The 71751-nt window shown below is 39.6% G+C and overlaps 4 protein-coding genes across 10 annotated transcripts; 3 read left to right on the forward strand and 1 right to left on the reverse strand.

Moving 5' to 3' along the window:
- Positions 1-500: 500 nt before the first annotated feature.
- Positions 501-36956, forward strand: abca1b (ATP-binding cassette, sub-family A (ABC1), member 1B). Of its 6 annotated transcripts, none has more exons than XM_072669078.1 (46): positions 501-616; positions 2928-3028; positions 4435-4528; positions 7684-7825; positions 7975-8093; positions 11793-11914; positions 12421-12612; positions 14566-14655; positions 18762-19002; positions 19130-19269; positions 19800-19916; positions 20056-20250; positions 21159-21364; positions 21751-21927; positions 22038-22260; positions 23113-23334; positions 23659-23977; positions 24094-24268; positions 24390-24521; positions 24786-24925; positions 25020-25157; positions 25289-25509; positions 25610-25685; positions 25857-26095; positions 26192-26243; positions 26327-26446; positions 26589-26737; positions 26926-27050; positions 27239-27337; positions 27444-27867; positions 27953-28033; positions 29094-29263; positions 29375-29552; positions 29658-29773; positions 29887-30031; positions 30281-30404; positions 30557-30686; positions 30790-30910; positions 31033-31095; positions 31202-31308; positions 31933-32074; positions 32498-32632; positions 33263-33366; positions 34281-34373; positions 34561-34804; positions 35574-36956. In XM_072669078.1, exons 2-46 carry the CDS (start codon positions 2963-2965, stop codon positions 35715-35717), a joined length of 6852 nt encoding a protein of 2283 aa, XP_072525179.1. In that variant the 5' UTR covers positions 501-616; positions 2928-2962; the 3' UTR covers positions 35718-36956. The 6 variants fall into 6 exon arrangements, with proteins under 6 accessions (XP_072525179.1, XP_072525170.1, XP_072525213.1 ...); XM_072669069.1 differs by having other exon boundaries at positions 2932-3028; XM_072669112.1 differs by having other exon boundaries at positions 2932-3028; positions 25893-26095.
- Positions 36957-38024: 1068 nt separating this feature from the next.
- On the reverse strand, positions 38025-46045 carry nipsnap3a (nipsnap homolog 3A (C. elegans)). 2 transcript variants are annotated; one of them, XM_072673612.1, is made up of 6 exons: positions 45880-46045; positions 43391-43598; positions 42955-43116; positions 41608-41757; positions 39209-39295; positions 38025-38677 (listed from the first exon to the last, which is right to left on the reverse strand). In XM_072673612.1, the coding sequence occupies exons 1-6, from the start codon at positions 45958-45960 to the stop codon at positions 38601-38603; spliced, it is 765 nt and encodes a 254-aa protein (XP_072529713.1). In that variant the 5' UTR covers positions 45961-46045; the 3' UTR covers positions 38025-38600. The 2 variants fall into 2 exon arrangements, with proteins under 2 accessions (XP_072529713.1, XP_072529712.1); XM_072673611.1 differs by having other exon boundaries at positions 43391-43601.
- Positions 46046-47673: 1628 nt separating this feature from the next.
- Positions 47674-49197, forward strand: LOC140549863 (probable pancreatic secretory proteinase inhibitor). The gene is made up of 4 exons (XM_072673613.1): positions 47674-47725; positions 47870-47901; positions 48698-48810; positions 49006-49197. The coding sequence occupies exons 1-4, from the start codon at positions 47674-47676 to the stop codon at positions 49049-49051; spliced, it is 243 nt and encodes an 80-aa protein (XP_072529714.1). The 3' UTR covers positions 49052-49197.
- A 1334-nt stretch (positions 49198-50531) lies between these two features.
- Positions 50532-55167, forward strand: thg1l (tRNA-histidine guanylyltransferase 1-like). The gene is made up of 6 exons (XM_072673614.1): positions 50532-50936; positions 52235-52411; positions 52656-52825; positions 54451-54539; positions 54698-54805; positions 54904-55167. Exons 1-6 carry the CDS (start codon positions 50749-50751, stop codon positions 55063-55065), a joined length of 894 nt encoding a protein of 297 aa, XP_072529715.1. The 5' UTR covers positions 50532-50748; the 3' UTR covers positions 55066-55167.
- The last annotated feature ends 16584 nt before the right edge of the window (positions 55168-71751 follow it).

Genomic DNA, 71751 nt, shown 5'->3' on the forward strand with positions numbered 1-71751 from the left:
AGACAGACAGACAGACAGATAGATAGACAGACAGACAGACAGACAGACAGACAGACAGACAGACAGATAGATAGATAGATAGATAGATAGGTAGATAGATAGATAGATAGATAGATAGATAGGTAGATAGATAGATAGATAGGTAGATAGATAGATAGATAGATAGATAGACAGATAGATAGATAGATATTAGACAGCGGAGGAAATGAATGGAGGGTCAGAGTTGGGAAGAAACAGCAGAGTAATGATCAGACACATACTGTCTGGAGATTGCAGGCTTTTAAGTGCACACTGGGGTTATTCCTTCAGCAGATGGTCTGCTTCAGCACCCTAGGAGCTCATGAAGGCGGTGTTTTGGCGCTGCATGTGTTTGCCCAGTAAAAGCTCCAGCACACACCTCCTCGTGGCCGCCAGTAACCCCGGCTCCTCTAGCGGATGCTCGCCTGGCTCTCCTATAAAGCCTTCAGGGAAGTGAGCAGATGCTCTTTTTCAATGAGAGGAGCTCACGTTATCTGACCGGTCCTAGTCCGAGTGACTGAGACAAAGCCTTAACCCAGTTTAAACGGAATACAGCGAATGCCCAGGACCAGATCTTCAGGTGTGTGCCTGTGAGAAGGTAACGCAGTGACATGCGGTCTTTTTCCCCTGTTTCCTTTCTTTCTTCTAAGGTGTCGCAAAAAGGCTTACAGCACAAACAACTACCTGAAGCCAGGCAAGGGTCTTTATGTGCAGTTTTACTGGAAGAAAGTGAAGCATTTAGACAGCTACTAAACTGCAGAGACGGTCATACTTATTATATATAGACAGTTTAATGATTTGAACTGGGTCAAACCCCCGTAAAAACCCGTACAAGTAGTCTTCCTTTATGTCTTTTGTGTTGTTTCGAGAAAAGGTAGCTAGGGTTTATGGTGCTAGCTGTAGCGTTTCTCTCAGACAGCCGTCCTGAAAGAAAATAATGAGCTAAGCTCCACTGGTAAATCAACATCTGCCATTCATTATTAGAGAAAGCTCTGGAGAACCTTGTGTTCTTTACCTCAGAACAACGAGGAACACATCAGAAGCCCAGCTCTCAACACCTACCCAGCACACAGGGGAGGATTCAACTGATTAAACTGGGGTATATTGTTAATTTGAGGTTATCTATCGACTCATAAAGCTAATAAAAAGTTATCTGAGTAGGTGTGTTTTTTTTGTATGTCTGTGGTACACTACAGAAATGTGGGAACAGCTTCAGCACTGGAAGGGCATGTTGTCACTAGTGTGAAGAGAGCGGGGCATGTCAGAGATTACTGCGGTATACACCGGTGTCTGATCATGCTGTAGTGTGGTAAGCAGGGTGGATGATATGGGGTATCAGAGAGATATAGAGTATCCATCATCTTCACGCTCATATATGTGTGCGTTTATGTCATTATATAAGTCTAATAACTCATTAAAGTCTCATCATATGGGCTGGGTAAAGTCAGGAATGTCTTTCATACATTCATACAGGACTCATATTCATATGTGGGTATGTGTTAGATGTGAATTTGAATGGTTCCTTTGCTGAGAGACATACCCTAACCATTTTATTTGCCACACTGTGACCATACATGTCTTCTGAGTTGTATTGGTAGTACTGATAACAGTAAAATTATAGTTTGGGTACTATCATGGTAAATTAGATCAGTTGGGTACTACTTTAGGTGCTTTTTGGGTCTGTAACACCCTACATGTAACCCTCTGTCCACTTAAAGCAAAAATGCTTGTTTCAGAACTATTGTAAAAAGTGTCTCAGACATCCGACTACATATTGGTGTGTAACAGTTTTTGGTGAGGTAGCTTTCTGTATCCGGGAGGTGGTAAAAACCCAGACGTGGCATTCCTTTCACCACCACTGTGAACAATTCGGAGTTAGTAAGTTTCTCTGGTATCTGACATCGAGTATCTATACTCATCTAAGCTCTTTGAAATTTTGACAACACTCCAGAAATTTGACATTTTAATTTAAAACTCCCTAAAAATAATTGATCAAATGATCTGACCTCATTAACTCTGAGGTCAGCTCAGGTGAGTGTAGAAAACATAAGTAACACGTGTGACACAAGGCCCTGAACGATAAAGCAATTTTTTCATTCACATTTTCACTGAAAATACAAAGAGTCTGTTTGTCTATCTGCTTATTTAAAAACAACTCACTATAAGCATCAACTGAAGATTGGATAAACAGGGTGATTCCTAATATAGATATATTCCCTTATATCTAGTCTGTATAGTTTTGATGCTTCCATTTCTCGCTACAACACATGCTTTTTGTCTGAGAAGCAAAATAAATAAAATCCCAGTCGACCATTTTTTGGGCATCTGATTGAATCAGTGAAGACTTATTTGGCCACATTGACTTTGAACAATGATGGTTTGAGCATAAGACCCCACACACACACACACCCTCGGCCCATTTTTTGGGCATCTGATTGAATCAGTGAAGACTTATTTGGCCACATTGACTTTGAACAATGATGGTTTGAGCATAAGACCCCACACACACACACACCCTCGGCCCATATGAATGGTTTCATTAGCATAGTACAGGGGCAACAGATTGGCTCTCAGACTACCGCTGAAGAGCTTTGATCAAAAGCAGCCATTCCTGGAGCAGCTACCTGGAGCTGTGAAATTCCTTACAGAACGATTCCCCGACCACAGTGAAGTCCATTATTCCCACTTTAATCAGGGAAGACATGGATGGGTGTTCTTAAATGAGATGAGGCAGGACACTACAGGACAGGACAGGACAGAACAGGAGAAGACAGGAGGACGAGGAAAACGTGAGCAGAAGGGATTCAGATAGGCGCTGCACTTTGTCCTGGACTTTTGAGCTGCTCTGTTGGTTGCACTTGGATGCCTTTTTTTACTCGGCTGTGTCTCTTACCGTGTCTCATTGTCAGCTAGGGAGAGCAGCGTGAGGAGGACCTGAGTGAAGATGTCCATCTCCACTCAGCTGGGGCTGCTGCTGTGGAAGAATTTCACCTACAGAAGACGACAAACGGTAAGTAATATTTACCAAGCTGGCGCTCTTTACTTCTTTCTTCTCTGCTTCGTTCATGTAGAAGACTGTGTTGCTATGCGTGTAAGTAACATTCCTCTAACTCAGTGAAGATACCAAAGCAGAGAACAGAGCAAACGGACAATAATCTGGACAGTTACGCTTACATTTACAGTGTATTCATCATGTTCAAATGTTGGTCACTTATTGTTGTAACTCTTTTGACCGTTTGACGTTTGACCATTTTTTATTACTACATTTTTATTACAGCCTCCAGTGCCTTTGTCTATTATAAAATTAACACCACTGTGGGAGGTTGTTTGGCCAGCTTGTCTGGGGGCACCAAAGGTTTATTACATTTTATAAGGAGAGCAGAATGTTGCTGACTCAGGACTTATCAGTCATTAGTATTGAGAGTTCAGCCATTGAGGGTCACTCAACAGCAGGGCTCCAGGAACTGAAGCTGCAGGACATAAGGGGCAGATGTCCATGACAATGCTCTGTCCTCCAGTAATCTACAGGGTTACCTAGAGGGTACTTCAGTTCAAGGAGCACCAGCGTCTTACAAATAGCAGACTGTGTCACTACTACTTTTATATGTAGTTTGTCAACTATTTAAAAATTGAAGGAAGCACTAACTTCAGACACCATACAGGCCTTTTGAGTCAGCAGTTGAATTGCAAAACAATTTCAGGGAGGAGGGGGTGCTGCATACAAGCAACATTTAGTTTGGTGTTTAATTTATTTTATTAGCACAGGACTGTTTTTTTTTTCAGGTTGATCTTGCCTTGCATTGTGATTAGAATGGCCATTAGTTTATACCTTTAATACCTTTAAAGAAGAAAGAATGCAAAAAAGTGCCCCCTCCCAATGTGAGCCATAATTATTACTATACAACATAATTTTCATTCGTTCATTGATTGTGTACAGTATCTCTAATGTATGCTACTGCTGATTTACCACAGTTCACATCACAAAAGGTCAGGCTGTCAAGTGATTAGTGACCAGTCCTGAATACAATCTGACCTTTTCTGGACAGCTCTGCTCAGCCCTCAGTCTGCATACATGCTTTCTATATCTGGGAATGGATTATTGATGTATGACTGATGGGTTTGACATGTATTAGTAATGAGAGGTATAAATAAAAGCCATCCAATGAGAACATGGCAGTGGAACAGCTCTGCAGAGTGCTGCAGATGCTCTGTTAGTGGGAGTGAAGAGGTGTGCAGACTAAAGTCTCTGTCTTCCTGTAATTTCTATTAGCAAGGGACAAGCACTCATCTTTTAAGGAAGAAGGGGGGGTGAGAGATTGTGGGGGGGGGGCTTTGTCTGCACTTAAATGAAAATGCTGAGTTTTTTTTCTCCTCCTCTGTCTCACCTTTCTCTCCTTGCATGTTTGCACTGCCTAGCTCCAGCTGCTGATTGAGATAGTGTGGCCTCTCTTCATCTTCTTCATCTTGATCGCAGTGAGATTGAACTACCCCCCATATGAGCAACATGAATGTAAGTAAGCAGTTGTGAGTAAGAGTCAGATGTGGAGAAGGCTGTCTGAATGAATATGTTTGACTTACTCCTCCAAACTTTTCACTGTTATGCTGCATCGTTTATCTGGAGTGGGCATCCATTTTCGGTTTCTCCCTCAATTCCGGATGTGATAATGGAAAACAAAATAGCTTCCATATGTGGTGGCAAAGATACCTCTGTAAATACATCAACAAACTGCTCTGTGTAATTACTGCTTTGTCCTGTGCAACTGTGCTGCAGGGTTCAGTTAAAAATGATGACAAATGACATAAAAGTCAAAGATAAAGTTCTCAGTAGGGCAAGATTTCTCCGATTTTACCAGCACTGCATTTATGGTTGACCCTTATCGCGTATATCAGGCATTATCAGTGATAACAAGGACTAGTTTTTCATAGTAGCAACATTCTCTTGGTCAGCGATGAGGATACTTTAGATAATACTGATTTTGTCAAGGGCAGCCTGCACCTATTGGCACACATGCAGCATAGCACACACTGGGCAAAGTGATAACTGCTTTGACATGTCACATTACAGATAGGTGATAGATGAGTGAGAAATATTAAATGGTAGAGTAAATTGTAAAAGTGTAAAGTTTCATTCTGGTCTGTAAGCAGTACCTTAAATCCCTTAATAAAAGTTAATGTTCACCATTGGCTTCATTTCAGTTTAACACCTTAAACAGCCTATGGCCCGCCACCAAGCCGAAAGTGTTCTATTACCAAATAGCCCCACCGGTTTGTACTGAAGTCCCTTACAGAATAAAAAGCCTGTCTGCATTAAGAGGTTAAATGAGAAACCCAAAGAGTGGGTCAGAAAGAGTTCATCAGCTCTCTAATATCAAAGCCAGTCCATTTATTAGGTGTTAAGTGCAGTTGTAATATCGCTGAAGATCGGTTTATTGCAGCATGTTTTTTTATGAGACCTCATTGCTCTCCTAATCTCCTTGTCAAAGTTCTATTTGTGAATGATATTCAGGGTGCCTTAGACACTCTTGGCATCTTATCTTTGCCACAAGCAGAATGGACTTGTGCAATAGGTGCACACTCTGTGACATGCACTATATCATCTTTTGGACATAAATTAATGACAGATGCGTTAATAGAATAGGTTTTTAGAAGATCACACTGGAAAGCCAGTTGTCAGTTGCTGCCTACTGACACTGTATTTCAAGACAGTGACAGTTCTTTTTACAGTGTAGTGTATGTAGTAATTCATGTTCCTTATAGTTATAGATCCTTATAGATTTCCCACCACTTTATGCAGTACTCCAGGTGTATTAGTTTTACCAGAAGAAGATCTGTAGTGCAATTTGTAAAGTGTGTAATTGGCTGATTTATACAGCTTAAGGGATCTGTCCAATGTTTCCAAATGACCTTATAAAGCCTGGCTTAAAACAACAGACTGTGTCTGTTAGCAGGTTTTAGCAGGTTACTGGTTTATGCTGTTACTGTGGAAGATTTATTATTAAAGATCTTATGAGCATTGCAGATTTGTTCTGAAAAGTACTAATCTTGAAGGTACACTCTTACAAATAAAGTTGCTTCAACAGGTGCTTTGAAAAATGCAACCCAAGAACCAGTTTTGGTTTTTAATAGAGAGAAGAATTTTTAAATTGGTAAAGAACCTTTACATCAGTTGATTCATGTGTGGAACCAAAATCCATCCATATAGAGAGCCTGTGTTATGTATTGCTTATACATAAATGAAAACTCTCAAAAAAAAATAACATTCAAAATCTCTATGATTGCCCTGAAATTCCACTCGTATTCAAGGAGGAAGAGCTAACTACATTGTATTTCAGTTCTCTATAAGGTTACGGTCTGGGTGATGAGAGCAGCATAGTTTTGATGTGAATCATGCACCATGTGAGTCCATGAGCGTGTTGCAACTGCTCAGTGTAACAATTGGTTAGACAACTTCCTCTTTGCACAGTGATCAGCTATGTAGAGCTAATCAATTTTAGAACCATTAAAACAACAAACAAACTAACTAACTAACTCAACTCTCCATAAACATGACTGAAACAGCTGATGATGTTGACGGTGTGGTGGTTGATGAGGTATATTAGATCATTTGTTGACTGACAGCATACACTGCATTCATGATTACTCGGTTGTTCTCTGCCTCTTTAGGGGTTATCTTATCTTATGCTGCGCTTAGCACTGTGCCAGTTGGCAGTCTTAAGGTTGACTGATAGCAGGCCTACTTTTTTGACTTGTCACACAAATAATTGTTATCCTTGGAGTGGAGAGGGGCAAGCCTCAGGCCAAAGGTCCAGCATTGCACTTAGGTAATCACTCTCCCCTCGATAAAGCCACTCTACAAAGCTAGCTTTCTCTCTGCAAGAAGATTCGAAGGCGCTGATGTCTGATGTTTGCTAGCTCCTGTCCTGGCCCCCAGATAAGACAATCACAGGACACATGAATACTATCTTAGCACAGAAATGACAACATCGTACTCTGTAGTTTCGGACATCGTGTACATGCTTGCAGTCTACATTGTAGATGTAAAAATGGTATCATGATCCAAATTTCCCTTTTCAGCTTAACCTGTTAATAGATTCTCCCATCCACTTCGATGAGAGTTAGTACTTTCCTTTTTCAATACTAATCAATTGCAAATATGTAATTAAATATTTAATTTCACAATAAATTACTCAAATAATTACATTTACATCCAATTGCAGGGCAGCTGCTGCTGTAGAGCCCTTAAGCAAGGCCCCTAAAACCCCTTTGCTCCAGGGCTGCTGAAGCATGACTGACCCTGTGCTCTGATCCTAGCTTTCTAAGATGGGATATGCAAAGAGAAGAATTTTATTGTGTTGTACAGTTAAAACCATAATACTACGGCTCTTCCTTTGGTATAGAATTTACACTTCCAGTAGTTTATTACTGTATGGGTTAACAGTGACATGTTTTAGATGTTTAAATTGTTTTAAATATTTATTTGAAGACTGAAACTGCAGGTCTAAATGACTAGACTCTCTCACCTCTTCATCTGAATGACCCAGTTATACTACTACCCTGTTCCCACTCTCCTCTCTCTCTCTCTCTCTTATTGTGAGAACTCTCTTTTCTTCGGCAAAGCAGTTAATTTTGTCTCCCCTTTCATTCTTTCTCCCTCTGCCGTCTCAGGTCACTTTCCCAACAAAGCCATGCCCTCCGCGGGCACCCTGCCATGGATCCAGGGCATTGTCTGTAACGCCAACAACCCTTGCTTCCGCCACCCTACCCCTGGAGAATCCCCCGGAGTAGTCGGCAACTTTAATGATTCTATGTAAGTGTAAATGAGTCTGTCAGCTTATGGCAACAACCCAGCAGAACATTAATACTGTTGTAAACTGTACTGTGATCGATTGCTCAATAAAAGAGGCAGTCTTCATGGCGTATACTTAGCATTTTGATGTGTTGCTTTCCCTTTTTCAGAATCTCACGACTTTTTTCTGATGCCAAGAAAATCCTACTGTACAGTCAGAATGACAAGAGCCTCGATGGGTTTAAAGAGCTAATCCATGCAGTGAAAGCTCTGCAGAACAACACTTCAGGTAAGTGGACAGTGAGAGTAGCTTCCAAAAGCTGGGAAAATCCTGAACTGCACTTACACTTAACTGAAACCTTAGGGATTAATCCCCTCTGCTTTGTTCACTCAAAAAACTCTGTGTCAACGCTGGACTAGTTTAACGTCCAACATTATATGTGAATCCATGTGTGGCAGGTATGGTTTGGAGCATTGCTTTTGTACATGGTGAAATTTTCCACTTGGAAACGATGTGGGCGAATAGCTCACAGTGTTCAGAGGTTTCGGGCGAGCTGTGGCAAGTCAGTGACGGGGTTTGTGTGGGTGAGGATAGGCAAAAGATACACACACGTGCGCACACCCCTTTCCTTTCAGTCCTCACGCGACACCTGCCTTCCCCTCACTGCTTACTGGCTAAATGCTCTAAAAACCTCTCTTTCCAGTAACACTTAATGCTCCTCACACACACACACACACACACACACAATCGAGTGGTCTATAATTGTGTTACAGGGTCTCATGGAGGCAGAGCATCAGTTATCGTATACAGCTTCACAGCATGCTATTTATATCACATGGGTCATCAAGGATTGTTGTGGTTACATCTCAGAGGACATTGCTTTTGCTTTTGGAGTCTCAGTGAATGGCAGGAAAGGCGTTGGCTAATGTACGTTGTTACTGTAAATTGGGATAGGGTAGAAATTGTCTAGCCATCAATCACCATTGAGGACCTAAGTATTTAGTTAAAGTTGTATTGGAATCACAGTCCACAATAGTGCTTATGTTTGCATACCTGAGCCTCAGAGTTACAGCATTTAAGCTACTGATAAAGTCTCTGCTCTCCTCAGGATGCTACACATATAATCTCATCGGTTTATCAGATTTATGTTGTCTCATTTTATGGCTTTGTCTCATTTTATTTCAGCGTAGTCCAAAGTCACATTTAGTTTTCAAAACAGTGTATGTGTTGCTGCAAAGTAGAGGCAATGAGCTATCAAATGTGTGTAGGAAAGGAGTCCAGTTGAAACCCCCCCTAATCAAATTTCAGCTTCAAAAGTATGTCTCTGCCCTCCTGCATAACAACATGTAAGCTTTGAACTGGCGTTCCAGGTATTGTGAAGCTTCTCCACATTTCCTCATGCTGTGATTACATTCTTTTTGGTCTATATTATTTTCTCGTGCTAATAAACAGATGGCGCAGCACTTGAAAGCAGCATGGGTCACAGGGTTTGTCATTATTGGCTTTAGCTGCTTAGCCAGTTCCGTTTAAACCCATTCACTCCAGGATCACAGCTGTGAAGATTGTGGAATCTTTTCCAATTTAAAAACAATTTGCGACTTGTCATGTTTTTACACCAGCTTTTTTTTTAAACTGTTATCAGTTTTTTCTACACATTTGTTAAATTTCCTAGAGGATTTACCTATTGTTAGACAACGGTTCTTTAATATCTTACCTGTTGTCTGGACAGTAGTTAGTACTATAAGAGTAAAGGAACCATTAAAGAGCATTGTATGTTATCCAGCATGCCTTTCCTTGGGGCTGTCACAATATGTATACATCTCTTTTACAGACAGAATACTGATGAATGAGTTGCTTTAGATTTACAGTTGTGGAAAATTATGGGAGATTGCTTTTGATTACAAATTATTACTGTAGAAATTCAGCAGAATGCAGTTATATCACTGTACCTCTGTGATCAGAGGAACATCACAGTAGACACTTGTAAGTTATTCACTGTTAAAATGAACAAGTTATGCAAGTAGTTACCAGAATTTGCAGTAATCATACAGTAAATTATTGTACAGGGTTTGGTCAGGGTTTTGTTGACCAGTTATCCGTCTGTCTTAACCCTACAGTAGTGCACCCCCTAAAGTGCTATGTCCGCTTAGTTATAGCCTACTGTGTTGTTGGTGTAGGCATTAATCATGTAGCCATGCCAGAAACTCAGTGTTTTTTCTATGCTGTTCTCTCCTTTTTTGACTGTGAGCTAATTCACAGCATGTTCATTTACTACTGGGGTAACATGGAGTCACTGTTATAAAATAGCCAGTACCTCCAATTGTAATGTACATCAACGCAACAAGATTCCAAATCATTTCTTTTGATTCATTTGTAATGAAATTCTCACAGAAGTAGGCATTTGGCATTTTCAAATGATAAAAAATGTGTTATAAGCTTTTGATATGACAGTGACTCTTCTTCCCTCGACTCTGCAGTTTCCCTTTTGACTCCTCACTAGCCGACATCTTTTTCTTGTTCTTTCCGGAGCGTGAATTCAGTGGGGACAGGCTTTAACAATTCAGGAATCTGTCGTCTGCTGGAGCCTTTGCCCCCCTGCCTTAGAGCTGAGAGTGAATAAGCTTTCAGCCTTTGTTCCCCAGAGGAGGCAGACAGGGGAATGGGGGCAGTTGAGACAGACAGTCAGGCTACTCCGAGTACTCTGAGTGGAGTTTTTAGCAGGTCTTTGGAAAGGCAGGTGTGAATGGGCACACTTTAAAGAATTACATACAAGCCCATGTGTGATTCCTGTCCTTTAAGATCTTTAAACACGTGTGACTGAGAACATCTTGAAACCCAGATGAGCTTTGTCAGAAAGAGGACATTATCCAGCAGTGTCCATATGGTTCTTTTAGGCAATTTATGCAGTTTTTGAACTTTTTAAAAATCAGCAATGTTACTGACAAGGGATACACCAGTATGCAAATATACTAACATCTGACATCCGATACTACTGACAACTGCTTTTTTATATTTATCTACCTGGATTAGAATTAGAATGAAATGTAACCCTACAGAAATGAGTTATTTATGTAGTGTTACAAATGAAGTACAATGAATAAAAAGCAGATATTTTAGCACAATGTCCCAGTATTACCTGTTCTCCTTTGCTGGAGTTTGTTTTGCACTTTCAAAATGGTGCTCTTCTGAAGCACTTCTAATTTAATGGTCCATCTAGACCATCTAACCGTTAATGAGCTGTTTATAGGGTGGCATAGTGGACCACATTCAACACTAACTCTCCACTTCTAACTGTCATTTTAACTTTGTATTGGACATTGTGTGCCTTCACAAGGAAAATTGATATAGCATAATGGGTAACACCACTGTTCCTCACACAGCAGACTGGAGTTGAAATTCCTTGCCCACGCTATACCAGTAATTCTATATTCGCCTGCCTCTGTAACATGATTAAACAGTAAGTCTCTCCAGAAAAGCCTCTGCCAAATGCCGTAAAACTAAAGTATATGTAAATGAGAGTATTTCAGACAAGGAGAAAAAAAAATTATGATGCACTGTAGAATCGTGGACTATTCTCGAAAGCTTGTCCCCACCAGAGTGCACGGCTGACGCAGTGAACTTGCAGCTCAGCCCATGTCTGTGGCATACCTCAGAGTGCTGCCTGCTCAGGCATGTGCTTGAACTTTATAGATAAATGAAACTTAATCCAGAAAGCAGGAGTGCTCACAATGGTCCTACACCTCAATGAGTACCTGAGCATTCAGCAAGTGAGTACATGTACAAAAACAAAGGCTTGGGGACATGGGAGGAATGCACTTGAAAGGGAAAATTTACAAAAAAGAGGGTCACGTTTTCTTGAATTAATCTCAAAATGGATGGGTGGATCTGCTGGAAATAATATTTGTTCAAATTGCAGGAAATTGATAACTGATGCTATTATAAGGCATTTGTCAAGACGTATAATACAGCTGTATTTATACTCCTCAGGTTTCAAGCTTAAAGATTTTTTGAACGACAATGAGACCCTGTCAACATTCCTCATACAAAACGCCTCCTTCCCTGAGAATTCTGTCCAGGACATTCTAAAGGCAGATGTGAACTTGGAAAAGGTGAGCAGTGATATTCTGATTTTCTACTACAATTCCTCATCAGTGCCTTATCATTATCATGCAATAAAATATCATGCCCATTAAAATGCATAGTTAAATAAGTGCTCACTCAAATAATGTCTCCCTGTCCTGAAGTAATGTAGAGTTATGTATAGTCAATACAGTATTTAGGGTAGGGATATGTTTTCTATGTCTTTTTCTATTTTTCTTTTTCTATTTTATTATGAATCTAGGTGCGTAATTTAAAGACACTGAAATGCTCTTTGCTGTATATTATTCAGAGATTGTCTATTGGCAAGTAGATGCCAATTAGCACAGTTTAATCAATGTAGAATGGCCATCAGTAGCTGAATCTCTTTATAATGTTCAACCCTTGTTTAGAACCTGGCACATTTGTCACATGGACAACTTATGCACCCTGTTCACATAATTTTCATCATCATGAAAATTCTCACCCTAGTTTTTCCATTTTTGTCTGTTTGCCCTGCTCTTATTGGGTGTCTCAGGTACTAACCAAAGGCTTTGGGGTGCATTTGAGGGATATGTGCAACACATCCACCTTGGAGGACTTTGTAAAAATCCCAAACAGAAAGTTGGCCAAGCTGACCCAAGACATCATCTGCGGCTCGTCGAAGACCTGGCTAAACCAGGCTGAAAAACACTTTATGGACAACCTGGACTTCTTAAAGCCTATACGGGTAAGAGAGTAAAATCAGAACTAAATGTCCTAAATAAAAAATAAAGCCCTTGTAGAGCCCATGTCCACAATTCCTTTCAGTCTACCTTACCAATAAGACATTGGAATATATCAGCAAAACATTGCCGGATATTCTGATTCTGTTTTTGGTCTATAGATCACAAGTAAGATACTATTCAGCCAATTCAGCCAACACCAATTCTGATTGTTTGTAATTTAGAAAAAATATAATGTAATTGGACAGTTATGCATAACACTATCTCAGTTAACAAGTATGGGGGTTAGTAAATTAATTTATCTTCTAAAGACCAAATGATACTGAAAGCATTTCTGAAGCGTTGTTCAGTCATCCATCAAAAAAACTTTAATTTTAATCAGTGTTTCAATGTTTTACTTTACACCAGTCCTTTTCACTTGTGAGACATAAACTCCACAGAGAAACATCAAATCATGCACACACTTATGATCGTGTTGACCTTGTTGTTTCAGAGAAGCTCCTATACTGTAAGCTAATCTTCTCATATTGCCTTTAAACAGTAAGCCATGATTGTGGACTTGTTGGAATTAATAGACCCATTATTTGTGTTGTCTGGCTTTAAACCTGTTATAAAAAATGTTTCTTTAAAAAAGAGAGGAGAAGGTCCAGTAGCGCTGCCACTTTGATCCAAGGATCACAGCTACCTGATAATCCATATTGCATTGTTGATGGCTCATTTCAGACCGCTGGAAGCCCTCTTTTCTTATGGGCCTACAGTTACAGATCATTGTTAATCTCCATTGCCAATAACAACTATCTAGATGAGTGACCTTGTTTATGGAGCTGCTTAAAGAACTTGCTGATGGAAATCACTTTAAATGAAACAACCCCCCCCCCCACGCTTTCCCTTCTGGGTTAATGAATATAGCAGGGTGAAGAGGTCATCGTCTTGTCTTATCGGGAACTTTATACTGACCTCTCACACATCACTGACCACTGTTGTTTTGCTTCTATGAGACATACACCAGGTGACTGTCTCATTGATGTGTGCTTTGCGGTGGAGCAAACAAACTGCAAGTTGAAAAAAAGAGGGAGAGGCAAAAAGAGAAGAGTGGGACGAAAGGCTTGTCCTGGCTTGTCCTCTGTACACTCCTACATGTAGCCTGGAGATACGGTTGGGCACATAACAGCAGCTTTAGCTTGTTCCGATTTATCAAAAAGCCATGAACATCACGCTGTGTCTTACAGCATTCTCATCAGCAAAATCTGACAGTGAATCAGCACAGGGATTTGGGGATGATGATTCTCTTCCAGGGAGGATAAATAGTATGAAATGACAGTGGCTTGCAGATAACATGTAGACAGTAGGTTCACAGGCATGACTTTCATACAGCAGAATCTTTCAGGTTGTGTGAGGCAACTTTTATGGTTTTATTTAACTGTTTATTCACATTCAAGGAATGAATTAGGTCATATAGATATTAATCTAAGTTCTGATTTTACAGCCCCATAATGTAGATACTATACTCAAATAAAATGATGGAACTGTAAGGGCGTACTTCACATTTGAAAAACAGGAAAAACATACACATGGAAGAAGGTAACACAAGCTGGATATGAATAGAATAGAACTGAATAGAATACAAATCCCTGGTCTAATGTTAGCTTTCAGACACACATTACGTTTAGTTCTAGGTAATATTGCTTTGTCCACCCATTAAACATGCTTCAGAGTACAGAATGAGGGTTGTTTCTGAACACATCTTGTTTTTTATTTTTTTGGTTGCCTTAAAATACTCGTACTACCATTTATAAGATAATTAAACATGTAAAAATACCAGTGCTGTGTTCCTGTATATGTATCTTATTATATGTATCTTATTGTACACCAATCTTCTGTTCTAAACAGAACAGTGCTATTTACTTACAGTTGGGAACAGAACCTGCACATATAAACTCTTTGCTCTTTCCTTGCAGTCGGATGCAAGATCAGAAACCAGTGATGCCCGTCAGGTCGCCAAAGCTGCAGACAACCTTCTGGAAAGCCTGGGATCTTTGGCTGTGGAGGTAGGCCCTGCGTGATGTTTAAGCAATTAAAGCTTAAAGATATGATTACATTAGAAATTACAGGAAATAGTGGCATATTTTAGTGATGCAGCAGCATAGACTTATAATGTGTGAATTTGAAGGTATCTCTTGGACTTTACCTATTCGTACTAGCTGGAGATACTTTTCAGCATAAATGCGAACAAAGGGCCAGACTCATTGGTCAACTTTAAGCATATAACACTTCAGTGTGTTCATGTGACGCTAAAAACATATTTACACGAGTGACTAAGAGCTGGGGATAATGAGAAATTACCAATCTGAATGATGAGGAGTCTAACTGTGTAAATATGTCCCTGTCACACCCACTGTGGGATCTAGTGAACAGTAATGACTTGACAAAGGTTCAGTTCCCTGAGTCTGACTGAAAACAATAAACTGTTTTGGTCTCAGGCATACACCAAGGCAGTGTTAGATGTATGGGCTAAAACTTCACTGGAGGCCTTTCCTGCCTTTGCTCGTGGCCCTGCCAAGATTTTTCCATAGAAGCTTCCAGAAAGCCCTTTTTTTTCATTTTCGTGTTCTTCCCTTTGATCTTGCTTAGACAGCCATTCCTCTGTGTAGCACCTACATAAAGCACCAGCTTTAGATCTGTTTGGTGCATGAAAATGATGTAGCTTGTCCTGCTGAACCTTACTATTGATTTTTAATTGATCAATTAGAAGATTGTTAGTTATAGACCATAGAAAGTGCGAGTCACTCTTAATGACGACAGCAACTGCTGGGCTGCTGGGGGCAGCAGTAAAAGTGTCACATTCTGCTTGGATGAGGCCGTAACTCACGCTGTGGATCTTGTGGGGACAAAGGAGGGGAGGGGGGTTGTTTCAACTCTCAGCTGGACAGACCTGCGACCAGGCACAGCTGAACAAGCACAGAGACGAGACGAGGAGCATTTACAGAGCATACTTACAGTATCTGAAATGTTTGACCTATAGAGTTTAGTTGAAAGCCTGTGATCTGAATGTTCGAACAAAAACCCCTCTGTGTCGTCTCCATCCTGGAGTGCTAGGGCAATCGTTAAACCACAGAATGCAAGCCCTTCCCTCTGGGTCAAGACGGGACTTACCCATGAACTCTAGTAACCTTTTTACTGTGTCTTTGTGCGGCCTGGCTCATTGCAGATATTTACCAGAACTCTGAATTGGAGACATTTTGGAAGAATTCAAAACAACCCTGTGAGCCTGAACTTTCTGTTGAAGGAATACTTTCAGCTAAAAAATCTAATTTACACACTTTTCCCCTTATGCCAAATGCAGCTGATCGGCTAGACCCTGTCTGGACATGTCTGCAGTTCGCTTCTTTGTTTTCGCACTGGAGCTACAAGGATAATGCAGCTAACAATGAAAGCGTATTAGATTAGACAAGATTAGATTGCTTGTCATTGAGAAAATACAAGTACAAGCCAAACAGATATATAAATAAGTAAACATTATGAAACTGAACATACAGTTGGTACATACAAACCAGACCAATCTAGAGTATATTTGAACAGTTAATTAAGCAATAATGTAAGCAGTATGAAGATGGTTGAGGGCGGTTGGTGAGGTTGACAGCACTAAATAAGTTATTCCGCAGCAGAGCTTCCTGATTTGCTTCCCTATTGGTGGGGGTGATAACAGGGTGGGAACTGTCTTTGATCATGTTCCTTGTTGTTACAAGTTCTCAAACACTAATTTCTGGGTCTTACTGGATAGTGTTGCTGTCCTCTCACTTTGTCCTCTCAGCACACAGTGCTGTTAGCAAGTTAAACAGATTGTAGCTGGTTAGCTTTTAGCCAGACCCCCACTGGCTTTGCTTGGTTCTGTTTTCTCGAGTCTTAGGCCAGTGTTTTCCCTTCTGACTTGTGTTGAGCTCCAGTTTGGTAGTCAGCTAAAGTAGTCCAGTTTGATTTTGAGGGAGTGAACAATGGAGAGCTAAAACAGTAAACGCTAGTGTCTGCTAGCATAGTGCGGATTCCTGTTCGCTCCCCCTGGAGTTTCATGGTTGCACTCTTCTCCTGCGGACATTGGCTCATGAGGCCTGATTCGTGTAGCAACCTGTAATTCCATTAGTAGCAGAGTCTGGACTTGATGTGCTTCTTTCTAGTATTACCATGTTCTCCAGGTTCAACACCATGTTCTCCAGGAGACGCTGTCGTATTTTTCGCTTCACCAGCTATGATAACGGCTTTTGCTAATGGGCTGGCTGTATGTAAATTTTTGTGTAAATATAATGTGACAAGACTGTTCCAAAACATTTTTGGAGAATTGGTCCATTTTACGACTCTGTTTTTGCTAGGGTAGTATTTTCTTTTGAAGGAGACTCTGAACTCTCATTATTCAACTGTGCCAAGATAAATACAGTTGGACATTAAAGGGCCCCTTAAAAGTAAGTGGAAAATTGTGTCCATTTGAGTTTTCGCCAAGTTCAGCACTTATTCAGCCCAGCTGACAGTTAAAGATGCACCTCACCACATCAGTGTGTGATTGTGATTGTGTTGTTCTGGGACAGTGCAACAGCTGCCCTCCCCACTTGCATGTCCTCCTCTGTTAGTGCACTGTAACACAAAATTGGAAGCATGTGACAGCTTGGCTTGCTGATATGGCTGAGTGAGTCAGTTCAGAGCTAACATTTATAGTCCAGCACATCAGCACTGCTGAAGCTGGCTATGTCATGCCCCACACCTCTGTGCTCTCAGCTTTACAGGGAATGACCGACAGTAACTCTTCACTCTTCTGCTGTTTGTCTCCACTCACAACTCCTGTTCTCATTGACTCATGCATTTTTGAGGAAAACACAGGAACAGGGAATAAAGAAGCATATGCAGCTAGGTCAAAGTGTGTCTGCTGCTCCTTTCCTCTAACTCAGATATCTGCAGCGTTGTGCAGCCATCGTCGTTTGTTTTGTATAAGGATGTATCCTGCTCATGTCGTATAAGGAAGAACAAGCTTTTCAAGGCTGTGTGTTTACTGCGGTTGAGTGCTACAGCCTTTAGGCCTTTATGGCTGTCACTCCCTGTATTAGGGATATTCAAAAATGACAATAACAGACAATAGAAATATAACAGAGGAGAATTAAGTATATTTCTCACTGGGTTTGTGTACATAAGCCTAAAGACCTGGCCAGCTGCTGACAAAGACATGCCATGTATAAGAGTATGTTTTTAGTATATTTGGGAACATAATTGCATCGTATTTCAGCTTGCATGCTTTTTAAGTTGCTTTGGCCCAGTACATTCTTCTTGGACATCTTGGCATTTTATTATATTTCTCCATTTACAAAGCTAGTCTATGAAAAGACTTGTATGTTCCTCCAATGTTTGACATCATTTTACTATAACGTGTTCCTTTCATTGTGTTAAAATGTCCTAAAGAATGGACCAATAGAATCTTCTTATGAGGGTCCTCTTCTATTAGCAATACTTCTCTACAAGTACTAAACAAGCTATGTGTGTGAATTTGCACATCTATGTTAGCAATTGGGTGCAACTTAAAGTAGTTGAATGCATTCATCAGAAGGGGTTTCCACAAACATTTGGACAAATAGTGTATCTTAAGTGCTATGTTCTGTATTGAGGGTACAAGTATGTTGTTTGTATCTGAGTAAGTAGAATGGGCAGTAATATGTTTATTAAAAAAAGAACAAAATGTTTCCTGATGGACAAACTAGTGTATTTTTGTGGCTTGGCTGGTCAGTAGGGCTAATATATGCACATTCATGTTCACCTAGAATTTAACTGGTTGGCTCACATTATTTACATCATAAAATAAAAAAGAAAAGAAGTTAATTAGGAGTGAAAATTGGCTGATTCAAATGCAGCCCTGTGTACAGCCAAGTATTCCTAATTTGTTTTCCTCCTAGTGACTCTTCTGAGTTTTATTGCAGCCATTATATCTATCTAAATCCCAGATTCAGATGTTCCTGAATTCTTCATTGAACTATTTTTGCATTTCAGTATTCTGCAACACCAGCATTGCAAAAGCCAATACTGTGAAAATGCTAATCAAACTATGTTGTGGAGCCTTAGTCTGACCTACTGATCTGAGGTGTTCCGTCTCAGGCCTCTAACCTCTGTATTGTTCTCTCAGCTGGCCAGCATGCGGAGTTGGAGTGACCTGCGAAATGAGATCCTCTTCCTGACCAAGAATGCAACTGGTTCACCCAGTCAGATGTACCAAGCAGTATCTCGAATAGTGTGTGGACATCCTGAAGGTGGCGGGCTCAAAATCAAGTCCCTTAACTGGTACGAGGACAGCAACTACAAAGCTCTGTTTGGAAACTACAACAGCAGCGATGAGGAGCCTGTTTCAGTCTATGACAACACAACCAGTAAGCTTTGCTCGCTGAATTATTCCATTTATTTAGTATTATTCTGTAAATTCCAGTTGATAATGAGCAATTATTTGGAAAAAAAGTTTTAGGTGTCAGAAATGTCTGTTCCATTTTGTGATTGCAGCGCCTTTCTGTAACAACCTAATGAAAAACATGGAGACAAGTCCCATCTCTCGCATGATCTGGAGGGCTTTGAAGCCTCTGCTTATGGGAAAGATTCTGTATACCCCACACACACCTGCCACCCAGAAGATTATCCAAGAGGTAAGAAGCTTCAACAACTATGTCATGTTATTATACAAACGAGATACTGAATTATACAAATGAGATGCTTACAATTCAGTTTTAAAATCTGATTATCTGTGCAACATTTAAAGCTACTTTAAAATATTTACACCTACAGTATGTTACATTATTTAAATTATGTTAATGTTAATGTAGGTTACTAAAAGCAATATGTTGTTCATGTTCAAGTAATTTGACCATTATGGCAACCATAGCATACTGTTGACACACTGTATTGTTTGAAAAAAAATATTACAGATGAATAATTGAAGATTATAATAAAATAATATTGAGATTATTATTTAACTATTGAATTATATATTGAAAATAAGGGCATTTCTTCATCAATATTGTATTTTGTGTGTTTCGTTTTTTAACTATGGTCAAATTACTCCCTACTTCTTATTGCTTTGGTTAATGGTAATATAAGATAACTTGCAGTGGAAATGTGATTTAATATAGCTAAATAAAAATATGTTTGTCCTCATGCACTGTTCTCTCTGGTCTAGGTCAACAGGACATTTCAGGAGTTGGGTGTCCTCAGAGATCTAGGTGGAATGTGGGAGGAGACTAGGCCCAAAGTCTGGAACTTCATGGAGCACAGTGAGGAGATGGACCTAGTTAGGGTAAGTTTAGCCTTTTACTCATCACTGACCTCCAGTGGTGGGCATGTTATCTGGCCATTCCTGAACTGAGTTTACACATAGTAGGCAGACACTAATGCTGATGTTTAGTCTGTGTTTTGATTCTATATTCTATATACAGACCTTACTACAGAACAACGTCACAGCCAATTTCTTCAGTGCCCAGCTGACTGGCACTCAGTGGAGCGTCCAGGATGTTATCAGTTTCCTGACCAAACAATCAGAGGACACACGTCCACATGGGACAGCGTTCACGTGGAGAGATGTGTTCAATGAGACAGACCAGGCCATTATGAGTATATCCCGTTTCATGGAGGTCAGTTTCTCACACTCTTTTTCTAACATATACATGTCACAACAAGCAATCTCTGCTTCACGGTGCACAGCCTAGCTGCATCAACTTGACAGGTATAATGAATGTTGTGAACTGAATATAGTTCCCAATCTTCTGCAGTCTCCAAACTAACTGCATTGTACGTGGTTACCTTTTGCATCAACAAGCTGCATGAACGTATGACACAGATTAAGAAGAAGAAGTGAAAGTGAAGCAGCAAGCAAAACTCTTTAGTGTAGACCAAACAGGAAGTTGCTCAAGTTAAGGTCTCAATTTGTAAAACCAAGCTAATAGGAGATATTTTAAGATTTGTAATGATTCTGTTTGAATGCATTCAGCTACTTTAAGTTACACCCATGGCTGACATGGATGTGCAAATGCACATACGCACAGCTTGTCTAGTCCCTTTCGAGAAGTATTGCAAATAGAGTAGGACTCGCTGTATCAGATAAGCATGAAACTATTGGCACCATGCCTAATGCCAGCCATGAGCTAGAGAGTTATAAAGCCCCCAGCATTGAACTATGAGCAGTGGAACTGTATTGTCTGGAATGATGGTGCCCCATCCAAAACTTTTAGGATGAGTTAGGGAGTTAGGGATGAGGTGGGGTGGTGATCATCAACATCATGATCTTACTAACACTCTTATTGCTGAATGCTATCAAATCATCACCGCAAAGCCTCTAAATCTAGAGACAGTTACAGCCAAGCTTAAAGGGTGTCTGCAGTCAATATAGAATGTCCATATAAGACCAGACACAACCCCCTCCAATATATATGAGTCTTTATTTCTACACCACTGTTTAAAGCTCAAACCTTTAAATCTATAGTCTCAGAAAGTAGAAATGGTAGCTGATAAATAGGAACCCATTGTGTGTTTGTCTCTGCAGTGTGTAAATCTGGATAAACTGGAGCCAGTAAGCACGGAGGAGAAGCTAATCAATGACTCTCTGGCTCTCCTGGACAACAGGAAGTTCTGGGCTGGAATCGTGTTCCCTGACATACACTCTAACAGCTCTGAACTTCCGCCCCATGTCAACTATAAAATCCGTATGGACATCGACAATGTGGAGCGCACCAACAAGATCAAGGATGCGTGAGTCAATTTTGCTTGTTTATTTTAACCCTGCATAGTGAAAGGTTTTCATTAGCATTGTTGTTATACTGTACAAATGTAATTACACATGTATACACATATACATTCAAATTATAATCACAATTGCAGTAAAGATTGTGAACTTGAAATCTAAACTTTCAGTAGAATCTTTCAGTACGAGTGAGAAATAATGAAAATCAAATAGAGCATACTTGTGTTGTTACTGGCAATAATCACAATTTCAAGTATGAGTTAAAATACGACAATGTAATAATAAATATTCAAATAAAATAATAGTCTCAGTGATTATTTATTTTAAAATAATTATTATAATTAAATTATCAGCATTTATTTACTATTCTAAATAATTGTTTTTATTCCTGTAGGTACTGGGACCCAGGTCCTAGAGCTGATCCATTTGAGGACCTGCGATACATTTGGGGTGGATTCTCTTACCTGCAGGACGTAGTAGAGCAAAGCATAATCAGAGCAGTAACAGGGACCAAAGAGAAGACTGGAGTCTACATTCAGCAGATGCCTTACCCATGTTATGTGGATGACATGTAAGATTCTTGAGTTTTTGTTATGAGTTTCTGTCTAGATATCTGGAGTGGCAATACTGTCTGTAGGATGAATCTTTATGGAATCTTTGTTGCCTCTTCTCTCTCTGTAGTTTCTTGCGTGTGATGAGTCGGTCCATGCCCCTCTTCATGACCCTTGCCTGGATGTACTCTGTGGCCATCATTATAAAGGGTGTGGTCTACGAGAAAGAAGCCCGCCTCAAGGAAACCATGAGGATTATGGGATTGGACAACGGGATCTTGTGGTTCAGCTGGTTCATCAGCAGCCTCATCCCTCTGCTCATGAGCGCTGGACTACTAGTGCTTCTGCTTAAGGTAATGTTACTACATGCATTCCACCATTTATCAGTTCCTTTTCTTTAAAAATACAAGAATTATATCCATGGCCATTATGAATATTATACATGCACATGTGTGACCTTTATGATGATAATAAGATTCTCCTAAATGAGAACCAGTAGCTGACATGTAACTACACATCTTGCTGTTTCTTAACCCCTTAAATTCCCAGGCTACATTTAAATATTGTTATTCAGTAATTTCAAAGCCATTATGCAAACTAGCAGAATGTTCTTACATTAAGCATGAGAAAGAGAAGATGGGACCTGCCAGATGGTTAAGAGGTTAATCAGCTCTATGCCAAGTGTTTTACTTCATGTTGAATGCAGTTGTGGTTTGTGGTGAATACAGCTTAAGTGCACAGAAGGCTGCAGAAGGCTTTTCTTAGTAACAGTAATAGCAAACGATACACGTACAAGTCAAATTACTTAGCTGAGTTATTTGCATAGATGTAGATCAATAGAAAACGATTGAGGTATAATTAAAATGACATTATTTTTTACAAACTTATCCTCCATCCTAACGACATTACCCTGCAGCTGTGTAAAGATTAATTGTTGAATGTAAACTGGAAGGTATTGATTATGTATTAGGGTCATTTACACTTGATGTATAATTTCATTATGTAGATTAACTGGCAGCAGTTAACAGTACATCCTGTAATTATTTGATAGAATGTGATGATTAACTTGTATTTAAACACTTCTGAATACAATTGTCTTGTAATGACTTACTCCATTTCATAGACGCAAAATGTCCAGCAATACTATGAAAGATAAATATTAACAGTAACAATTAAACATTATTGTGATTTCTTAATTTCTGCAGATGGGGAACCTCCTCCCTTACAGCGATCCTGGAGTTGTTTTCCTCTTTTTGGGCTCTTTTGCTGTGGTTACCATCATGCAGTGTTTCCTCATCAGCACAGTGTTTGCTAGGGCCAACCTGGCTGCTGCCTGTGGAGGAATCATCTACTTCACCCTCTACCTGCCCTATGTTCTGTGTGTGGCCTGGCAGGACTATATTGGCCTTCCTGCCAAAATCATTGCAGTAAGCTTACAACCACCACAACACAACACAGCAATGCTTCTGTATCTATCTATCTATCTATCTATCTAATTAAGAAATGCTAGTTTAATTCTACAGTAAAAACACATTTCTGTGCTATAATGTAATTATAATCAGATCACGCTAATAATTAATCTGGTGTGACCTCCTTCCTATACACTTTATTAAAGGATGGAATTAAAGCAAAGCAAATGGTATCATGCTAATTGGGTGTAGCTTTCATTTAACAAATATGATATATTATCTAATGGAACAGTAATATGAAAGAAATTTGTCCATCATTGATTTTTTCTTGCTTGTCTGCAGAGCCTGCTGTCTCCAGTGGCATTTGGGTTTGGCTGTGAGTACTTTGCTCTGTTTGAGGAGCAGGGAGTGGGCATCCAGTGGAAAAACCTTGTCTCCAGTCCAATGGAGAAAGATGATTTCAGCCTCACTACCGCCATTATTATAATGTACTTTGACGCCTTCCTCTATGGTGTCATGACATGGTACATAGAGGCTGTGTTCCCTGGTCAGTATGGCATCCCCAGGCCATGGTATTTCCCATTTACCAAGTCTTACTGGTTTGGAGAAGGTGACCAAAGGCTGACACCAACTCTGAAAGGCAAGAAGACTAATTCAGGAGGTAAGAGCACTGTACCCGTTTGCGATGTTGATGGCATATGATACTAGAACCTTCTGTAACTGTACAATTAGTGTTTCTGTACCTTCTGTGTGACACATTCTTCTGTTTATTTATAGCTGTGTGCATTGAGGAAGAGCCTACTCACCTTGATTTGGGAGTGTATATTGAGAACCTGGTTAAGGTCTACCGGCATGGCAAAAAACTGGCCGTGGATGACCTGACGCTGGGCTTCTACGAGGGCCAGATCACCTCCTTCCTGGGTCACAATGGAGCAGGGAAAACTACTACCATGTAAGCACCTGGCAAATAAGTGTCAAATAAATATAAATATGTATTTTTATCACCGAATACACTAATATAGAACAATAATTCATTAAATAACCTCCCATGTAATGTTTACTCTTTGCTTTAGGTCCATTCTGACTGGTCTGTTTCCTCCAACCTCTGGCACGGCATACATAATGGGCAAAGACATCCGGTCAGAGCTGAGTGCCATCCGGCAGAGTTTGGGAGTGTGCCCTCAGCACAATGTCCTCTTCAGCATGTAAGTGCTCTACATATTCCAGACCTTTCTTTCGCATTGGCTACATTTGATCATACCTGAAAGCTGCGTTTTGACAAGTAAAGTGCTTCTGTAAGTGCTTTCACTTACTGATGTCTGAAGCATTTCTAGAAAAAAAGGCTTTTACTAACCTTTTCAGACCTATAAAACATAATGATCTTCACTGAATCACATCTGAAAGTTCAGGGTCTGGTGTGATTCTGTTTAGGATGAATCTTTGGTCTCATTCATATGCGGTGTCTTTAGGTTGACAGTAGAGGAGCATGTTTGGTTCTACGCACGTCTCAAAGGCCTTTCTGAAGAAGAGGTAAAGGCTGAGATAGACCAGATATTGTATGATACTGGACTTCCACACAAACGCACGTCCAGGACATGTGAGCTCTCTGGTGAGTTGAATGGACTTTGCAGTTGATCAAATAAGCTCTGATGAGTTTGGCATCAGCCTACATGTTAAGTATTAATTATGTTTGCCTTGTAAAGGTGGCATGCAGAGGAAGCTTTCAGTGGCCCTTGCTTTTGTTGGAGGATCAAAGGTCGTCATTCTGGATGAACCAACTGCTGGTGTGGACCCATATGCCCGCAGGGGCATCTGGGACCTCTTGCTGAAGTACCGTGCAGGTATAGCATAATGTTTGCCTTTATACTTTAGGCTTCCTAATCGACACAGAGGTTCTTACAGTTTAAGTGAAAAACTCAGTAGGTCCAAAGCTGCTCTAAATTAAACACTAAATCTCTGGGTCCTTCTGTAGGTCGCACTATCATCCTTTCCACTCATCACATGGATGAAGCAGACATCTTGGGTGATCGCATTGCCATCATCTCTCATGGAAAGCTGTGCTGTGTGGGCTCCTCCCTCTTCCTGAAGACCCATCTGGGAACTGGATACTACCTCACATTGGTTAAGAGAGAACCAGAAGCTTCACTCAGCTCTTGCAGGAACTCCAGCAGCACTGTGTCGTTTGTCAAAAAGGTGAGATGTGGCTCCCGTCACTGAATGCTTTGTGTGCTTCTGATGGTTTTAAAGGAAACGTCATGGTTTAAAATTTAACTTAATGAATGATGTATTTTAGGATGATGAAGCCTCAGAGAGCAGTTCGGATGCTGGTCTGGGCAGTGATCATGAGAGTGATGCTGCCACAGCTATTGGTAAGCTTTCAACCATTTTAGCTTTGATCTGAGATCAGGTTTTACAGATACATGCACTTTTATTGTCTTCACTTCACAAATAATACTAACATCTAACACATCTACACTCTCAATCCTGGTTTTAATCTCCCTACTAACCCACTGTGTACCTGGTTCTGAATGTACCTGCAGGCTCTTCATGGACTGACTCACCTATTGTTCCTGCAGACATCTCTCTAATCTCAGGTCTCATCCTCAAGCACGTCCCCAACGCACGCATGGTGGAGGACTTGGGCCATGAAATCACCTACATCTTGCCCTACGAATCTGCTAAAGATGGAGCCTTTGTTGAACTCTTTCATGATATGGATGATCACCTTGCTGATTTAGGCATTTCTAGCTATGGTGTTTCTGACACCACTCTTGAAGAGGTACACTACTGCTTTCAGTGCTTTTAATTTGCAAATGGCAAGGTGATTGTTCCTTCCCTTTGCATCACCATCTTGTTTTTGTGATGTTTTTTTTAGATTTTCCTGAAAGTGGCAGAGGACAGTGGGGTTGATACTGAAATTATGTCAGGTAATATTTACATCAATACATTTATCACAATAACTCAAGAGCAATGAGAATATCTTGTCTAATGCACATTTGTATCCGCACAGATGGTACTCTCCCTATACGCCGACGCAGACGACATGCTTTCGGAGCTGACCACCAGAGCTGCCTTAAACCGTTGACTGAGGATGACAGATATGATGGCAATGAATCAGAAGCTGACCCAGGTAAAAGCTTTGACCAATAAGCTAATTCTCTTACACTCACTGAAAGAATATTCCTTTATAGCCTTTGCAGCAACCAAGTAGCTCAATTGACTGTTTAAAAACAGCTCTCTTAATTAGCTTTCTGTGTATTTTAACTCTCCAGAGTCCAGGGAGACAGATTACTTGAGTGGTTCAGATGGAAAAGGCTCATACCAGATTCAGGGTTGGAGCTTGAAGAGACAGCAGTTTGTGGCCTTGCTGTGGAAGAGATTCCTGTATGCCCGTCGTTCAAGGAAAGGCTTCTTTGCACAGGTATGAAGTGAATTAAGTGTTCTCTAAGTTGTCTAAAAAAAGAACAGTTAGACTTGATTCTTAGAAAGAATGGTACTAAATACTGAATACTATCGTACAGTTCAGCATGAGGCATAGATTGAGATCTTAACTAAACTGCAATCTAATGGCAAATGTAAGCAGTGTCTAATTACACCTCTGTTTTGCAGATTGTTCTGCCTGCTGTATTTGTGTGCATTGCTCTGGTCTTCAGTCTTATTGTACCCCCCTTTGGAAAATACCCCAGCCTTGCCCTTCAACCTTGGATGTATGAGGATCAGGTCACTTTTATTAGGTACTTTTCTAACCTTATATTTTCTTTGTAAGTATAGAATTTAATGTTGATTTCAGTTATTGTCCCACAGTGCTTATATCAAGTAATATATTTTAATATTTCTAAAATTTTAGAATTTATGTTTTGCCAAAGAAATGGAATCTCATGGCTCCTCATACTCAGCGCTTTTTGTTTGCTTTTCCTAACAGCGATGATGCGCCTGAAGATGTCAGCACACAAAAATTACTTGCTGCTTTAATGGAAGGCCCTGGCTTTGGAACACGTTGCATGGAAGGAGAGCCAATACCGTGAGTGAATCATAATATCAAGCACAAGTAATCATAATGAAACCCAGTTATCTACACATAACGCGGAATACTATTCTAATCTTACTTTGTGTGACTATGCTTGCAGTGATGCTCAATGCACTATGGGCGATGATGACTGGTCCATACCTGAGGTTCCAGAGAGTGTGCTGGAGGTATTCAGGGCACAAAACTGGACCATGGAGAATCCCTCCCCAGCATGTGAGTGCAGCTGTGATGGCAAGAAGAAAATGCTCCCAGAATGCCCTGTCAGCGCTGGAGGACTGCCACCTCCACAGATAAAGATCAGCGAGAGGGACACCCTCCAAAATCTGACTGGAAGAAACATCTCTGATTACCTTGTGAAGACATACGCTCAGATTATTGGCAAAAGTTTGAAGAACAAGGTCTGGGTGAATGAGTTTAGATATGGAGGTTTCTCACTGGGTGCTAGAAGTACTCAGGTGCTTCCACCTGCTGAGGAGATTGATGATGCCATTGCTCGAGTAAGGGAAATATTCAACCTGGAAAAGGTAAGCTAATTATTATTATTCTCACAATATTTTTAGTATCCCGACATTGAGTAGCATGACTAATGTTTTTATTTTGTATGTCCAGAACTCAGGGACAGCAGCTGATCGCTTCTTAAAGAGCCTCTCTGCTTTCATCAATGGCCTGGACACCAAAAATAATGTGAAGGTAAGTTGATGTTAGCATTAAAGCCAGGCAAGGCATATGTATTTATGTAGCACATTTCATACACAACTCACAAAAAAGGCTTCATTAAAATAAAAGAACGAGATTTTATTAAAATACATGTCAATATAATTAAGAAGAAGAATAAATAGTAAAATGCTGAAAAGCTGCAACATGCAGTTACTTAAGAAGTTTAAGAGTCACAGGATAACAGATGCTTGCAGTCTGTATTTAAAAATAGCTACGGCCTGTGCATATCTAAGTGTGTGGGAGTTTCAGCTGATTGCAGTACAGTGGCTGAAAACTTAGACCATTCTGTCTGACTGGACCGTGGACAGTGTAAGGACCTCAGTATATGAGTGACGTGTTCAGTCCACTTCGTCATGGTTAATATACTGGCAGACACATTTAGAAGAAGCTGTAGTTGTCCATCAACGTAGGCTCGTCTAAGCCAGTGTTTTCCATAGTGCTGAAGAGAGTGCAGGTGTTAGTGGTGCTTTTATTTGTAGTAATCATCCTTTAGATTGTTAATAGCTGCAGCATTTCTGAGATGGGGTTTAACATGGTTTTTGTAGAAGGTCTGGTGCACAGGACATTTCACCTACTGTTGATTGCTTGCATTGGTATATATATCTAAGAAATGCTGCTCCACCACCTGGAGATGGATGTCTGATGATATGAAAAGTTAGAGGGGTCTGATTTAATGAGAATCTTTGTTCTATTATTGCTGTTTAACATTAACATTAAACATTAAATCTAGGTTAAATCAGTAAAATCATTGACTTATTGATCTACTATTGATCTACTGAGAAGAGCTAGCTTTGTAATTCTAGTGGTGGGCCTAAGGCTGTTTGAGGCTAAACATTTAGACTGTCGCCCTACCTTTCAAAACAGAGATTGAAAATTGAATCCCCCCAAAAAAATTAAATCCTAGCTTGTACTGCCAGTGTGTTTAGATTTTGCTCTTTGTGTCACATGGATTCTTTATTTTTTTATTGCATCTATCAGAGCACTGCATATTGTGCATTGATGTTAATAATTAATGAATGTTTACTTTTTTCAGATCTGGTTCAATAACAAAGGCTGGCATAGTATTGGAGCATTCCTCAACGTGATGAACAATGGTATCCTACGTGCCAACCTGCCCCCAGAAAAGGATCCAAGTAAATATGGCATAACAGCCTTCAACCACCCTTTGAACCTTACCAAAGAGCAGCTCTCCCAAGTTGCACTGTAAGTACAGTAGCTCTGCAGATTGATGACATTATTGTGAACTACAGTTTCTCTTATCAGACATTTAAATTGCCTTCTAATCATTGACAACAAATTTCCAAACTGTTTCAGGGTGACCACTTCAGTGGATGTGCTGGTGTCCATCTGTGTGATTTTCGCGATGTCCTTCGTTCCTGCCAGCTTTGTAGTCTTCCTTATCCAAGAACGTGTGAACAAGGCCAAGCACATGCAGTTCATCAGTGGTGTACAGCCATTCCTGTACTGGCTGGCCAACTTTATCTGGGATATGGTATGCATCAGTTGTGTCTAATTTGATTTTAGCTTTCTATTTTAAATCTTTTCTTACCGTCTGCCTCTTCGAGCATGTTCTGAATACTCTCTTTCTGTGTTACAGTGCAATTATGTCGTACCAGCAACCTTGGTCATCATCATCTTTGTGTGCTTTCAACAAAAAGCCTATGTGTCTGCAACCAACCTTCCTGTGCTGGCTCTGTTGTTGCTTTTGTATGGGTAAGTGGGTCCAGCTCCAGCTCTTCTGAGGCAGCCACTGATTATTTTGCAATAAACAACCCCGATCAGACACACACACACGTTATATAGTAAATGCTCTCTTGTCTTTACAGATGGTCCATCACACCTCTGATGTACCCAGCCTCATTCCTATTCAAAATCCCCAGCACTGCTTATGTTGTCCTCACCAGTGTCAACATCCTAATCGGCATCAATGGGAGTGTGTCCACTTTTGTAATGGAGTTGTTTGGCAACAATGTAAGTATCCTTCTCCTCATTTCTTCTACAGTTAAGTGTGAAATGCCACACATTTTCACAGTTTTACCAGAGAACAATGTAGTCTGGTCAGACAAACAACAAGGGAAACATCTGAATGATGGATGTTTCTTAAGGTTGGTTGGTAATTTTGGGCCACATGCCCTATAAACATGATATGAGGCTTTCTCACATTTGACATTATGGATCTATCTAGAAACATAATGACCTTTCCTCTTGTTCCCTGTCCAGGAGATTGGTGGCATCAATGACATTCTGAAGAATGTGCTCTTAATCTTCCCTCACTTTTGTCTGGGAAGAGGTTTGATCGATATGGTGAAGAACCAGGCCATGGCTGATGCTCTGGAGCGGTTTGGTAAGAATAGTTTGTTAATTTCATATTTCATTAAGATTTCATTCATAAACTGAAATCAAGTGATGTGTCATGTCATGTATGAAATGTATGAGCACAGAGTGCACATTTTGCAAATGTATTTCTCAGATTGCCACTTTTATATTTGTGTGCAGGTGAGAATCGCTTCCGGTCACCTCTAGAGTGGGACATGGTGGGCAAGAATCTCTTCGCCATGGCAGTAGAGGGAGTGGTCTTTTTCATCATCACCGTCCTCATCCAGTACCGCTTCTTCTTTAAACCCAAGTAAGCAGCCTTTTTATTCAATGGGGTATTAGCATCTTGCTATGGAAAAGTTTAATGTCAGAGGGTCATTTGATTGACTCTGTGTGTCACGTTGGCTTTACAGGTCTCTGAGGGCAAAGCTGAGCCCCATTGGAGAGGAGGATGAGGATGTGGCCAGGGAGAGACATAGGATTGTTGGTGGAGCAGGACAAGGAGACATCCTGGAGCTCAGGGAGCTCACCAAGGTCTGAAATATTTCTTTAGCATTTCTCATTAACCCTTAGAAGTCCAGCGTTATTATTGTCACTTTGGTATACTTTTGTGACTTCTTGGATGGTGCCTTAATCATGATGTTGTTGTGCTGCAGGTGTATAAGAGGAAACAGAAGCCTGCTGTCGATCGACTTTGCGTGGGCATTCCTCCGGGCGAGGTGAGACACACACAGACAAACGCACACTTCTCCCACACATCACAGCTTACACATCAAACATGTCTTAACAAACCACACCACAAACTTGACCTTTGTCTTCCTCCAGTGCTTTGGTCTGCTTGGTGTGAATGGAGCTGGAAAGACGAGTACGTTCAAAATGCTCACAGGAGATTCTGTAGTCACCAGTGGAGAGGCTTTCCTAGCTAGAAAGAGGTAAGACAAATACATTTATTTAAACAGCTTACTACATTTTTATTTACTTGTGTTTGATCATCAGCAGCCGTAGTCCGAGAGAGAACAATTGGCCTTGCTCTCTTAGGGGTGGGTTGATGGCACTTCCTCCTCACATCATTCCTTACATTCTTTAATATTGGTCAGCACAGACATCTGTTAGCTGTTGTATTGGAGCTGTTGCTCTGGTGCTTTCCTTGCATTTCACATGAATCGGAGGAAACATGTGCTAGTCTTTACTTCCTAGTGTTGGGGGCATTGCTAGTGATATAGGGAACTTTACACAAATGGATACAATTAGTTGTGTTTGATAAATTGTACTGTCATAAGAAAACATTGTAATATAGTTTGTTGGTTTATTTTTTGCACCATTTGAGACCTCCAGCTGCTGTTTGCATTGTGTTAACATTTCCTGATGAATAGACTAATATATAATGGTGCAGAATCACTTTGCAGAATAAAAAAATATGAATGTACATTACAGTCAAAACATTTATCCCCTTCGTTACCACTTACGATGTTTTCTTACAACATTGCTGAAATCTACTATATATAGACTATTTCAGACTAATCATGAATAAATTTTTCTGGATTTGTTGTTCTCAGTATACTCAGGGAAATAGATCAGGTTCACCAGAACATGGGCTACTGTCCTCAGTTTGATGCCATCAATGACCTGCTGACGGGCAGAGAGCATCTGGAGTTTTACGCCATCCTGCGCGGGGTCCCTGAGAGGGAAGTGTGTGAGGTGAGTGGGGAGAAGGGGCATGCAGTGCAGAGCAATGCTTTTTATTTGTGGTCATCTTCAGAGTCTAGCTAAAGTACCTTTACTCTCTTCAAGTAAATTCTCCCCAGTAATCATACTGCAGTTGCATCGAATGTACCCTGGATGTTTTTTTTCTGGACCTTTTACTTTGTGCACACACTATTAATGACTGTAGACATACAAGCATAAATGAGATCCTGCTTATGTAGGTTTCTTTTCAGGTTTTCATTTTCTGTGACACACAAGTGCTAACTGTGTCCCCCTTGTGGAGAATCTACAGCCTACTACACATGATTGAATACATGAAATAAAAGACAGGCCCATGCAAATAAAAAAAACTTTGGAGGCTAATGAAAGTTAGCTGTGTCTGCAGGGACTGAGAGTTTGTGTGTGTGTTTCTGGCAGGTGGCTGAATGGGGCATTCGAAAACTGGGCCTGGTAAAGTACTCCGACAAAGCGGCCGGAAGCTACAGTGGGGGCAACATGCGCAAACTCTCCACTGCCATGGCTCTCATAGGAGGACCCCCAGTGGTGTTTCTGGTATGTACACACACAGATGCACACACACAGACACACACACACACACACACACATTTCCCCATTGCTTACACAATCAGCTCATGCTATTTCCTCACTCTAGGTGATCATGCGCTCCGTGAAGCACTTAACAACAAAAACAATGCAGGCCTGATTCCTGTGACTGTTGTTTAGTTGTTCTCTCGACAGGGATTCCAGTGCTGTTGTATAAGCGGAGTTAGATTAAAACACCCCACTGACCTTCTTTGACCAAATGAGGCTGAACGCTTTGCACTGTTGCATATTTGTTTCTAGTTTGGCCTAGTTGTAATCTGTTTACACTGTGCAATAGCTACACTATAAGCTTTAATAAAGAATAGCAAAGACCTTTATTTTGATGGTCCGCTGTAGAAGCGTTGATAATGATCACCTTGTCCCTAAATTACATTCAACTAACATCTGATCTTAATGTTGAATGTCACTGTTTCACCAGGTACTTTGCCATGAACTGAAGTAGAAACACTTTTGTAGAAGCCATAGAGGCCTATCAAGATAAAGTGCAACAAATATGTTTAGTGTACAGCAAGCTAAAGAGAAGCAGTTTTCAGTTGACTTTGTGGACTAACATAAGGATGGCTATGCCGTTTATCACAGGACGAGCCCACCACTGGTATGGACCCCAAAGCACGCCGTGCTCTGTGGAACTGCATCCACAGTGTCATCAAAGAGGGCCGCTCTGTGGTGCTCACTTCACACAGGTAAGACCTACTGAGTGGATTAATGGTAAATGGTAGCTTACCAGCAAAAAACTATTTATGGCTGTGTGGTACCAGATTGTTTGGGGTAGCAACGCAGTCCATATAATCAAGCAGTTATGGGCAAGAAGCTTTAGATAATGTTCACGGCAACAAATCAGAATGGGGGAAACAGCATGTTGTGAGTATTGGTGACAGGTAGCCCAGGTTAAGTGTTTCTATGACTGCTGGTCTCCTGGGATTTTCAGCACTACTGTCTTTAGAATTTACTCAGAATGGTGCAAGACACACCAACAGTTTGTTACTGAGAGATGTTAATGGAGAGATAGACTGGTTCGAGCTGACAGAAAGGCTACAGTAACTCAGATAACCTATTTGTACAACTGTGGTGAGAGGAATGCACAATGAACAATAAGTCCAGTGTTGAGATGGATGGACTACAACAGCAGAAGAGCACGTCAGGTTCCACTTCTGTCAGCCAAGAACAGAAAGCTGAGGCTGCAGTCTCGTCTCAGACAAGTGTCAGGAACATGACATGACAGTGAATTCAGTGTTAACAGAAACAGCCTCATGAATTCATGCCACTAAGGATTTGAAGCTGTTTTGAGAACAGCAGGAAGCTGGATTTACAGATTTATTTTTTACAGATGGATTTTCACGATTTGGAATTCATGACTTACCTTTTATATCAGCCAATAATATCAATAGCAGTATTTAATTGTCTAGTCACAGGAGATTAAATATACAACTTACAACATTTTTTAAATGACTGAAACTGAGAAATACTATAATATGCTACACACCGTGTCTACATATCTTAATAGCATTTTACCAATAGAGGGCATAAATTCCCCTTTATCAATCCCTGTATTTTACTCTCCCACTTGTGTGGTAACCATTACTTTGTTATTCCACAGCATGGAGGAGTGTGAAGCCCTGTGTACAAGGATGGCCATCATGGTCAATGGCAGATTCCGCTGTCTGGGCAGCGTCCAACATCTGAAAAACAGGTGAGATTACCTTACAGCTCTCAAACTGCACTTACGTCACAGCCATTTGTACCTTATCTGGCACGTAAAAGCAAGTTCATATCACAATGCAGTCATTTAGTAGCTGTCATTTTCATGTAGCATGTCAGTTTGTAGAAATTTCTTTCTCTAATACACAGCTTTCTTTCTGTGTGTGTTCATTGCACAGGTTTGGTGATGGATACACCATCATTCTGAGGGTGGCAGGCCCTGACCCAGACCTGCAGCCTGTGATGAAGTTTATTGAGAGTGAACTGCCTGGCAGCACCCTGAAGGAGAAGCACAGGAACATGCTGCAGTATCAGCTGCCCTCATCCCTCTCCTCCCTCGCTCACATCTTCAGCATCCTCGCCAAACACAAAGAATTCCTCAGAATAGAGGACTACTCCGTCTCACAAACCACACTGGACCAGGTCAGAATACTGAATTTACCGGGGAATCCACAGAGGTTTAAAAAATTAGCGTAATTCATTCAATGAAATGTTAACAAAGTCAATCACAATGTTCTGTTGGTTATAAAATAATGTCTCAGACATCAGGCAATTTATAACAATTTTACATAAATGTGAGGTAGAGGGACAGAATGCAACCAATCTGGTTTCTATCACCACCATTGGTAACAGTTCTGATTAAGTATGTTTCACTAGAACAGCACATTTTACATGAATCTTTCGTTTACATCATCAGTTTCATCCAAAATAGCAAAAATATTTATGTAATTCTGCAGGTTGATCCTTTAAATATAATAAACAGAATGGTAGGTATAGTCTAGTAAAACTGACTTTAAATTGACCTAAATTCGACTGATATGATTAACATGATCCAGTTCAGTATGAGTTTATATGCATTGAAGTCACTGGCCTGACTATTACTATTGCATTTTTTGTTATTTATAGATCCCCCAGAGTTATGCTGGGGTCTTTACCTTTATAGACCAGTGTTTCTCAGCCCTGGTCCTGGTGGCACCCTGCCCTGCGCATTTTAGTGGACTATCAGTTTTAACAAACTCCCTTTCTAATTAGTTGAATCAGGTGTGTTGGGAGCAGGGAATGCACTAAAAGGTGCCTCCAGTACTAGGGTTGAGAATCACTGATATAGACAACATCTAAAACACTTTTGACAATAATTATTACTCTGTTGTCTCTGTTTACATTATACTAACTAATATTCCCTCTTTTGTAGGTGTTCGTTAACTTTGCCAAGGACCAAAGTGACGATCATTCTGACAGCTCCATACGACGTAAAGAGGCAGCGGTGGACATTCCTCTACTCAGCTTGCCAGCTCCATTAAAGAAAGAGGAGAAACACAAGGAGAGCTTTGTTTGACTAAAAGACTTTCAAACTCTAGGAGTGAATTGGAGCCAGTGAAATTCACAAATTTCACATTGCCGTTCTTGTCTTTCTGCTGCAGTCTGCTAATTAATTTGCCCAGCCAGCCGGATAAGGCCTGCAGGCACAGTATGCTGGGGCAGACACAGTAGCTGAGAAACTCAATGCAAGTCAATGCAAAAAAGATAAAGTGTCCACTCGGGATCTGCCGTGGAGCCTGGATTGCCATGCTAATCCCACATGAGAGTGTGAGAGTGAAACTTGAACAACTGCCATAATTTTGTTCTCGTACGGACTGCGCAAAGAAAGTGTGTGTGCAGTTTTTTGTTTTTGTAGTTGACGGATCTTTCAAGTATGTTCTGTAATTTTGGATTGGTGACTGCATATGACAGATAAAAATTCAGGGTCAGTTTCTTTTTATTTGTACTAGAAATGACTTTATGAAGAATCACAATAATTTTGTTTTTGCATTGCCAAGGGCTACACTGCAGAAAATTCACTGTTCGATTGATTCTCTTTTAATATGTGCCTTTATTTATGAACAAATCATTGTTTTACAATTTCTTTTTTGAAAAGTCCAGTGGGGCATTATTTCCTGAGATATTTTTGCAAACAGTGCCTGACTTTTAATACTGTAATCTGAGAGAAGCAGGAGAAGTGTTCATTGTGGAGTTAGAAAAGTACTGTACAGAGATTTAGTGTTTTATTTAGAGGGGAGATAAATTTCTCCCAGTCACAACACGTAACATATACCTCAGCAGATACAGGAGCCCTGACATTTCAGCATTTCGAAGGACATTTGAGAAGAATCTCCTTGCGTAAGAGCATGACTTCAGGTGTCATGGCCTTCGTGGAAGGGTTTTGGATACCAATAATCCAACAGGCCTTATAGCCTCACGTAAACCTTCAAAGCCAAGCTAATCCTTTGTAGTACATGGTTAAGTACAGAGATGGTGAGTTGTCCACAGAGTCAGGAGCCTAAACTATCTGGTCAGTCTTAAAGACAATCAGTGTTATGAATCCAGTGTACTGTGCTTTACTCAGCGAAGCACAGCCGTTTCCTTCTAAACTACGCCATGATCTGTCAGTATTCTGGAGCAGAGCTTTTCACTGGTCTCAGAGGGAGGATGCCTGTAGGGTCTGTCCTCTCAGTCCTAGCACTTTACTGGCTGTTTTAATTGGAAAGTTGTTTATCCGTTTGCACTGGATTTTCCACAGTAAAAAAAAAAAAACATTCCACATTTTTTTCATTTGTTTTGTTGTATCCTTCTTTTTTTCTCAATGAAACTGAAAAAACTCTTACCTTAGTGATATGCCTTATTTAATACCTGTTTACATTTCAGATGAATGGCTGTGGAACATCTGTTACTCACCCTGTACAATACTTACACAATAAAATATGTCAAATCTACAAGACAAATGTGGGTTTTTATGATGTCATCCACGGGATTCATCTTGTCTGTTACCTTTCTTGGTGCTCATTTCACAGTATTTTCTTGATCAATATCGTAACGCAATCAAATGCTAAAAATAATAATAATTCACTAAATTGACACATTGTATCCTGTTGGCTCATGTCCATTGTGATATTACACAAGATTCATCACATCAGTTAAAAGATAAAATTCCTGTTTTGTTCCCATAATCTTCAATTAATGTGTCATTAGGGACTCTTCCAGCTACGCTTTCAAAGGACAAAGAAAATGTTCTTATAGTATGTTAGAGCAAATCGAATGCTGTAAGATATCTTTCATGTGTTTTATGTAACAGATATTAACAGCTATCAGCACCTAATATTGTGTAGGTCCCTCATTATGCCACCAACAGTTCTAACCTCTTCTAGGCATGGGCTCCATAAGACAAAGCCAATGCATGACCTTTAATAATTCACTTAATATCTACATCCCACTACTTAATGTAATAATTTTTATTATCTCTATAATCAACCAGATAATCAATGTTATTCACCTCACCCATCAGTGTTTTTAAAGTTATGGCTGATCTGTGTACCCCTGTAAGTAGCTGTTTTGGAGCAACTATTTAAAAAATTGCTGCTGCTGTTTACCATTTCTAACAACTGATTGAATCCTGGATAGACTACCACTCGTATAAAAACTCTCAGCTAGGTCAGAGATCTTACTTGAGCTGTGTCAGGGTCTGGGCGAAAATGGTCATTTTTACTCTGAAACTTCTACTTGAACAGATTCATTTATGGGCTGTAGATCTTCAGATCATACACTTCCTGATATTACTCACTTAGATTTAACCTTAAAATAAAATAATAATAATAAAAAAAAAACACTCTTGAAATAATTGCATTTTTATTTTGAATGAATATATAATCATATCTTTAAGCCTGATTAGCGCATTAGAACAATAGAACATGGATGTAAAGGACTGCGACTCTTCGTAAACATGCCTGCTGTTAGTGTACAGAAAGGCTTGAGGTAACTGTTAAAGGAGTAACATGTCTGCCAATACTAATGCCCAAGTGCCATCAGTGAATATAACAGGTGCATAGCTGGTCAAATATAAGAAACTGACAATACTCAGAGTCTACATTCATAAAAGGCTACAGGCATTTTTGGTGGAAACCTACAAACAAAAATATATTAATAAAAAAAGCTGCAATCTTGTTCAAAGCCCTTTAGACACCAACGACCAACGATCTTTCACCACCTGAACATGCTTCACTCTTCACTATGCTTCACATTAGCAAACTACATGCAGAAGTTAGAGATCTCTTAGTTCGAAGCACATCTCGGAATAAGCCTGCCACGCATATACATTCTACCAATGAAAGAGCTCATCACAGATCAGCAGAGGAACGGAGTAAGGTGCTCAGGTTCATCCATTGTCTCAGCATGTAGTACTACAGGTTTACTTGAGGGGTGAATAAGCGCAGGGGAACAGGAGCTTGTTTTCCTGAGATTCCAGGTAGGACACACTCTGTCGCACTGTAGAGATAACACAAGGACACAGATATGAGAAAAAGGATAAGGACAGTTGTTGAAATACATAGCATGACCGAAGTCTGGTTACACTAACACTTCTATTCACAGTCCGAGTTGTACCAAGAACTCTCAGACAGTCCAGAGTGACTGAATTTGGAGAAAGCACTTGTTCTATTAGTTGTGTTGAGCTATTTAAACTGGTCCTGTTTTATTGGTTCATTGCAGCCAATCAATGAAGGATTGTCACTTTGCAGTAGGGTTTTTGTAAATTATGAAAGCAAGTGTATGTACAGCTGCTGCAACCAACCTCTGAAGTTCAAAACATACAACATTACATACTGGTTTAATTTTAATATTGGTTCAAATATCTTTGTCAATTGTTCAAATAAATAAAATGCTAGTACTAAATGTGATGTCCTCATCATGTATCCCTAAGAATTTAATAGAGACTGACAGAGAATTCATTTAACTTATTATGCTCACAGCTGAAAGGTCAGGACAGGCAGAATGAGATGTTGGACAGGGAGGATTTACCTGCAGCCACCACTCTGGGGTCACTGTGAGCTGTGTGTCTTACAGCAGCCCGATGGTCTGCACTCTCATGCCACCACAGAACATGTACTGCAGCACAGAGTTAAAGAACATCACTTAACAAGACACCACACCCAATTTTAGAACCATTCATTCAGAAGCAACCTGTCAATGATATTTAATTGACACAGATTTGTTCTAATGGTACATTTTAAATGGACATTTAAAAGTGAAGTAGGCAATAGCTTGGTATCACAGATACCCTACAATTATTTAAAAGGTCCTCTTTCCTTAAAATAAAAACAACAAAATCTAAAACCACACAGTACCATAGACTTAAAGGTGTTTTACTAGGTTTTTTTTTACAAGGCGATTTGATATAGACCTTATAGATCATATAATGCCTAAAACTAGATAAAAAGAACCCAATTAAACAAATAACACATACATGTAGATTTTACATTTATTTATTTAGCAAAATGATCCAACATTAAATATCGATGTTAAAAAAAAGTGTGACCTTCTAGGAAAATGAGTCAGGCATTTCCAGAGGATAGCAGTTAGTCACTTACGAGTTTATCAGACCCTCCTTTGTTTCAAGGACATAACTTGTGTTTTCTATCTTAAAGTCTGATCAGCACACAGATTTCATGTACCATACCTCAAACTCATGAGATTCCTGAGGACCTTTATCATAGCTTACTAGGCAAGGATAAGTTAAGAAAATATTACTAAATAGTTTGGCCTCCCCAGTCCACTGTGAGGTGGAAGATCTACATGTGGAGTAAACTTAGCCAGACTGTTAGGAGTGGGTGTCCAGCAAAAATCACTCCAAGGGTAATTACAGAAAGACACAAAGAACCATTTACTGGCCTTCATTGTTAAGTCTACCATCAGGCTGAACAAGACAGGACGAGAACAGTGTGCACGGCAGGAGAAAGCAACTACTCTCTGAAAAGAATGCTGTTGCGCAACACTGAAATGTGCTCAGTACTAAACACTACATTCCAATATAAGAACTTTATCCCAACTGTGAAGCATGAAGGTGGGAGTATTATGGTTGTAATATCTCAGTATATCTCATTATCTGTTTGTCAACTGAAGTTTAACCCTTATTGAATTACCGGTAAATTTCCATGGGACCTTTAGCAATATTCCAAAATGTAAACTTTCCATGGGAATTTTGCAAACTTGGAAATTAGTAGGAAATATTGGATAATTTAAAGGAACTATATTATACACTATCATCAATGTACTGTTGTTTTTTTGTCAACAGCAAACATGAAGGCATATCGATACAAATAAATGTACCATGGGAATAAACAGGTAATTATGGAAATTAACAGGAATGAATGGGAATAAAATGGGACTATTTTAAGCTAAAGGTGAGAAATTTACATTTAGTCGATAAACATATATACTGAATCATAATCTTGGCTAAAATAATTAGATATGATACCAAAATAGTTAAGTAGCAAAGCTGCTCCTCAATCCCAGGCACATTGCCCATTACACACTACAGGGCTACTGAGAGCACAGCTCCTGCATGCACTGTTCATTCCTCCATCACATGTACAGCATATGTCCAGATTATTTCTAGAAACCTGACACTGACCACTAGCTTGTGGGAAAATACCTTTTTCGATTTCATGTTAATTAAATTACCAGAACCAGAAATGTACAATATCAGCACTGCTCAAGAGGGTCACCGGTTACTAAAAACAAGGGTTAACATAGTATTCCTGACAAGATATATAATGTTGGATAGTTAAGGCCAAACATGTTCAGAAATACAAATCAAAACAAATTGTAAAGGTTTCAGCCAATTTCTATCGGCACTGTGTGCATATATGTATTTTTGAACTGCATATGCTTATGGAAATAATGCACAAATGAATTATTAGATTTACTCTAAAGGGAATTAAACACTTTTATGCTCAACACCACATCACATCTCTGAATGGACAGACTAAGGACTAACACTGACTGAGCTTCATTTTGAAGGAGAAAAAAAATCCAGAAGATTTAACTCCTCCCACTGAGTCAATGTAAAGATTAGCAATATTAGAGACAAATCTGTCTCACCGTTCAGCTCTGCCTGTTCAGTTTATTGGTTGCTTCATTAAAAATGAAACATGATAAGCTGAGCTTTGCAGATGGAGTTGAACATGTTTAAACTTGATGGAGTGAAAATTCTAGTAAGTGTGTTTGAAAGAACTAAAACCAGAACTGACCCGTCAGAATTGACCAGTCATGTTTAAAAACACCAACAGAAATGGTGTGAGTTTTCACAAAGCAAAAACGCTTATTTTAATGACTAATTATGTGTCTTTCTTTTTTGTAAACATATATTTTAAAAAATCTACATTTTAGAAAAATGAACCAACCTACGTAACACTAACCTCTATTGAGCAGCCCGAACTCAGAATGGAAGACACCCACTTGGTGGGCATATCCTGAAGCTGCGTGGGCACCTACCGCACCCTGAAAAGCTGCACCCCACACAGCTGGACCCCCTGGCTTCATCAGGAACGACACCAGCTCATACACACCTGAGGGAAACCATACGTTTTAGTTACTGGTGACTTACTTTACAAAATCAAGATTCTGGATGAGTCGTATTTCAACATATTATAGTTCAACAAATTACAGACTGTGATAATCTGCTGCACCTGATCTTCAAACATATAGTCCTGAGGTTCTGTACAACAAAGGAGGAAACTCTCTGCGCAATGCAATAGAACGTCCAGCTCTCCAATGTCCAACACTGTTGACCTCATTCCAACATGCTCATTCCACATTACACACAAACATCAGCAGTGCAGACGAGCAGACTGTTTACGGGACCAACCCTAATCCCACCCATTCACACACAACATGAAAAGCTCTGATTCACTGACACCCAAACATTCCCTTTCTCACGCGCCCACCGTCTCTGTCCCTCTGTCTCTTTCTCTCTCGGTCATGTTTATGTGCTCCAAAAATTCTCATTCAACAAGAGATTCAATGCTACAGATGTCTACATTGATGCTGTAATGATAAGGCAACGTTATACACTAGATGTTCAAATGTTTGTGACACCCCTTCTAAATGAATGCATTCAGCTACTTTAAGTTGCACCCATTGCTGACACAGACATGCAAATGCACACGCACACACATCTTATCTAGTCACCGTCAAAAGGTATCGCCAATAGAATAGAACTCACTGGAGCACATAAACTGAACCTATTGTCACCATGCTTAATGCCAGGAGTGGGCTAGAGGGGTATTAAGTGGAACAGTGTTCTCTGGAATGATGGTGCTTTATCCACTATTTTTGGGATGAGCTGGGGAGTTGGAGACGAGGTGGGGTGGTGATCATCCAACATCCTGACCTCACCAACGCTTTTGTCACTGCATGCAATCAAATCCTCACAGCAGCGCTCTAATATGGACGGTATTCCCTGGACAGTAGATACAGTTACTCCAACAAAACAATCCGTTTATCATGAAATTTGGACACAATGTTAAAATCAACTGCCACGTTCACATTACTTAAAAAAAGGCAACAATGGAGATACAAGGTTTCTGCATGACGGCAAGGATATACAGGCGGTCTGTAATTGGTCTTTTTTTAAGATTCATACAGTTGTTCAGCCTTCTAGAAGTGTGATCTACTCAGTAAAGTGAACTGTGATGTACTGCAACATGATAACAGTAAAATGCTGTTACTGACACCCCTATTGAGAACAACGACGAACTTCTCACCTCCCTCTTTAGGTGGTTTCGTGATTGTGCTCCAGGGCACCAGATATGTGACCTCATTGTCCTGAGAGCTCAGCATGGGCATGGCTTTCGAGATGTACTCCTCCATCCAGCTGGGGTCCTGAGCCAGGGCTGCCCGCACAGCTGCCCGTTGAGCATAGCTGTCTGAAAGACATGATGAATATTAAAACACATGTGAATGGAGGGGCAACAGAATCATCAGCTTTCAAATCACCGCATACAAGAATAAGGTCAATGCCATTTGAAATACTCTGACCAACTGGTCATTTTATCAGAAACACTTATCATACAAGTGCATGTTTACAGTTACTGACTGCAGTCCAACTGTTGCAGCACAAGGCATCAACGCCCTCTACCTTACCCATCAACGGAAAGGCACTACCAGATATTGTCTGATACTGACATGCAAAAGTCTCACCATATTTCCAGATGTGGAAGACCTGATTGATGCCTCCATACTCCACACTCCAGTACCCCAGCAGCTCAGAGTGTGCAGTGCGCAGGTGGATCTTGTCGTTGGTCAGCTTGAGAAATGCAGCGTTTAAGTGTGGATGGATGCGGTAGGTACGAAACTCGTAGAAGGTTCCATCCTGCTGCTGAGGACCGGTCGAGATAAAGGCTTTGGGCTGCTGGAGAGTAGAAAAGCAACACACTGCTGACATCCAGAGGTGATCATTGGTCTTACACAGTGTCTATCTGCAAATGCTTGTTTTGATCTGCAGAATCTTTTTCACTTATGAGGGAATTTCAGACTTTCTGTTTTATTCGAAATAAGGAAGATAATGAAAAGTGAAACATCAGAGAGATTGCAGCAGATCAGGGAAAAGGATAATATATCTAAAAGCTTTTTAATCTGCTTTCTGAAGCATATTGTCACAGTCACACAAAGAAACTTGTAGGCCTACCTGAAAGTGTAAACTTTACAGGAGAGGAAAACGGCCTTTATAACATTCAATGGACATCAATGTAAAAAGATTTAATTCCAAGTCATTCTGGAGCTTTTCTATTGGTCTATCCATCATGACATGCTGACACGATGATCTTTGTACTGTTGTGGAGTAATGGTAAAAAACCCATAAAGATCAACCGCCAGATTCAAACCATGCCAAACAGTAAAAAACAGCAAAATGGAGATACAATGAGACATTGGCAATATAATAAAATATGGGAACCATACACAAAGTACCAGAACAGGTTCTAAGCCATGGAAGCCACTTTTGGTTCCACCTAAATAATATTTTAATGGATGATTCTTCAGAGAACATCCCAAGCTATATTTCCACATATTTGTAGATTCAGCTATTGCTGACATGTGTGCACACACACAGCTTGTGTAGTCCCTGTAAAGAAATATTGCATAGAACTCTCTAGAGTAGATACCATGCAGGTATCATGCCTAATGCCAGGCATGGGCTAGAGGGGTAAAAAGCCCCCACAGCGTTGAGCTGTGGAGCAGTGGAACTGTGTTCTCTGGAATGATAGCTTGTCCCAAAAATAGTGTCTGACTTACTGACTTCATTAATGCTTGTCGCTGAATGCAATCAAATTCTCAAAGAAATGCTCCAAAATCTAGTAGAAAGCCTTCTTCCCTGGACAGTAGAGACAGTTACTCCATCAAAAATAGAATAAACTCTTTTTTCGGAAAACGCAATGAATTAGCAAGTGCCCCAATACTTTTGTGAATGTGATGTGTTTGTAGAAGAACCTTTACATTAGTGTAGAACCGTATAGGTATAAGGGAACCAAACGTGGTTCTTCTACGGCATCATTCAAAGAACCCTTTGCGGTAACACTTACTGATTTTTCTCATTTCCATACATTTCCAGATCTGATCACTTCACTTCCTCTTAACTTTCCAGATATGAGCAAGAACTTGTGTCAGTAAATGAATGATTCTAATAACATCAATGCGAAGAAATCAACCAAGCAACTGGTTGACTGACTGAAACGCTACTGTCTTAATGGATCACCTTATTAAGATAAAGCATTACGGGAACCTGAGTTAAAGAGACACATTTAGTTCAGTGTGTCCTTGAGCGAAGTAAACTTGGACTATGTGTCGAAGCTTTGAAAGTGCTGGCCCATGTTAATAATAAACCACTGCTCTCTGTCTCTCTCTGGACACCAGACAGGTCTTCTACCATTACTCCACAACAGTACAAAGATCAATCTGATCTCTAACCAGAAACATTCACCAGCATTCTGCCATTACTGTAAGACGGACCCCCACATTTCCACCACTTAACATAAATAACATAAATAAATTCACAAAAATCAGTGTTCAGTGAATTGCTATTACGTTATTGTCATTGTTATTGCTATTAAGTAATATGTTATTACTTTAAGACGCTAGGTTGTTATTTTAAGATACTTTCTAAATATCTGGAGACACTTATTATTTTGAGAGGCTTTATGCTTGTTAAATGATTTTTTTATTCTAGGTGGAGGGAATGGGCTTTCACACTATGATCAAATGACTCTACAAATATATGTAAAATCATTTAGACAGAAATATTTACACAATATTTAAAAGAAGAATTCAGTAAACTTCACAGTAGCTCCACTATCAGTGCACATGCCTTCCAGTGCAGTGTACTTTAGGTGGTATTGCCAAAGCTCCACACACACACACACACACACACACACACACTACAGGGGCCACGGGAAAGTAGTAAAAATAAATAACAATGGGCGGGGGGGGGGCGTATAACACCTCACCCACTCCAACAAACACACACACACACACACACACACACACACACACCCGTCTGATTCGCATTCGGACTTTTATCCATGTAAGGCTTCCCTATGCTGCACTAGTTCAGTGGCTGGAGTCTCCTGCTGCCTGTTGACATCCTGGCTGATCCAGAACTGATAAAGCGAAGTGAACAGAGTCGTATCACTGACCTCTCGCCCGCTCCTGGCAGAGGTGACGGGTGTTTTGGTGAGGAGGGAGGCTCTCCGGAGCGCATGTCGAATCTGAATCATGACTGCTTCGCCTCACTCCGCGGTGTCCAGCAGCTGCTCTGAGGAGCTACGTGCTCTGAGCCAGGTTTGACATGCTGCTGCTCTCCACAGCGAAACTCGCTACGGAAGCCGAGAAGTATTCGCTCTTTCTGCGATGCAAACACATACCAAAGCCACCTGCTACAGACAAGCACAATGACCGAGACTCCATTCCTCCACATTCCTCCACAACTATCTATCTATCTATCTGTCTGTCTGTCTGTCTGTCTATCTGTCTGTCTATCTATCTATCTATACGCCTGTCTGTCTATCTATCTGTCTGTCTATCTATCTATCTATCTATCTATCTATCTATCTATCTACCCCTGTCTACCCACCTGTCTACCCACCTATCTATCTATCTATCTATCTATCTATCTATCTATCTATCTATCTATCTATCTTTAACGCCTGTCTGTCTATCTATCTGTCTATCTATCTATCTATCTATCTATCTACCCCTGTCTACCCACCTGTCTATCTATCTATCTATCTATCTATCTATCTACACGCCTGTCTATCTATCTATCTATCTATCTATCTATCTATCTATCTATCTATCTATCCATCCATCTATCTATCCGTCTTTCTGTCTGTCTGTCTGTCTGTCTGTCTGTATATCTATCTATCTATCTATCTATCTATCTATCTATCTATCTATCTATCTATCTATCTATCTATCAATCAATCAATCAATCAATCAATCAAACAATAACATACTCTGTGCAGAGAGTTTTTCAGCAGGAATGTTACATTATAAACACTTTTATTGGTGAACAACATATCACCTCCTACACGACTGAAAATACATATACGGTTGCAATTGTAATTATTCAACCTCCACTGCAAGATAGGTTTATAAGCAAAATATACAAACTGTCAGCTGTTTCAGCCGTAGTCATTTATATTTTATAAAGCGGTGTATCCAGTCGGTAAGCACTGTCTGTGCTTACACTAAAAGAAAACAAATAAACAACACACTGTATAAGTAGTGTTGTAGCACAGCAGTAATTGTTAAGTTGGTTATAGCTTACTTAATTAACTTCAATGAAGGCTTAATTAGAAATACTAGGTGCTGGATTTGGCATGGTGCTTCTTCAAAGAATGATCTGTTTATTCTAATACACATCAAATCTCAATGTATTGTTTGTTTGTTTGTCTGATGTTTGTTTATTCAATATTTCAGCAATACCAACACATATCCAGGGTCATTAGAACAGTACATTAATTTTGTGTGTGTTTCCCTTTTTAACACTGCCATTCACTCATACACAACAGTTAATAAACAGTGTCAGGAATGCAGAGATCAGTTGTCTAAGCCTGCACTATTTTTAGGGATATTATCTAGGCTAGTGCAATTTGAATGGTGGTCAGCAATTTTTGGAGCAGACGGAATGTTTATCCCTTAATAAAGAGACAGACAATAGAGAGGCTCTGCTGTAACTGTTGCTGGCAAGGGGTGCCAGGTAGGTGGGGCGGATGAGCGCCAAAATATCAGCATCTCTCTCACTTCACACGCAAACAAACAATTTGCTGCAGGGTGGTCAACCTCAGAACATCAGCTTCACACGCGGTCTCATATCAGGTGGATATTGTAAGAGAAACTTCAGAGACGCCAAAGAGAACATACCTTTAGACACCAGCAGCTGGAGCCTCAAATATTCGAATTCTGCTGATTTCAGACGATTTTACAACATGACAGGGACAGCTGTGATACTGATGTGCCTGCTCCTCATATTTTCTGTGGGTAAGTCTCCAATTGGCCTGTGGGCTATTGCAGTAGGAATGCTGAGATAATATCAGCTCCACTGTCAACATCATCCTAACACTGTGAACTGTGTAAAGTGATCAGTTCAGCAGCAGCAGAAATTTAACTTCTATTTGATTTTAGATGCAGAAGACAAGTCAAGGCTGTACAGAAGGGTAAGAAATGCCTGCTACTACGATTAATAATATGTTTCAGCCAATACTACTGCAATATTACTACTCTGTAACAAATACTACTACTATACCACTACTATACTACTTCTCTATAGCCAGTACTTGTACTATACTACTACTCTGTAACCAGTACCACTTCTCTGTAACCAATACTGCTACCATGCTGCTTTTCTGTAACCAAAATGACTCCTCTGTAACCACTTTAGATACTACACTATTTATGTTGGTACTATTTTACTAATCTGCATCCAATACTGGTACTATATTATATATCTGCATCCAGTACTGGTACTATACTATATATATGTATCCAGTACTGGTACTATATTATATATCTGCATCCAGTACTGGTACTATACTATATCTGTATCCAGTACTGGTACTATACTATATATCTGTATCCAGTACTAGTACTATACTATATCTGTATCCAGTACTGGTACTATACTATATGTCTGCATCCAGTACTGGTACTATACTATATCTGTATCCGGTACTGGTACTATACTATATATCTGTATCCAGTACTAGTACTATACTATATCTGTATCCAGTACTGGTACTACACTATATGTCTGTATCCAGTACTAGTACTATACTATATCTGTATCCAGTACTGGTACTATACTATATGTCTGTATCCAGTACTGGTACTATACTATATCTGTATCCAGTACTGGTACTATACTACTACTCTGTAATCAGTACTGTAATATTTTGTATCCAATACTCTGAAGCAACAAAGATCATTCTGCCTGTCATTTTTAACCTTCAATAGCCTGCATGTGGAGACATGAGCCTGACTCATGCATGCCCCCTCAACTACTCTCCAGTCTGTGGAAATGATGGTGTCACTTACCCCAACGAGTGTGCTCTGTGTGTGCACAGACTGTGAGTATAGCATGCTTAAAGTGTACTACAGTATGAACTACAGTATGTACTACAGTATGAAAGCACATTCTAAACCATATACGGCTCTCTCTATTCACAGTATGTTGCAAGTTCTAGTTCACTATTGGATTAGTTCTGAGGAATTGCTGCAATGATGCTGACGTATTCCTGCACTGACCAACTGTCTCTCCCCAGGCAAACCAACTCTGATATCCTGATTGTGAAAGAAGGAAGGTGCTGAGGAGGGTGGGAAACTCCTCTCTCACATGCTCACCACTCCTGCGTTCGTTATCTGTGCTTGTTAGGGTGCACTTTTCTACTCCTATTCACACTGCACCTAGAACATGTAATCGTTTTTCCTATATATACTCATATAGATGTGAACACACTGCCTATGTTTGAACTTTACTATTAAATATTAATTCCATATATTATCAAATGTGTGTGTGGCCATTTCTACAAAACGTTAAGACAATGTTAATCTTACTTTAACCATAGGCATCAGTTTGTATATTGGAAGCAGGTATGTGTAGCCTTTTCCACACCAACACCAAATAAACAGCAATAATGTTGGTTATATACACACATTTGCACAAATCCATAAAGCACTAATAACTAATGTAAATGTAGATTAAATTAACTTCAGTAGCACTGTATGCAGTGTTATTATCTAAGACGTAATGCTGATAAAGAAAAGATTATAAAGATACATTCATGAAAATGAGGGATTTTGTTCAAACACAGCACTATTACAAAGAACAGAACTACATTCAATCCTGAGGTTTCACTGTTTTTGCTGTTCACAACACCACAGTTGTTCATACCATAATTTCTCTAATTCGAATTTGACATATATTAAAGTGTAGACTATTTTAGCTTCGTGTTTGGTAAGAGTTTAATATTTGGTGTGATGGGATAAGCTATTTATTGTTGTCATTGTCCAGTTACTTTCATGGTATTTATGCCATTTCTTATATTGGCATTTTTTCCAGAGTGCCTCTAAGTTTCCATAATGTTACACAGATAGGCAAATGGAGCGTTGGATGTAGTCTTGCCTAAGTACACTTATTGGTGTAATCTAGTGTGCCTGCCTTTCTGGATTCAAATCCTACCATCCTACCATAGGGAAAGTGACGTTGTCACCCAATTTGCTACACCAGCGTTATAGTCATATAGGCTATTGAATTAAATATTTGTAGGACAATAATTAATTCACATACATTTATTTAATTTCTAAACTCAGTAAAAGCAGGGCACTGTTCTGGGTGGAAAATAAGAAGGAAAGGAAGCATACAAATACTAATTGTAAAAACAAGGAAAACACACTTAAATAAATACAGAGGACAGAAACAGCCATAAACCCAAATAATTACAGGAAATTAGATTTAGAAGAAAATGACAAAGTTGTTGGAATGTTTTTGACATATCTTAACACTTACATTCAGGATATGGTTACATATATAAGCTTGACTGACTTATACAAATGATGAGTCATTTAGTGGCATTGATATTTATTAGGCTAACTTCAAACATTTGCATATAATCAAAAATACATATTTTAAGATTATATTTAAAACATTGTTTTTGTCTTTGTGGTCTATAACTGCCCCCTTCTGGACTGACCTAACTGGTGTGTGGATCAGGGAGAGAGTCAACACGGAACCACTGTTTTACAGCTGTGTTTTGCCCGATCTGACGGACCAATACAGTGCCGGACTTCCACGTGTGTTTTCGGTCAGATTTCACGGAGAGTGAGACTGAAATGTCTTCAGGGAGGATAAATCAGTGACATGCTGCTGTAAACACAATCACCAGTGGAGTCTGTAATGAAGTGTGCTGGAAAGGCCACAGGCTGCTTAACGTCACGTAGCTGTGCCTGTCCTGAAGAAGGGCGTCCTGCTGTAGACTCCTGAATTCTCACAGCTCTCCAGACACTCTATGTTGAGGCCAGTTTCTTTGCTGTTTGGGAGGATTACGAACAGCTGTCACCGCACTCTGCCCAGCACTAGCTGTGTTCGCGCCATGGCTAAAAGCAAATACGAGTATGTGCGGGATTTCGAGACTGATGATACCTGTTTGAGAAACTGCTACATCGTCGTGCGGTTGGATGGGCGAAATTTCCACAGGTAAGTAGCTAGTTGGCTGACTTAGAGACGCTGAGACAGGATGAGAGACACTTATTTTTCTACATCAAATCAAATCAAATTTTATTTGTCACATACATAGTAATACACAGTATAACTTGCAGTGAAATGCTTTTTTGACAGTCTGCCCACATCAAAGCTATTCAATAAATATCTACATTTAAACTTAAACTAAACCTTAACTTAATGAAATAAAGCAAAAGTGCAAAAAAAAAAAATAAATAAATAAAATAAAAGTTACATTTAAGTTAAATTTAAATTAAAAATAAAATATGAAAATATAGAAATAAAAGAAGCAAGAAATAATACAGATGGATCATCATCAATGTAGAAAAAAAATATAGATTACATCGTTCCCTCTAAAAACATGCACTCTGTTAATAAAAAAAAAAACTCAGATTAATATTATTAATAATTGTTCAAGTTAATTTCCCTCAGTTTAAGGAAAGCGTCCCTCAAAACTAAGGGGAATAATTTATCACATGACTGGACGTTTCTTGTGGTTCCATGTTGCAAAGCAAGTTAAAAGTCATTTTTCCTATTTTTTTATTTTCTAACGAATTTACACATTTAAGTGTGATTCAGGCCTGTACATATTTGATCTGACATTTTCCCCCATGCAAATGAATGAGACACAGAAGTTTGTGCATTCGCTTATGGCACAATAACACAAACACTACGCTAACCACGTGGGGCACCACAGGAACCACCTAGAGCAACACCGGAGCAACCACTCACTCTTGTAACGGTGTAGAAACAGGTGACTGGAGGGTGTAGTTAAAGATATGAAATGCACTTTTAAGTCCAGTAACCCAGTGGTAGCTTATGTCCTGCTGTCATACCTATGGTCCAAATCTCAAGGATGCTTTTTGGGCTTAAATGTGTGTGGGACAGGGTCATGTGTGGTACCTGGCATATTGGTCATATTATTTTAAATGAGCTACTTGGCTCATCTATAGTGATGCCTTTTAGAGAACATGAGTAGTCCAACTCACTGACTAGTTATAATATAGAAATAAATAAGCAAATGCCACTTGTTTGTGAATCTGTCAGTCACTTTGTCGCTGATGTGGGTGTGGCAATGGCAAATCACATGTATGTTAGTAGACACTAAAACAATCACATTGTTCTAGAATTCCTCCCTAAGATAGAATTTTTTATTTTCTGTCTAATCAGAAACTGGTTGAGTGAAACAGCTCTGCAGGGTTTGTGGATATCATGTTCAGTGCATTATGGATTTTTTTTTAATAGCGATAATAATAATTAACAACTACTTGCAGGTTTGCTGACCAGCACAAATTTACCAAGCCCAACGATGACAGAGCTTTAGGACTCATGTCACGCTGTGCACGCTCAGTCATGGAGGAACTGGAGGACATTGCTGTAGCATATGGTCAGAGTGATGAGTTCAGTTTCGTCTTCAAAAGATCCACCAACTGGTTCAAAAGAAGAGCAAGGTAAACTCCAACCTAAATCACCTTGGGTAAATCTATTCAGTATTCAGCCAATGAACTGACTTACAGTATTAAGTAGTTAGTGCAGCCAAAGTTTGAATAGATGCCTTTAGGCCTGTAGACTGGACTGCGTTGTGTGGTTGAGAGGTGGACTGTTCCCCGTTCCTGAAGTGTGTTTCTTTGGTTTGTGGCCAGTGCTTTGTAGCCGACATCAAAGTGAGACTCTTTTCACTGTCTGTCCCCACAGCAAATTAATGACACATGTGGCATCTCAGTTCTCCTCCAGTTATGTGTTTTATTGGAAGGAGTATTTTGGAGAACAGTCACTGCTCTACCCTCCAGGATTTGATGGCAGGGTTGTCCTATATCCTAGTAACCGCAACCTCAGAGATTACTTAAGCTGGAGACAAGCTGACTGTAAGTAAAAGGTTTTACTCACATTACTCGCTTATAAGTGTTATTTTACCTATTGCTCAGTTGCACAGCATTATGCTGCACAACAACATTTGCACTTTACACTCAACAATGGTCATCTTTACGTTGCACAGTAATCTTATTGTTTCATGTGAGAAGGCAGTTATCAAAGCATGTCCTCGCCAGTGTGGATCTGTATATGTGACAATTAGGGTGTGAAATGGCACGCTTACAAATAAACCAGTAGGGTTAAGCGACATGCCATGAATATATCTCCCTCACACACACACACACACACACACACACACACACACACACACACACACACACACACACACACACACAGAGCTTACATCTCAAAACACGTCTTTCCCATACATAAGGTAGTAATAATAAATGCAACAGATGAACAAATTCATTTATGACTACATGAATGACTACATTAATTAGCATATGGGTTTACTTTTGGAGATGATTGGAAAATGAAGTACCTGTATACTTATTTATTGAGAAAAAAACAAAGTACAAACTAAGGACAAATAGGCTATCCTATGTAAAAGTTTTACAGGAAAGTTGCTTAAATGGGCTTAGTTCTGGAGCCAGTAAGCCAAAGGTTTTAAGCTTTGATCTAATAAAAATGTTGAGTAACAGTGTTGAATAAAAACCTTTTAAGAGGAATAACAATAGCAGCCAATTGATGTCTCATTTTAAGAGACATTTCATGTTGCATAACACACTATTGATATAGTTGTTTAAAAACACAAAAGTATGATTTATCCAAATAATGGATGACAAAATTGACAGAATACTCAATAACATAAATTCTGGGTAGTTGCAGCCCTACTTATAAGCCAACTATAGCTTAATGCTTAGCATAGCCTAAAGAAATTGACTATACCACTGACCTGCACTGTCTGCACCAATGTGTTGCTTCTCCATTTGACCCAAGATGAATCCCCAAAACTATATTAAGACCTGTTCCATTCATTTATTAGTTGAAGTGAATGCGAGTGGCCACGTGAGTTATGTAGGTATTGAAAATGTAATGAATTTTGTTATTGTGATAAAAGCGAGTGTATCATGGAAATCGTAATTTCATAAAGTACACTGACCAACTGCAATTGCATTACAGAGAGTGTTATTAGTGCTGTTTAATTGGATGAAATGCAGCAGGTGTTTAATATAAATTACTGTACTCCAAATGGGAGAGTATTTGAATAGCAGTTGTTTGCATTTTGCCTGTATGTCAAAATGTTGCAATAAATATTGTGTATCTGGAAATTGTCTTTAAATATCATATTAAATTTTTTTGTTTTTACCATATTGTCCACCCCTAGTAGGTCTGATGCATGTCTAAGGGAGGAGTGGAAGGGACGAGAGGATGTTAAAAACATCTATTTAAAATGTATATTTATGTTTAAATATGTGATGACCAAAAGTCAGGCAGCTTACAGACATAAGACATTAATGACCATTGCACCAATTCTGCTGTGTGGAGCTGAACAGCATTTTTGCTGCCGCAACATATACATACAGTATTCATGTCACAATGAATTGCTATGTTTATGTTTATGTTTGTGTTCAGTGATTGTAAATATCGGCAAATAATAATTTCTCTTAATCTGCAGGTCACATCAACAACCTGTACAACACAACTTTCTGGACACTAGTGCAAAAGGGTGGACTCTCTAACACTCAGGCAAAAGATAGGCTAAGTGTAAGATTATTGCTCAGCTTTCTTTTGTTAACTGCCATCTTACTCAGTCACTAGAAGATGGGTGTCATTGCCTCACAGCTGTTTTGCATATTAGAAAAATTGTAAAATTGTGAGCTGTCTTATATTTGTTTTATAATTCTCTCTCTTTATTCTTTCAGGGCACTTTTTCTGCAGATAAGAATGAGATTTTGTTTTCTGAGTTTAATATTAATTACAACAATGAATGTCCACTGCACAGAAAAGGCACTACTTTAATCTGGGAGAAGGTAAATAATAGTGACTGCTCGATTACTTAAGTTGAATTGATTTGAATTGGTTTAATAGTAGTTGATTAAGTAATGGTATTTATATGGATGTCCTACAGGTTGATGAAACTTTGACTAAAAAGGTCACTGTACCCAAAGAGGGAGAGAAAGAGGTCACGGTTACTCGTAGCAGACGGAAAGTTGTGGCTCATTATTGCGACATAATTGGAGATTCGTTCTGGAATGAGCACCCAGACATACTAGAAGAGGACAGCTTTTAAGTGAGCTTGAAGGAAAGCTGCCCTGCACATGTTTTTGTGGACCATTCAGACTTTTCAACTTTTATTTTTATTTGATTTTTTACTTTCAGTTAAATAAAGGTTTTAACAACAACATTTTTATGTACGGTTGTTTTATTCATTTTCCACTTATATATTACTTTCCGTGGATATGACCTACATGTTACACTGGGGTATCAATGGCTACAGTCACATTACAAGCTGTTTTCCTTGGTCCTTTTCCCTAGATCAAGTCTTTTTGTCTGGGTGGTTCACATCTGTGAACTTGTGTCCACAGGCTTGTTCCCTCATCTCACCATGCATACATCTAAAGCCAATAGACTCAAATTGATAAACGTCTCGTGAACTACTCATATACACTTGTAGTGTGTTTTGTGTGTTTGGTTGGACACAACCATTCCAATTTGTCAGTCAAAGTCTGATTGGCTATCTGAATGTCTGTGTATGTCCGCTTCTGTGCAGCAATTTTCCTAATTATGACAGGAACAGATGTTTAGTCAGCAATCTCTAACATGTCATTCCAAAACAGTTGGTGGTGACTTGTTATTTTTCATGGTTGTGTAACAGCCTAACCCTGTCAAAGTAGACAGCATTTGGAACCTCAAAAAGCTGTGATTTAGAATACCTATGTTCAATAAATTAGCTACGGGTAGTTACCACATCTAGGAGAGGTCATTTAAAGTCTGGTGTTGAATATTTCTGCCTAGACCTTTTATATAAAATAGTATATATAATATTTTTTACTGATATTACTCAAAACCTTGCATCTCCATTTTTTCATTCTCATTTCTTACTTTTTCACATAATATGAATCTCGCAGTTGGTCTGTACATATTTCAATAGGTACCTAAGTGACATTATAAGACCACTGCTCTCATTTTGCAGGAGTTTTTAAGTAACACACGTTTGGCCATTGGGTGGCTGAGCCTCCCTAACTGAACTGCGATACATCTCACATAAAAGTTCCTAAGTCATATAAGATTGCGTTAGTTCCAAGCTGGGAAAATATATATTTGTATTCAAAGTAAATGCTAACAGTATGTAACAGTAAGTGCCCATCTAGGAGTGTTGCTTCTCAGCGTGGTGTTTGTCGTCTAGGAGTTCTCTCTTTTCATGGTTCAGGCAACATTAAGCTTCTGTAATGAACATAATACAAAACTAAGTTTTATGATGTTTGTCCACCTCAGATTTACATCCATTCAAACAAAACAAGCAAAAGCCCTAGTCAAAGTCAGTAAGCGATAATATGTGACAATGACTTGGAGAGCAGCACATCGTCACCAGCCTCTAGTTGTGGGAATACGGGCAACTATGAGAAACCAGGCCTTGTGAACGTGTGACTTTTTCCTGCGCCAGTGTCCACAGGAGAGCTGCAGGTGCTAGTCTACAAGCTACCAGAAGATTTACCAAATCTTCTCTCCATTGTTCACTCTCTCAAAAACAAACTGAACTGCCTCAGCTGATTACCAAACTGGAGCTAAACACACGTCAGAAAGGGAAATTTCATTACAGTTTTTTTGTATTTTTATCCAGTAGCTAAGACCCAGAAAACCCTGGAAAGCATGCTGAAAGGACACAAGGAAAAGACAGCAGTACCATCCATTAAGACTCTGTGACAGTTCTATGAGTTACTGTTATTGACGTAAACCAGACAGTATCTATTTTTTCCATTCATGTGCTTTACGTAAAAAAAATAATAACAGGCATCTCAATTCAGTACACATATTCTGTAAACCATAATGCATATGTTGTTCTAAAACTTAATTCTGACTTCCAAGTGGCAGACTAGGGTTCAACTCCTTGCCTGGGCAAGCACACCACCCTACACCGGTAGGAGTCCTTGGGCAAGACTTCTAACACTACATTCTCCTACCTGTGTAAGTAAGAGCAAATGTCACCATGTGGTTTAACTTAGTTCAAACTGAAAATTGTTCAAATTGTCCTTTGATAAATCCAACATATCTACAAATAATATTAAAATGAAACTGGGATTAATTCTTTTTTTTTCCTCTTTTTTTCACTTTTCTATTTTAATTCTTATACGTGACATGTACACATATGCTTTATTTTTTATTGCATGCTGCATTTAGATGGTTTATACTAAAATACATGTTTTTTTCTTTTTAAATATAGATTATGCATGTTTTTGTAAATAAACCTTAGGTCTGAAGCAGTGCAGGCTCTTCAAATCTTCGTCCACTAGATGGCAGCATAGCCCAGACTCTAATGTCAGCAGGCACTAAAGTCAGTTTTCAATACGTTTTCTCTCGTACAATAAAAGTTCAATGTTAAATAGGCTTGAAATAACAACAAGTATATAATAATGAATTAATTAATAAATAATAATAATACTTTTTAATAAGAATTTGACCACTTTCTGTCAAGGCTTAGTAAAACCAACTAAGTTGTATTAAAGCTGGGTTTTAGGCAACAATAGAGGCATCTGTAGAAGAAAGCCTAACATTCAGTCTTTAAGTGCACTGTGCTCCAAAAGTATGCAGACACTACCTCTGAAATTTCATCTACTTTAATGTGCTCACATTGCTGATGCAGGTGTTCAGTCACACACACAGCTTGTATAATTGCCATAGAAAAGTAAAAGAATGAGATGCTCTGGAGCAAACATACAATCTAAAGTCTCCATGCCCAAAGCAACGCAACAGAGGGGTATAAATCTCCCCAACATTGGGATGTGGAGCAGTACAACTGTGTCTTCTGGAGCATTGCAGCTCTATCTAGTACATTTGTCATAAACTGTAGTGACGTTTGTGATCTAGAGCTAATTATCCAACATCAGTATATGACCTTACAAATGTTTTTGACAATGCTATCAAGTTTTCCCAGAAAAGTAGAAGCTGTTATGGCAGCAAAGAGTGAATACACTCTATATTACCTCCCTTGTTTACAAAGGTTTGGGACACATAGTGAAGGTATTTTTCATATTTGTGAACCTTTTCAATGCAATATAATTTTTATATTTTCTACCAACTGGTGTGATCTCAAAACATCCAAATCTACTTCGCTCATTATGGGATCTTTTGCCTTTGCCTTTTGTGCTTGTCCACCCACAGCACAGACAACCTCGGTTTGTTGTTCGGGTGTAGCTGTTATTCTTATAAATGATTTCTGCAATACTTCTAAGCAAGCTTGCCGACAGTGGAACATCATAACCTAGTTGCAGACTCCCTCAGCTCAAATACGCTGCTGATTCAGAAAGTTTCCTGTCCAAATCTCTGCTTGGGTCCACCCCAAAAATGCAAGATGGATGTTCTCTTTTGGCTAAGAAATCCATTCTCTTGCCACCCGCACTCCCTCAGGTAGAAAGGATGAATATGTACACCCTCTCCAAGGTGAGAGCAGGGAGGCAAGGGACCGGGTTTCTATATTAGGCTAAGGCCCTGTGTTGTGTTTTTTTGTCTATGGCCAGAGAAGGAACCACATTTATTTGGTTGGTCCAGCAGATAAATACCATCTTTGCATAAAATAACTTTTGCAGCTTAGGTAAAAATAAATAAATAATAATAAATAAATAAACAAAAAGTAAGAAAAGTAAAGGAAGTTTGGGGTTCAAGAGTATGCTTATGATCTGCTATTCTGCAAAATATTGTGATTGCCTTAATTGTCCTTACAAATCAATGAGCTCTGTGCACCCAGTATCCTGTTGCCAGTTTATGATTTGTCCCTCCTCGCATCACTTTCAGTAGGTAACCATCACACCTGAACAGCAGCACTCCACAAGCCTTGCCAATTTAGGGGTTCTCTGACCAAAACAACTTGGCCCAGGACTTCACGCCTGACCATTTCTTCTGCCTTCAACATGCTGACTACAGGAAATGACTGTTCTGTTCTCTAACATACAGACCTGTTGTTATTGGATAATCAGCATAATTCTCTTCATTTATGAGTGCTCTTAATGTTTTGGCTCATGTGTGTATATACAGCGAGATGCAAAAGTTCAGACCACCCCTGGTCTCAAGGTTCAAAACATCAAAAAATGAAAACGGCCTACAGCAAAACTTTAGGCACCCTGCAAGGTTAGCACTTTGTAACACCTCCCCCTGGCAAGTATCACAGTTTGCAAATGATTTTTGTAGCCAGCTAAGTCTTTCAGATTTTGTTTGGGGGATTTTTATACATTCTTTTTTGTTGCAAAAGGCTTTGAGTTCTGTGAGATACTTGGGCTGTCTGGTATGCACTCTCCACAGATATTTTGATGATGTTTAGGTCAGGGGACCTGCCTTTCTCTTTTCATCTTTACCTTTTTTGTATAGATAGTGTGATGTTTCCTTCCAGAAGTTTTTTTGGTTTTGGTTTCCATTCTTTCCTTTACAAATAAAATGTTCCCTGTGCCAGTGGCTGCAACACAAGCCCAAAATGCCTAAGACTTGTTTAGATTGTTGTTTAAACTAAGGCTTGTTTACTGGATGTCATGGTGTGGATGCAGGAAATGTTTTCTTCTTCCATAAAGTTCACATTTCAGCAGCTGCACAGTAGAACAGTACACCACTCCAGAATCTTTCTCCAGGTCTTTTGTAACCAAACAGAAGTTTTGATTAGCCTTTCAAGCAACCCCATGAGAAGGTTTTCTTGGTCTTTCAGACCTCAACTTGACCTCTACAGTTCCTATTAACTGCCATTTCTTTATTATATTACTGCCTGAAAACACTTTTCCATCTCTATAAGCCTTCTCATAATATTCAGAGATTCTAGGCAGCTGCTTAGAGGAACCCATGGCTTCTGATTGTTGGGACAAGGTTTGAAGAGAGTATTTATAGAGCTTTGAAATTTGCATCACTTGGCCTTTCCTAACAATGATTATGATTAAGCCATAGCTCTAACAAGCTAATTAAGATCTCAGGCCATTATTGTACCAATAATGTACCAAAATGTTGAACAGAATGTTTAATCATGATGCTGTATTTGTACATAGTGATTTTTCATTTATCTTCTCCAGATATCATACTTAGACTTGGATCACATCTTTCTAATGCATAATTCACAATTATACAGTGATAAGCCCGATATTCTGTTATTCTATAAATTGGTACTGAAGACTGCACAACAATGAAGCATTGAATAGCTAAACTATGATCTAATTGTCATAGCTAGGTGTGTGAAACACAGCGATTGAGGTGACAGACATGTCCTGGTATGAGCTGACAACACTCTGTCATTTGGACTTTGGGCCTTTTCCTGTAGCTGTCCTTTCTGACAGTGGTTGCTATGGGGGCTTATGCAGGTATTCAGTAGTGGAAATGCTAGTACAGTGTATGCCTTGATGTAGATTTCTTCCTCCAGCTTTGACCTGTCTCACACCCCACTGAGGTGGAAGCAAGGCATTGGGGAAATTAGCCTGCCCACCCATCCCCTTGCCCAAGAAACAATGGAGTTGTAAAGTAACACAAGGCAATAAAGACACATGCCCAACAAAAGGGCAGCAGCAGACAAAAAAGTGTCTGTAAATGTTTTGGGTCAGTGCGGCAGCACGCTGAACTCCTGACCTCTTGGTTGACCGCAGAGGTCGCTGAGTTAAGACAAAGCAGTAATTATCTTCAGGTTACGGACACATTGTTAACACAGCATAGGCACGCACAGCAGTGGGTGTGTTAGAGGTGGTAGTACATAAATTCTTTACCCAAGTAAAAGTGCAAATGCTCATTAAGGGATTTCTCTGTAGAGAACTGAGTAGTAATTAGGGAACTCCTCAATACTGATGACTACTAAAAAACTCAATAATTAATTAATAATAATTGATTAAGGATCATTATAATTGGAGGGTGGCATGTAGTTAATGTAGTTAAACATTTAGCCTGTATATTCCTTTCTAAATAAAGTACCCAAGGAACTTTAAGGTTAAGGTTCCTAAATTACTTCTCTACCTTTTGCTTGTTACACAGTAGTTCATTCCCTAATCACTTCTCTGCACAGAAGTTCCTTAATGAGTTCTCTACTTTACGCAGACGTTCCCTAATAACTTCTCTACTTTACACAGACGTTCCCTAATCTCTTCCATACTTTACACAGACATTCCCTAATCACTTCTCTACTTTACACAGACGTTCCCTAATCACTTCCATACTTTACACAGACATTCCCTAATCACTTCCATACTTTACACAGACATTCCCTAATCACTTCCATACTTTACACAGACATTTCCTAATCACTTCTCTACTTTACACAGACATTTCCTAATCACTTCTCTACTTTACACAGATGTTCCCTATTCACTTCTCTACTTTACACAGACGTTCCCTAATCACTTCTCTACTTTACACAGACGTTCCCTAATCATTTCCATACTTTACACAGACATTCCCTTATCACTTCTCTACTTTACACAGACGTTCCCTAATCACTTCCATACTTTACACAGACATTCCCTAATCACTTCCATACTTTACACAGACATTCCCTAATCACTTCCATACTTTACACAGACATTCCCTAATCACTTCCATACTTTACACAGACATTCCCTTATCACTTCTCTACTTTACACAGACGTTCCCTAATCACTTCCATACTTTACACAGACATTCCCTAATCACTTCCATACTTTACACAGACATTCCCTAATCACTTATCTACTTTACACAGACATTTCCTAATCACTTCTCTACTTTACACAGACATTCCCTTATCACTTCTCTACTTTACACAGACGTTCCCTAATCACTTCCATACTTTACACAGACATTCCCTAATCACTTCCATACTTTACACAGACATTCCCTAATCACTTCCATACTTTACACAGACATTCCCTAATCACTTCCATACTTTACACAGACATTCCCTAATCACTTCCATACTTTACACAGACATTCCCTTATCACTTCTCTACTTTACACAGATGTTCCCTAATCACTTCCATACTTTACACAGACATTCCCTAATCACTTCCATACTTTACACAGACATTCCCTAATCACTTCTCTACTTTACACAGACATTTCCTAATCACTTCTCTACTTTACACAGACATTCCCTAATCACTTCCATACTTTACACAGACATTTCCTAATCACTTCTCTACTTTAAACAGACATTCCCTAATCACTTCTCTACTTTACACAGACATTCCCTAATCACTTCCATGCTTTACACAGACATTTCCTAATCACTTCTCTACTTTACACAGAAGCTCCCTAATGACTTCTCTACTTTACACAGACATTCCCTTATCACGTCCATACTTTATACAGACATTTCTTAATCACTTCCATACTTTACACAGACATTTCCTAATCACTTCTCTACTTTACACAGAAGCTCCCTAATGACTTCTCTACTTTACACAGACATTCCCTTATCACTTCCATACTTTACACAGACATTTCTTAATCACTTCCATACTTTACACAGACATTTCTTAATCACTTCTCTACTTTACACAGACATTCCCTTATCACTTCTCTACTTTACACAGACGTTCCCTAATCACTTCCATACTTTACACAGACATTCCCTAATCACTTCCATACTTTACACAGACATTCCCTAATCACTTATCTACTTTACACAGACATTTCCTAATCACTTCTCTACTTTACACAGACATTCCCTTATCACTTCTCTACTTTACACAGACGTTCCCTAATCACTTCCATACTTTACACAGACATTCCCTAATCACTTCCATACTTTACACAGACATTCCCTAATCACTTCCATACTTTACACAGACATTCCCTAATCACTTCCATACTTTACACAGACATTCCCTAATCACTTCCATACTTTACACAGACATTCCCTTATCACTTCTCTACTTTACACAGACGTTCCCTAATCACTTCCATACTTTACACAGACATTCCCTAATCACTTCCATACTTTACACAGACATTCCCTAATCACTTCTCTACTTTACACAGACATTTCCTAATCACTTCTCTACTTTACACAGACATTCCCTAATCACTTCCATACTTTACACAGACATTTCCTAATCACTTCTCTACTTTAAACAGACATTCCCTAATCACTTCTCTACTTTACACAGACATTCCCTAATCACTTCCATGCTTTACACAGACATTTCCTAATCACTTCTCTACTTTACACAGAAGCTCCCTAATGACTTCTCTACTTTACACAGACATTCCCTTATCACGTCCATACTTTATACAGACATTTCTTAATCACTTCCATACTTTACACAGACATTTCCTAATCACTTCTCTACTTTACACAGAAGCTCCCTAATGACTTCTCTACTTTACACAGACATTCCCTTATCACTTCCATACTTTACACAGACATTTCTTAATCACTTCCATACTTTACACAGACATTTCTTAATCACTTCTCTACTTTACACAGACATTTCTTAATCACTTCTCTACTTTATACAGAAGTTCCCTAATGAGTTCTCTACTTTACACAGACGTTCCCTAATCATCTCCATACTTTACACAGACATTTCCTAATGACTTCTCTAATTTACACAGAAGCTCCCTAATGACTTCTCTATTTTACACAAAAGCTCCCTAATGACTTCTCTACTTTACACAGACATTTCCTAATCACTTCTCTACTTTACACAGAAGCTTCCTAATCACTTCTCTACTTTACACAGAAGCTCCATAATGACTTCTCTACTTTACACAGACATTCCCTAATGACTTTTCTACTTTACACAGAAGCTCCATAATGACTTCTCTACTTTACACAGAAGCTCCATAATGACTTCTCTACTTTACACAGACGTTCATTAATGACATCTATACTTTACACAGAAGCTCCCTAATGACTTCTCTACTTTACACAGACATTCCCTAATGACTTTTCTACTTTACACAGAAGTTCATTACTGACTTCTCTACTTTACACAGATGTTCATTAATGACTTCTCTACTTTACACAGACGTTCCCTAATCACTTCTCTACTTTACACAGATGTTTCCTAATCACTTCTCTACTTTACACAGAAGTTCATTACTGACTTCTCTACTTTACACAGACGTTCATTAATGACTTCTCTACTTTACACAGACGTTCCCTAATCACTTCTCTACTTTACTAGGTAACTGCTACAAGAAAAAAAAACACATGTTAAGAAGACATTTGTAATTATTGACCATTTCAAATGTGTATTGTTTATTTATGTTTGTTTATTTTTGTTATTGTTTACTTGTGTTTTTTTTGCGATTTCACACAAGAATCTATGTGTGAAAGGGATATCATAAAAGCATCTACATCCAAATAGCTCATTAAATGTAAACAAGGGAACAAGGGAAAGTAAAAAATGAATTATGCTTGTAAACTATTCTAAAACATTATGGCTGTTCTTGTCATTTCTTACCTTCCATCTCTGGAGAGGGGATAATAGTGTGAGTGTTAGGGGAAGAGTAAGAGGGGCTCAAGTGGGGTTCTTCTGCTTGAGCATCTGCTGGAGCATCACATGCTGTCTCAAACATCAAACAGTCTGAGGCCAGATACCAAGCAGAAGAAGAGCTTTAGCAGGAGGATTCTGCTTTTCCAGACAAAACAAATGCTTCTTCAGCTCCTCTAAACCGGAGGGCCAAGGGGGCTGCACTGGGGGCTTTACACAGAGGAGCTGGGCTCATCCTCTTCATTTGCAGGACACAGAGAGTTGGTGAAAAGGAGGAAAATCTACATGCTGGGGGCTTAGCACTGCAGCTCCTCAATAGGCAGTTTAGTCATCACAACAGGATTTGGGATTTGCCACAGATCCCATTGGTCCTAATGCCCAATGTAATGCAATGCTCTCTCTCTCGCTTTCTCTTTTGCTCTCTCCCTCTGTATCTTACATTGTTCTGTTTCTTTCTTTCTTTCTCACACTACTTTCTTTTTCTCACTCACTTTTCTCAATATCAATTTCAGTATCTTTCACTCTTCTCTCTCTCTTTCTTTCTTTCTCTCTCTCTTTCTTTCTTTCTTTCTTTCTTTCTTTCTTTCTCCCTCTCTCATTTCACTATGATTCTCATATGGGCACATTCTCATACGTAAGAAATCATTATGCAGAAAGCCGGCATAAACCAGCAAATTGTCTTATATCAACAGCGGCACAATCGCACCCTTTTGTTTGCTCACTGGTGCATTGATCTGTGCATCTAAAGTCCCTGCTCAAAGAGTCTGCAGGGCTGGTAGACCACCACTCCACTCCCTCTCCTCCCCGGCCGCGCTGCCAGGACTGGCCTGCTTTCTCATGCTAATCGCACACTTTGTCCTGGGGTGGATTATCCTGCCGTGGCTTTTGTTGGAGCCTCAGAGCGGTGCCCCGCGAGGGCGACCTCAGCCGCGGCCTCAGACACAAAGCCCCCTGCGCGCATGCAGCCCCACTTCGAGCACGTCCCTCCACACACAAATTAGTCCGGCACAATTCCATCTCACACTGGAGAGCCCCCCATCATTAAAAATGACTGCACATGCTCCCCATCTCCCAGCACTCAACTGAAACATGGTCAGGCTCGAGTCTAGCGGCTGCTTGACACACAAGGGCAGTTGTGACTATGGCCATAGGCCATATTTATATGGGAATGTTGCTGTACTTTTGTCTACTAAATAGTGTCGACCTGGATGCACCCCTGTTTGATAGCTCTTTTATGATGTATATACATAATTAGGCAGCAAGTAAACAATCTGTTTATGAAATTGATGTTTTGGAAGCAGAAGAGTATGACATTGGCAAGGAAAATTCTGATTCCTAGAAGTCTAGGTCAGAGCATCTTCAAAACAGCAGGTCTTGTGGGGTGTTCCCGGTATGCAGTGGTCAGCAACTACCAAAGGTGCTCCAAGGAAGCACAACCAGTGAACCAGTGTAATGGGTAAAAACTCACTGACGCGCATGAGAGGGAAGGTTAGCCCATCCCACAATCCCACAGAAAAGCTACTGTAGCACAAATGATACCATAAAAATGGTAATTCTAGCTATATCTTGCATATTCCCTGCCTTGATGGATCAGAGCAGTTTTGGCAATAGGTTTTAGGTTTTATTGTTATGGCTGATCTATAATATATATATATTATAGATCAGCCATAACAATAAAACCTAAAACCTATTGCCAAAACTGCTCTGCTTGTATTATGTGTTAATATCAAAAGTAATTCCAGGCCTTTCAATTTGCTAGTGTAAAACTTGTAAAGTTTACAATTTATTGTTTTTTTAATCACTAGAACTCACCCACTATTCACACACACTACTACAACACTTCAGGCTGTTGACTATGGCCATGCATCTCTCTCGAAGTTAACTCCTTGGTTCTGATCCAGCTGCTACTCTATGCTCCACTCTTTGTTTGTTGTCTGGGCAGATTTGATCCCTTCCCCGCTCCACCCCCCCGGCAGCTCAGGAGGAGTGCAGGCTCTCACAGGTTCTTTAATTAGTGCTGTAGGCAGCCCCAGGGATTGCACCGTGCGCTCTGACTGCTCGCTGGAGACGTGACCCCGTTTGAACGAGCCTCAGCAGAGAATGGAGGGCATGCTCCTGTGCCATGCCCTTATAGCATCGCATTAGAGCGTACTCTTGGCATCATTTGGTTGGGCCTGCGGCCTCGTCAGTTTATTAGCATGTAAACTTGGGATTTCATCAGACACATCCTTTGGTGGCATTTTAATGGCATATTAAGAATAACAGATAAGACCCTATGCACCATCAAACCATCCAAATAGCAAGTATTGGCAGGTGGTTAGGTGGATGAATTGACTACAATTCAAAGAAGAAAATGCAGATTCAGTAAAAAACGCAGAGAGGTATGCTGTGCTCATTATGTATTCCAATAATGTTGACGGCAGGTTGACTGACAGTGAGCCAAGCCAAAAAAAAGAGAGAGTGAAAAATGCTGAAGTTGACAAAAGAGTCTTGCTCCTCCCCCTTTCTATTGGTCGGTGACACAGAGGCTTTTCTTTTTCCTCCAGCTAATTGGCCACCCAGGCTTTCACTTGATTAGGAGTTTTTCTCTGTACGCGTGCACGTCCTCCCCTGTCTGGAGTTACCCTGCGGCATGCCAGCCTTAACACCACGCCAACCCAACGTTGCCATGGAGAGATGCCAAAGACTGAGGGCAAAAAAAAAAAGAAAAGAAGAAAACAAGCCACATTGACGTGATTTCTTTTGCAGACATGTGTGTATAACAATTTCAGCAGTTACATACATACACACAGACATGCAACAGATTCTTTCATGTTGTTGCATGCACATGCAAGAAGAAGATACTGTTGAATGAATCAAAAGACCATGGAAATTTGTTCGCAAAAAAAGGCCAAGACTAAAATTTCAAAAAAGACAGGTGGCAAATTCCTTCTCAATCACAGTGAATCCCTTAACTGAATCCAGTCTTAATACCACACTTGATTTCACACATTTAAAAAGAAAAGTGTCACCAAGGCGTCTTTGAATGATGGCACAGAATCACTTTATGTTCTTTAAAGTAACTGTTGTTGTGAGATGTGTTACTATGAAGAATCTTTTGAAAGCTGGAAAAATGATTTTTTGATGTAAAGTTCTGTGGCATCCCTCAAAGAACCTTAAATTAATTAACTGAATTAAAAATACATTTCCAAATGTAATAAAATATTATAGTAGAACAACCTATGGTTGCATAAATAACCTTATAAAGGCTATAAAAAACTTTTCCTTCTCTCAATGTAAAGGTTCTATATTATCTCTATTACACACATGTGTAACGTGGGTTTGCAGGAAGGTTCCCAAAACAGTGACAGATCATGACTATTTTTAGAACTGCACAATTGTAAAGCATTATCCACTACATAAACACAGCAGGTGGTGAAGAAGCTCATACTATGGCCTTTGCAACACCTGCGCCTTTGCCATTTTTCATGTCACGCATTAAAATCGCCAGTGCTAAGTGAGCACATACGGAGTTAAACTGGTCTCAAATGAACACACTAAGAGTTTGTTCAGTCTCTGTAATTTTTACCTTTACAGCATTTTATTCTCCCCTGAATTGTTTTTTTGCTTATTAGGTTTATTTAAAGCGGGAACAATGTGCAAAGACCTGCGAGACCTCCGGCCCAAGCGCCAGCGTCTCCCTTTGGAGCCGAGGGGTGATAGATGAGCTAGACCTGATCTCATTATTTCATTAGTTATTTAGAAGCAGCGACGGAATTCGGTCACCTCCGCATCCACCCACCCCCTCACTACCCCGCGCCCTTTTGGGGGCAGATTTGTGGGTTGGAATCGTTTCTTTAGGGCCACAGAAAGGAGGTGTGGGGGAGGCAAGGTGGCGAAAGTGATTTGATTGTGTGCTGCCTCCATATGGTACCACAAGCGTTCAGTTTTGCCGGTCTCGTCAATGGCAGGCTTGGGCCGATTGCCATTTGAATGGTATGGAACCAATACCCCCCAACACAACACAGCAAACTTTGTCCCAGAGCCAGACCTCACCACCCCAGACCCCAACCCCAACCTCAACTCCACCCCCACCTCCAGCCCTGATTAAAAAAACAAAAAACACAAAAACAAACATAGGGAATCTGGTTAGAGAATAATAGCGGGAGCGGACTATGAGGGGCGGAGGCGGGGGGTTAAAAAATGGTGGGGTGTCAAGTGAGGCACAGAAAACTCAGTGAAACAAAACTGGGGGCTCTATGAGGCACACAAAAGCACAGCCACGTCCTTTCTGTTTGGTGCGACTGGTGGCGAGAGATAAGGGAATTCCTCAATACACAGAAAGAAAAGACGATTCAGTGTTGTGGGGTTTCCACCTCAAGCCACTGGCATTATGCATATGTGTTTAAGAGATTGGGCTGATAATGCAGCACTTTGTCTGACAAGTTTTTGCTCTGTTTGAGTCTCGGTCGCTCTTTTGCTGCTGCTATTGTGGAGCAAGGTATTATCCTGTCCAGCTGATCCAATGCAAATGTACTAGAGAGATCTGGGACTAGCTTATGTCTGTTTTTCTGAGAAAATTACACACCATACAAAACAGAAGAAACAGTTATTTTAGTAGCAGTAAACAATAGTAACAGTGTTTTCTAATAGGTTGGAGTTTTAGGTGTTTGTGTGTGTTTCATGTTTGGATTGCTCTACTTAAGTGCATCATGCCCTACATCTGTTCTACAATTGAATGTTTACTCATCTTTCGAAAATAATACAAGTTTAAATACCTAAAATGTTGGGAGTTTTTTATGGTCCCAGCTTCAGTACAACCCAAAACATCTTACTTCATGTTCCCCTTTTTGTCTTATATATAGTTGAAAAATGAGGGTTGGATACATGAAAGAGACATGACATGAAGCTCAAGCACTGTTGAGTTCTTCTTCAAAACAAAACAAACCATAACTAAAACTGTAAAACAGGCCAGTTGCAAAACTCTAATTAATATAATACTATTTTGTATCGGTCTTGACAAAATGTACAGTCACCCAGCCCACTAGCAAAGCACTAGTCAATACTGGTGAAGAGGTAAAACGTAAAACAGGAGAAACAGCACATCACCACCAAACTCCGCTAGTTAGGGGGTGCTACACAAACCAGGCCTTATTACCACAGCATTTCCTGTGCCAGTGTCCACAGAAGAAAGCCATAGGAAGCCAACATGGATCTGTGCTAAGCTAAAAGCGAACTCAGGCCTTTTACCATCTCTTATCTCCGCTCCCGAGTGGGGGCAAGGCTAAAAGCTAACCGGCCGCAATCTCTTTAGCTGCTAACGGCACACAACGAGAGGACAGCTATATCATTTAATGAGACTTTTAATGAATTACAGTAGTTTCGTTACAACTATGACATAATATGCAGCTTGTATAATTTTTGAGCTCTCTATATAAAGAATATTAGCGTGTTTCATTCTGAGGCAAAATAACAATGTTGTAAAGAGCCTTCTGAGCCCCAACCAAAGTCGCATGCTTACTTAAAAAAACAAACCTCAATAAATGCATTCTTTAGACTGTTAAGTTGATATTAAAGCATTCAAAACACACAAGAAGTTTAACAAAAGGACCCCCAATAAGACCCCCATTCATCTGACCAACCGGTTGTCTGCCAATTGGCTTGCTATTTACCGTCTTACTTCATTTTTGCTTCTCTGTGTACAGAAAAAAATAAAAAAGTGTAATTCAACACCATTTAAAGAGTACATGACACTCCAATTAGCATTCACTTACCAGACACCTGTCATAAACCTACACGGCATCTTGTGTTTTATAAACTTTATAGGAGGACCCAAACTGGTGATGTACCAACAGGCAAATCATAAACTCTGCAGCTATAACCAATCAAAAAGGTATTATTAGAACACCTAAATTATATCCCACCTGAACCCCTTCAGCAAGGGTTTATATTCTGGGAGTTTGCCAAATTCAGTGGATGTAGCGAATGTTCCTTTGGAGAGTAATATCCACATAAATCACAAGCGGCTCACTGTGAGGATATTTCAGGGCAAACAGATTAATCATAGTCTGTGTTTTGTAAGGCTGTGTGGTTTTTGAACATTCCTCTGTGAGGTGAACTCAAGGTAGCGTGGGAGGGCGAGAACTGGGAGAATGTGAGATTCACTCTTTGTATCAACAGTGATGTGTGTAAGAGCGGGACAGCCCTGCAATCTTACAAATGAAGGTGCCAAAAGGGTTGTTGTGAGCAATGCTACTGAGGAACCACACAAAACGTTTTTAATGAATGAGATGTGCAAGTGTGATGTGAACCTTTACATCATATCAAAAAAGTCTGACGACCTTTACAGTATATTCAGGTTCAACATATGATATCATATGATATCTTAGACATTCAGGCACATTGCAGTGTCATGTATGTATCTAGCTGTTTAGTAATGCTTTTGTATCTCGGTAGCCATACTGAATTTTGTATTCTGTAGTATTTAAGCTTTGAGCTTAAACGCTTTACTAAGTTGCTCTGGACAAGCTCCTCTGCTAAATTGCACAAATATAAATGTAAACATAAAGGCCATTTACAACAAGATCACTTTAAGTGGACCAGGTCTTTCATCTTCAAGAAATATATCATCACTGACCACTGGTCCTGCCCAGTTCATATAAATGTAAGAAGAAATTATTTTTAGCATGGCTGAAACACATAGTGTGTTGTAACAAGCTTCAGAGTTTGATTTATGAAGAATGGGACGTTTATCGCTAGAACTTCAAGTGAGGCTATGACTTCGTTTTGCTGCGAGGGAATTCCTCTAGCCCATAAAACAAGCTTCTTTGATATTCTTCTGAGAACAGTAGCAAAACAGATTTGCAATGTAGATGCATCAAACACCTCGCTGAGTGTCTTTCTTTTTTCAATCATGCCGTGACACTTCCTAAACTACAGAGGAATCAAGTAAATTAATTCAGTACACAAGACATAATTTCTATAGCTTGGAGGGCAGTCTTTCATGTTCTAACTGAAGAAAAAAAACACCTGTATTAGTTTCACAAACATGTTTAAACCACACTGACGCTTACCTAACTTCCCTATTCTGTGATTTAACTATGAGGCGGATCCTATGACAGAATCCATGGGGTGCATGTTGTCTTTTTTTATTCTATAAAAAGTATAACCACACGTTTAAATAAACTACACTTATAGTTCTATATTAGTCTATAGACACAAATTATAAAGGGTCACAGTGTCGATCCACGCCTTTGCGAGACCCCTTGGTAAAACTTGACTTACGTATGGGAACATTTCAGATTCCACCATGAATGCTACCTACACTGTACAAAACCCTGTTGGTGATC

This window comes from Salminus brasiliensis, chromosome 2 (assembly GCF_030463535.1).
Source record: "Salminus brasiliensis chromosome 2, fSalBra1.hap2, whole genome shotgun sequence".
In the NCBI taxonomy this organism is placed as follows: Eukaryota; Metazoa; Chordata; class Actinopteri; order Characiformes; family Bryconidae; genus Salminus; species Salminus brasiliensis.

Excerpts from the sequence above, each read along its gene's own strand:
- nipsnap3a (XM_072673611.1), bottom strand. The coding sequence starts at position 45,960 with ATGATTCAGATTCGACATGCGCTCCGGAGAGCCTCCCTCCTCACCAAA. Across the intron at positions 41,758-42,954 it reads GAAACCACCTAAAGAGGGAG|GTGTGTATGAGCTGGTGTCG; the intron begins GTGAGAAGTTCG and ends GGTTTCCCTCAG. Across the intron at positions 38,678-39,208 it reads CCCCAGAGTGGTGGCTGCAG|TGCGACAGAGTGTGTCCTAC; the intron begins GTAAATCCTCCC and ends TTATCTCTACAG.
- LOC140549863 (XM_072673613.1), top strand. The coding sequence starts at position 47,674 with ATGACAGGGACAGCTGTGATACTGATGTGCCTGCTCCTCATATTTTCT. Across the intron at positions 47,902-48,697 it reads AGTCAAGGCTGTACAGAAGG|CCTGCATGTGGAGACATGAG; the intron begins GTAAGAAATGCC and ends AACCTTCAATAG. Across the intron at positions 48,811-49,005 it reads GCTCTGTGTGTGCACAGACT|GCAAACCAACTCTGATATCC; the intron begins GTGAGTATAGCA and ends GTCTCTCCCCAG.
- abca1b (XM_072669078.1), top strand. The coding sequence starts at position 2,963 with ATGTCCATCTCCACTCAGCTGGGGCTGCTGCTGTGGAAGAATTTCACC. Across the intron at positions 25,510-25,609 it reads CTGTGTCGTTTGTCAAAAAG|GATGATGAAGCCTCAGAGAG; the intron begins GTGAGATGTGGC and ends GATGTATTTTAG. Across the intron at positions 27,051-27,238 it reads GATCAGGTCACTTTTATTAG|CGATGATGCGCCTGAAGATG; the intron begins GTACTTTTCTAA and ends TTTTCCTAACAG.
- thg1l (XM_072673614.1), top strand. The coding sequence starts at position 50,749 with ATGTTGAGGCCAGTTTCTTTGCTGTTTGGGAGGATTACGAACAGCTGT. Across the intron at positions 50,937-52,234 it reads GATGGGCGAAATTTCCACAG|GTTTGCTGACCAGCACAAAT; the intron begins GTAAGTAGCTAG and ends AACTACTTGCAG. Across the intron at positions 52,412-52,655 it reads TGGTTCAAAAGAAGAGCAAG|CAAATTAATGACACATGTGG; the intron begins GTAAACTCCAAC and ends CTGTCCCCACAG.